This window comes from Acomys minous (assembly GCF_964271855.1).
Source record: "Acomys minous genome assembly, chromosome: 2".
NCBI lineage: Eukaryota > Metazoa > Chordata > Mammalia > Rodentia > Muridae > Acomys > Acomys minous.
Window position 1 is genome coordinate 118,412,188 of NC_140484.1, and position 72,089 is coordinate 118,484,276.

A 72,089-nucleotide genomic window follows, 5' to 3' on the forward strand; every position below is an offset into this window, starting at 1 on the left:
CATGGAACCTTCATGAATCTAAACTAGGCCCTCTGCATACACACTGTGGATTTTTAGCTTGGGAGGTTTGTTGGACTCCTAAGAGTGGGCAAGTGGCTGAGATCTGACTCTTTTGCCTGCTCTTGGGATCCTTTGCTTTGTACTCGGTTGCCTTGTCCAACTGTGATATGAGGGTTTGTGTCTTGTTGCTGTCACTGGCAGGCCTGCTCTTTTCTGAAGGCTAATGGAGGAGTAGAGGATCTGGGAAATGCAGGGGTGGGGGACTGGGAGACTAGAGAGAGGAAAGGATGCAGTCAGAAGGTATTCTATGAGAGAAGAATAAATTAGAATAAATAATTGCCATCCCCCCCAAATCTGAGCTTCTATCTATTCTCTTTCGTCTTCTCTAGCAATATGAAATGTTCACTTTAAAAAAAAAATCTTGCTGTGGTATAAATTGGTGTTGGTTATTATGCTGTGGTGAAACATTTCATCTCTCTCACTAAACCATATGTGGTTATAAAATATACATTAAACTGCATAAAATTTATCAGTAGAAAGTAGATTTGGTTTTATTACTATTTGCATGCTTGCGTGCGTGCTTGCGTGCGTGCTTGCTTGCGTGCGTGCGTGCGTGCGTGCGTGCGTGTGTGTGTGTGTGTGTGTGTGTGTGTGTGTGTGTAGGTGTCCACAGAGGTCATAGAGGGTATCAGATCTGCTGCTGGTGGTGTTTTGGTGCTGGGAACTGAACTCAGGTCCTATGGAGCCATCACTCCAGCCTTTAAGATAACACCTTTATGGGGAAAATGTATTTGGTTTGACTCATGTTCTTCGAATCTGTAGACCATGGATGTGTTGATTTCAGGCCTGTGGTGAGGCATAACATCACTACAGGGAGCATGGGATGGTACCAAGCTGTTCACCTCATAATGAGCACTCTCTCTCTCTCTCTCTCTCTCTCTCTCTCTCTCTCTCTCTCTCCTTCTGTTATCATTTAAATGTATACCCTAGTGAGTTAATTCCTCCATCTGAGCCCATCTCCTAATATTTTCCGTCACCTCTCCAAATAATACCACTATCTGGAGGCCAAGCACCCAGCTCATGAGCCTGTGGCCATCTCATACCCCATCAGCAGACCCCCGTCTCCTAAAGACTAGATGGATCCTCTCCTTACGCATACTGCTTATAGCTTTCTTGTCACAATAGCCACCTCACCCGATGGCACCTCTGTTTCCGCAGCCTGGCCCAGGCTTTCCGAGGACATGCCTGGATTACTTCTATTATCCACCCTGTCCCTAGTGCAGTGTCTAGCCTGGAATGGGGACTTAATATTTTTTTAATGAATAATAAATAAAGGGCTGAATGAAGGAATAAACAGGTTAAGAATTCATTATTTTCTATTTAACAGAAACCCTCTTTCTCATGACTCCATATTTATTTTCTCAGTTTCTCAGACCTCAGTTGACTCTCTTTATGATTTTTCAGGGTAATTTGCATAAACATGGGAATAGATACCCCCTGTGTAGAGGAGGGTAGGGTTTTGTTTTTCAGTGGGCTGGCTTAGCCATACTGTAGAGTTATTAATATGCTCCACGCCTCTAGGCAATTTGACAAGAAAGATAATACAAACTAATAATCATTAAAATTATACAAAGGCTATTTAGATTCTTTTCTAAATTCATGCTTCGGAGATTCACTTGCAAGAGTAAATGAAAACTCAGCTGATAGCTCAGATCCCATCCTAGGGGATTCACTCTCTAGACTCTAGGAGAGGGCTTTAATTTAGCCCAGCCATTCCTTACACTGGGTGGGCTCCTGAGGTGGGAAAAGGGAAAGGACAAAGCGGGCTCAAGCTCAGACTGAGGTGGCTGGGACGGCTTCGTTTTTAAGGAACTTTTGATTTTGTTCTCTAACCCGACTTCCTTGTGCTTCATTAAAGCTAATCTTGTTCAAGGAATGAAAGCTAAGCCTTCCCCAGCTGTTGCTGGTCAGGGGTGGGGGAGGGGGGTGGGAGGCGGGGCGGGGCGGGGCGGGGCAGAAACCTGCATCTTGACCCTTTGGAAATGGGTTGCCTGAAAAATACAGGTGGTAAACCTTAAACCCCTACCCAGATCTAGCCAATGGACAGAACATTCTGCACAGTAGAGTGGAGAGTGGGATATTACTTTCTCACATACTCTGGTGCTTCACCTTTGACCATGTCCCCTGGAGGGGGAGACCTGGTGGCACTCAGAGGAAGGACAGCAGGTTACCAAGAAGAGACTTGATACCCTATGAGCATATACAGGGGGAGGTAATCCCCCTCAGGAACAGTCATAGGGGAGGGGAATAAGGGGATAATGGGAGGGAGGGAAGAATGGGAGGATACAAGGGATGGGATAACCATTGAGATGTAACAAGAAGAAATTAATAAAGAAAAAAAAAAAAAGAACATGCCACTGACAGACAGCCTGATGGGAAACAGGGAGCCCTCTGTGCAAAAGGGACTTTACGCACATCAAAACTTTTGTCTTTCACTTTCCCTTCTTTTGAGTCAGGATCTGATGTAGCCCAGGTTGCCCTAAGATTCCCTATGTAGCTGAGGCTGGCCTTGAACACCTGATCCTCCTGCCTTCCCTCTCACCACTCCTGGTTTCTTTTTTCTGTTTCCACAAGGGACGGAAGTGAAATACTCACAGTCTCACAGCCGATGTGAAGCACTAAGGACACACCTTGAAAATGTTTTTAAGTCTTAAAGAGGCTGAAAATTGTGTATTACACCAGTTCTTAATTGAAGGCACCTGGGGTAGGGATCTTTGGCACTATTTGGGGATTAACATGGTGGGGGTGTAGCTGGGGTGCTGGAAAACATCTACAGTAGGCAGAGCAGCACTCATTGAAGATGGTTCACCGGCCCCTGAACATCAGCAGTTCCTGTCTGTTGCGAATCCTGGTCTACTGTGTTGGAAAAACAAAGACAAGAAATTCCAACGCTTATCTAGTCACACTGTACTGGAGGCAGGCGGAGACACAGCAGAGTCTCGCTGGACAGCAGCAAGCGGGGAGCCAGTCTGGGTGAGGGGGATTGCCTGGCTTTGCTGCTGTGCTCTGTGGAGATTCTGTTAGATGAGGAGCCCACTAGGGTCCTGGAAGGCCAGTCCTTTACTTAGTTTGTTCCAGGGGATTGAATTTGGAGCTTTTGTTTTGTAAAAGGAGTCTTGATTTTGTGCATGAAACACAATTTGTGTGTCACAGCTAATTTTAATAACTTATTATTATTTTTTTAATTTTTATTAAATATTTTTAAATTAAAAATATACATTCATATTATTACACATGTATACAATAAACTACCTACAGCAAGAAGAACCATGAAACAATCAGGAGTTATATAAATGTTACATTCATAGTGCCTTGGCTACTTGGATTTGGCAGCCTTGAAGAAAACATCTTTCCTATCTTGGTGTGTCTAAAATTCTGAATGTAAATCAATATTTATCCTATCCTGTCATTATCATCTATCTAGACCTAAAAACATCTTAACCCCTAAACAACTAAGCTTAATTGTAAAACTAAACAATCTGGTCTTTAATCCCACAGAGACTTGAGAAGGAATAAAATTGATTACCAGGAGTGCAGGTTAGTAACTTTCCAAATGAGAGAGAGACAGTTTGCTACCTGAATAGTCATACAAACTCTCTATAACATTGGAGCATCATCTTCAGCCTTCTGGCCCAATATATCTGACAGACATATTTGTGAGGCAGGAACTATTGAGGACTCATTTACCTTGTCTTGGCAGAGTTTGGCCTTCAACACTCTGCTTGCATCTGAGCTTGCCCGTTTTTAGGCAGAGTTCTGTCTGCGGTAGAAACAAGAACATTTTGCCCAGTGGCTTGTTTTCCTTTAACTTACTAATATTTTATGTGCATTGGTGTTTTGCCTGCACACATATGTCAGATTTTGGAGTTACCACATGGCATCTTACTGCCTTGTGGGTGCTGGGAATTGAACCCAGGACCTCTCGAAAAACAGTCCGTGCTCTTAACGACTAAGCCATTTCTGCAGTGGGGGTGTCTGCCTTTAATCCCAGCCCTTGGGAGGCGGAGGCAGATGGATCTCTGTGAGTTACACAGAGAAACCCTGTCTCCAAAAACAAACAAGCAAAGAAACAAAAAGAGCCTTGACCTTGGAGTTGGATACAATGGCTTTACATCTGAGATCCATTGCTGGCTGCGTGGCCTTTCTGAGCCTGCTCTCCTCCTCCTTCTACCTTTAAAATGGATGTCCATGATTCTACCATTTCTAAGTGGTTTTCTCCGTATTTGAACATTTCTTAAGTTGGTGGCATGTCAAAATTTACTTGGAAGTGATTTATTTTTCTGATACATGTGCTTAACACAAGTGATGGTTATCTCCCCTTCAGAAAAAGAGGGGTTAGGGTAACATATCACGGGAAGCAGATCAATAGCTGAGGCCTCAGGGTAGAATGAGAGAAGAAAGCAGTCCCCCACCTAGAGGGTTTGAAAATCTCTTCTTTTCTCTTACTTGAAGTTCAACTCTCATCGAGAGGAAGGAAATAGACTCTCAGTTGTGCGTCCTACTTGATATTTAATGTGAGCCTGACTTCTCTGAACTGTGTTCCCTGAGTGCTGTCTCATGTGTGCACACATACATCATGCATGAGAACACCGGAACACACACGCACTTGCCTGATTGCAAGGATTATAGGTGCACAGGTTTTGCTGACTATACAAATCATAGAAGACACCACCACCGCCACTCCCCCACCCCACCCCACCCCCACCGCCATCCCCCCACCCCCACCCCCACCATCGCCATCACTACCACCACACCACCACCACCGCTGCCGCCACCGCTGCCGCTGCCGCTGCCACCACCACCAAGCTCAGCCTTTCTCCTGCTCTGACCTGGCTTTGGCCAAGAGCTGAAAATGTGAAAATGGCTGTAAGTAGACAAGAACTATCTGCATCCGAAAGGAGGCTGTGCACTGACAACATCAGGACCAAACCCAGGGCTGGTCTATGCCTAGATGGTTTTGCCTTGGCAAATTATTTTCTAGTTTAGTCTTAGATAGGGGCAGGGTTAGTGAAGTGCTTAGCTTTGAATTTCATGTTGCTCTTTTTCTCTACCAACTTCTTTCTAGTTGCAAGACAGCAGTAGACACGGCTGTCTTACTCTTAACTGGATGGATGTGTGCACTGCAGCTGTGCTGTGAATGGCTCTTCCAGAAGGCAGGAGTGCTGAGCCAGCAGACAGAGATAGGCATGGAGTTTGCCTGGTAACTCAGGTAGAGCTGGCCCAGCTTCCCCCTTTTTTAGCCAACAGTGGGAACTCCACATCCTACCAAAGTGGCTTATTCTCACTAGACATTCCTGCCCACAGACAAATCCCCTTGACCTCAGGGGAACTTTGAGAGAACTACTGAGCCCCCTCCCCCATCCTTGGAGAACTTAGCTGCTGAATTTCCCCTGGCAGCCTGGTGCTTCCTGCCCCTGGTGGAGGCTCCGCCCAGTCAGCACACAGGGGACTCCTTTGGAAGGTAACGTGATATTCATAGACAGCCTTGCTCCGTTCTGGCCTCCTGGCCTTTGTTCCTCCTCACGTTTTATGACTGCAGCTTTGTGCCTTGGCCAGGGAGTCAGCAGCTGCTGCTGATTTATCCTAGATTTGGATAAAAGTCATGGTTTTGATTTCAGCTCTTACCAAGATTGCTGGAAATGGACCCAGCGAACAGGCAAGCAACGGAAATTGCAGTTTCTCTGCTGTGAGATTCACTGCTTTGTGCTCACTGATGCATCAGGACGGGACATTTAAGGGGCTCTCTCCTACCAAAGAGCCTGGGCACCAGTTGCAGGGACGTCCCTAGACAGCAGTAGATGAAGTAAGGAGGAGGTGTGGCCAGCAAAGCTCAGGACTGACAGCCCAACTGCGCTCTGACCCTTCCAAATTCCATAGTCCCATTTTATTTCCAAGTAGGAGATGAAGAATCTAAGTAAGGAATTGATATTTCCTTAGAAGCACTTTATGATGTCACTCACATGGCTCTTTGAAGTTACAGCCTTGACAAGATTTGAACCATCAGGAATGACACCCTTGCGACACATCCCTAAGCCTCTGCGTGTCCCTGGCAGAAGATGTTGGGCTCCCAGGTAAATGTGCTTGCTGCCAAGCCTAGTGACCTGAGCTCTGTTCTCAGCACCCACAGGATAGAAGGAGAGAGCTAACTCCTGCAAATTGTCCTCTCCCAACACACACGCAAGTTAAATGAAAAAAAAAAAAAAGATAAGCTGCTGGGCTTTAGCTAGTGGGTCTTTAACAGTCTTTCTTTTTTGAATTTGCGATAAAATATACATGACATAAAACTTAGCATCTGTCTGTGGTGTTATGTAACCAACACCCCCAAGCACTTTTCCTTTTGAAGGAGTGAAATTATATACCACTGAAACAACGATGGTATTCCTTGACCCTGAAAGACGGTGGGAATCACACTCTGTTGTCTCTGATGCTCTTTGAGCTGACCAAGCTAGACACCTTGTATAAAGGGACCTGTGCATGCTTTTTCTCTTTGTGACTGGCTTATTTTATTCAGTGTCCTGCCCTCTGGGTTTTTCGGTGTTGTCGCTTGGGTCGACATTTCCTTCCTTTTCCCAGGCTGACCAATGATTCTCTGGATGTGTAGACCGCGCTTTCTCCAGCCATTCTCCCTTCAACAGCTCTCCAGGTCACCTCCCATGGCTGGTTATCCTGAATGTTAGGAGCATGGGCATACAAGCATGTCTTCAACACTCTGCTTTCATTCTTTGGGATACATGTGGGGAAGTGAATTTGCTGGATCATGTGGTAATTCTGTTGTTATTTATTTATTTATTTATTTTTAGGAACTCATCATCGTTGTGTTTGTTTTCTCCTACTCTAATTTCCCTTTTGGTTGCATTGTCTTACACTCCTGCCATTAGTGGCTCCCCTTCTTGGTCTCCACTTGCTTTTCTCTTCTTTCTTTCTTTCTTTCTTTCTTTCTTTTTTTTTTGTTTGTTTCTTTGTCTGTCTTGATAGCATGGGAAATAGATGATCCCTTCACAAGAGCTGCTCTATTCTGAGACTTCTTTTCTCTTTCTCACCACCCTTGCTGCCGGGGGGTGGGGGGGGAGGGGGAGTGGCAGTTTCTATTGCTCTCTCATGGAAATGGGATAGATGTGATCATTTATTTTTTCATAAAAACACATGGGTGCCTACTGAATGGAAGCCGTTCTGCTCGCTAATGTGAAGATTGTGGAGATAGGTCAAAAGTGGCTTTTCCCGTAGGAGGCTCCCCATTGTGGTAGAGGGAAGACAACACTATGTCACAGAGGCCAGGTGTGCCTGTGCGGGGAAGGGAGGGTGATGAGGGTTAATCATCGCATGTGGAGTATGCCATGGCTACTCTCAGCGTTCCCCTGCTTTTCCAAGGGGCATGTATTAGTGCTCTAGTCTCTTGAATGAGCTATCCCTTGAAAAAGAAAGAATTCCTTCATCCCATGGCTGGCAGAAGGTACATTTTATCATCAGCCTTGGAGATGCACAGAGGAGAGTGAAGGCTCTAAGAAGCCATCTTGTAAAGCAAGCTCCTGCATTTCATGTAGCCCCTGCCTCCTCCTCCTCCTCCTCCTCCTCCTCCTCCTCCTCCTCCTCCTCCTCCATGCGACAGGTTAGAGTCAAGCCATTAGAAGAATACTTACTCTTGTCTTATGGAAACACAGATTATAAGAAATGCCACGAAGGGGACCAGTCATGCCTGGATTTATCTCCTACTGTTCTTGCAACCATTTGCAGGTCACTTGCCACCTTTCAGCTCCTCAGTGTGAATACTAGTTATACAAAAGCCCGAGAAAATATGTTATGGAGCCCTTGCTTATTGCCGGCATGTCTGTGGAGATCAGGGTGTGCATAAAACAGTCATTTTTTTTCTCAGGCTGTGCCTTGCCTTAGGAGACTTCATTTTCAAGCAGCTTTTGATTTAGTGTTGAGGGAGAAGAATGGCTATAGCTCCTGGGTGGACCCAGGAACTGTATCATCTGTCAGGAACTACTCAGCAAGCACAGGCTGATAAATGACTTTTATGCCTGGGAGTAGAAAGGGAGCTACCTTATAAGTTTATCAGGTTGATCTGAGAGTATGGAAGCCCATGAGTGTATTAAAATCATGTCAGAGAAACCAGGCGGAGGAACATTTCAGACACAGCAGACCAAGGTGTTGTTATAAAAGAAAGAAAACTCCACATCGTCTGATTTCACCAATGAAGACTCAGGAGCCAGATGCTGGGGTGAAAGCCTGCTAGCTCAGGGAGGCAGAGAAAGCACCCAGCTGACCTTACTACTCAGGTCACATCCTGAAGAAAAAAGCCAAACAGTCAAAAGCCAAAAGCTTGCTATCTCAGCTGACAGCCAAGGAGAAAAGGGCCTGGTAACTCACGGAGTAGCTAGGAGGAAAAAGCCAAAACTCTTTCTTCTCCACGCTGTCTTAAGTACCCTTCAACTCAAAGCCCCTCCTTTCTGTTTAATACCTGTCAGCTGATGTCTTGCTCCACCTCTTGACCTAGGGTTGACCTCATTAAATCCTATGTTCAGAAAGCTCTTGGATCAAAGGTGTACACTAGGGCTGAGCCACACCGTAACACCTGTTTACAATAAACAGAAAGTTCTTGGCTATTAGGTGTGCGTTAGGGCTGAAGCACACCAAACAAGAAACAGGTTTTTTACAGTTCACAGTCTCGGGGTTCACAATGGGGTCAAATATCCTGCAACAGCAAAGGAGGAGTATGACTGCCTCGTCCGGACCACGCAGAATGATGGATACCTAGTGTAGTGATGGCGGAGGGCGTGGCCCCACACCAACCTGTCATCCTATAACTCGGTCCAAGACTGGGTCAGAGCCTGACAAGCAGAGACTCCAGACTCTTTCTGGAACTTCAACTCAGCTTTGTCTTCTGCTGTTGAGGCAACTTGCTCATGTCTACCTGTCCTCCTGTTCGCCTGTCTGGATCGGACTCACTGCTTCCTGCTGCAGACGTGGCTTAGCCTTTCACCTAGGCCAAACTGGCTAAAACAGTTTTGCTCTCAAACCCTGATCTCAGCAGAAGTTCCCTCTCTGCACTGATTTGATTGGCTATCTTATCAATATAGATTCACTCAACCTATTTCTGAAACATTGGGCATCTGGCGCAGGCCCTTTAATGTGTGTTCACAGTATAAATGACATATGTGCCTATATGTATATAAGTATAGGCATAGTTATTGTGTGATGTGTGATACGGGTCAGTGTTAGTAATTAAAATTGGTATAAAAACCTGCATTCCTGTTTGCCCTATTATCCAGGTAGATAGAATTATATGATAAATTGCTGTCACTGAAACCTCTAAACCAAAGTCATTTCTGGGCTATGGGTATGTCTCCATCAGAGAGCAAAGTCCACCCAGTCTAGTCTTTTCTGTACTTGTGTCTGCATGTCTGTCCTGTCTTCATTCGCTCATCACCTCAGTCAAGTTAAATCCAAAGCTGGGCAGCTGAAAGGCCTTGTGAATGTATCTAGTTAAAGCTCGGATCAGCACATTGTGCTGCTGTGGGTCATTTTTCTAGTGTATAGATCACAGAAAGGGGATCCATCCATCCTAGACAACTTGTTCCTGCAGATCCAAGGACAGAAAGGGTCGGGTTTCTAAGGAGTCATTTTAATATATTCCTTTGGGTCCTCTGCTGAGAGTTTGGCACAAGCTCTGTTTTGGGACTCCTGAAGGCAGAAGGCTTGTAGCTGGCTCTCCCAAGTGTGGCCAGTTAGGTACCCCACATGGCCACTTGACACAATCTGTTCTGTCTGTTCACAGAACAGATTTTTGGGTCAGAGACACATTGGAAGCAAAGACAGACAAGGAGTGGGGGGGGGGGGCGGGAATAATATGTTGAGACTGGCTTAGAGCTCCGACACCTGCTCAGAGAAAGCATGTCACAAGAGCTAAGTCAATTATAAATCTAATGGGAAAGAGAGGAGAGGAGAAGGAGGAAGAGTTAGTCTTTAAAGGCACATACAGTTTTCGATAACACGGACTGACACCAATCAGTCTTAGATCACACGGTCAATCCTAAGATGTTCCGCCATGCCCTATCAGTAAGATGTGGTTCTTGCCCTTGATGATTTGGAACCCAGTGATTGGGAATCTGCTGGGTGTCTGATCTATGGGTTTAATGTAGTCTGAAGCCAGGCATATCATGGATGGTACTCACTTTGGGGATGTTCTGAACACCACAACGGAGAATGTTGTCCCAGCAGACTTATCCAAGCTATGGACCCACTGTCCCTTTCTTAGGAAGCATCTGGCCTCAAGACCCATTCTTATGGCATGCGCAGCAAATTGCATGCAGAATGACCCAGTTTTAGGGTTTCTATCACCATGACCAAATGACCAAAATTACCTTGAGGAAGAAAAGGCTTATTTCAGCTTACCGCTCTCATGTCACACTCCATCACTAAAGGAAGACAGATCAGGACCTTAAGGCAGGATCCTGGAGCAGGTTGATTCTTATAGACTCTAGAGCCACCTGTCCAGGGTAGCACCCCCTGACACAAAGTGGGCTGGATCCTCCCGCATTAATTGCTAATTAAGACAATACCCTGTAGTCTTGTCTACAGGCCATTTTTCTTGACTGAGGTTCCCTCTTCTCAGTGACTCTAGGTTGTGTCAAGTCATTATCCAAACTAGCCAGCACAGACCCCCAGGCCTGTGGCTGTGACTCCTGTGCTCCTCCAGGGAGATCTCTTTCCAAAAGGTTCACAAAGACAGTAACAAGCCCACTTCCACCAGGCACTTCCTCCATAACTAGAGTACATCTGCCCTCGTCTCTTTCAAGCCTCACTCGGCTTCCATGGTTGGGCCCAGCAGGTGGGACGGTTCGTTTATCTCAAGGAGATGATGCTAGGAGCATTGGCACCGAGATCCTGACCTGACGCTGACGCCTGGAGCCCTTTCCAGCCTCTGCCTGTCTTTGAAGGGAAACCCCCTTCTCTTCTGAGAATAAATACTCTATCAAATTTCCCGAGACAAACTCGCTTCTTCTATTTCTTTGTCTTAATCCCTGTCTTTTGTTTTTTTCCCCCCTTTTCCATCAACAGAACACTTTAATTTCAACACAGTTATTTACTCCTAAAAATAATTACCAAGCTTCTGTAGTTCCCACACCAACAACCCCTGACTTACATGGGTTGTGTGCTTCTGTCCTTTCAGGCTGGGGGGGGGGGTGGATTACTGGTCTTTTCGATCTTGATTAACTCTTAACTGGATAGAGAATGCTCATCCTGCCATCACACATGGAGCCAGAAACATAATTGGGTGATTCCCCTCACATCTGAGAACTATAATGAGTTCAAACATGGCACCATGGCTTCCCCTTTGCCAAGACATGGTGGAATCACACAGAAACCACAACATTATCCTGGCTCAGAAAAAAAAAATTAAAACAACAGTGAATCCAGCCAGCTGGTGAGGCCACAAGCACAGGGACGTTACTCAGTGTCGAGTATGAAATGGGACAGTCTCCATTTGGAGACATCTCTTCTCTATCTCCCCCTGCCCACAAGCTACAGCCTCCTCTGGGCTCACAAGCTGGGCCTGAGGCTGAGAAGATGATGTTTGTCTGATCAGTTAATGACTAATGTTGTGGTTTTAAATGATATTTTTTATTTCCATAGAAAAGAGAGGAGAGAGAGAGAGAGAGAGAGAGAGAGAGAGAGAGAGAGAGAGAGAGAGAGAGATTATTTCTGTGGATGGGGCTGAGGCAGCTGCCTCCCCTTCTCCTAGTCTGGATCTAAGCAAACTGAAGGAACTCTGAATACAGGTGACCTCAATTCTTTTTTTTTAACTTTTAAAAAATTATTATTATGATTTATTCACATTACATCCTGATTGTAATCCTCATGCTCTTATCTTCCTATTCCCACCTCCTCCCTTTTTTTGTCCTATTCCCCTCCCCTAGACCTCTGACAGGTGGGGTCCTCCTCCCCCACCATCTGACCACAGCCTATCAGGTCTTATCTGGATAGCCTGTGTCTCCCTCCTCTGTGTGCCCACAGGGCTTCTCCACTAAGGAGCAGTGATCAAATGGAGGGCATCAGAGTTCTTGTCAGAGGCAATCCCCTGCTCCCCCTCTTCCCATATGGAGAATGAGCTCTCCATTGGCTACAACATAACTGGTCATCTAGGTTCTCTGTTTACAATGTCCTTGGATGGTGCCACAATTTGTGCAGGTCCCTCTGTGTCCAGATCTGTCAGCCTTAATAGTCTCCTTGTGGAGCTCCTGATAACTCCCTCCCCATCTTTCTATCTCCAAAACTCTTCCATACAATTTGAAGCTCTTCACCCAGAGTCTAGCTGCAAGTCCCAGAATGTGTCCCGATCCCCCACTGGGTGGAGTCTTTCAGAGGACATCTATGTTGGGTTAATATCCACTTATTAGTGAGTATATACCATGCATGTCTTTCTGGGTCTGGGTTACCTCACTCAAGATGATCATTTCCAGTTCCATCCATTTGCCTGTAAATTTCAAGATTTTCTTGTTTTGATAGCTGAATAGTATTCCATTGTGTAAATGTAAGATAGTTTCTTTATGCATTCTTTGATTGAGGGATATCTAGTTTGTTTCCAGATTCTGTCTATTATGAATAAAGCTGCTATGAACATACTTGAGTCCTTGTATCGTGGAGCATCTTTTGGGTATAACCCCAGGAGTGGTATATCTGGGTCTTGAGGTAGCACTATACCTGATTTTTTGAGAGAACACCAGATTGATTTCCAAAGAGGTTGTGCAAGTTTGCACTCCCAACAGCAATAGTGGAGTGTTCCCCTTTCTCCACATCCTCCCCAGCATGTACTGTCATTTGAGTTTTTGACCTTAGCCATTCTGACAGGTGTAAGATGGAATCTCAGAGTTGTTTTGATTTGCATTTACCTGATGACTAGGGATGCTGAGCATTTCTTTTAGTGTTTCCCAGTCATTCAATATTCCTCTGTTGAGAATTCTCTGTTTAGCTCTGTACTCCATTTTTCAATTGGATTATTTAGTTTGGTGTTGTTCAATTTCTTGAGTTCTTTATATATTTTGGATATTAGCCCTTTGTCAGATGTAGGGTTGGTGAAGATCTTTTCCCAGTTTGTAGGCTGTGGCTTTGTTCTGTTGACAGTGTCCTTTGCCTTGTAGAAGATTTTCAGTTTCATGAGGTCCCATTTATTAATTACTGACCTTAGAGTTTGAGCTGTTGGCGTTCTGTTCAGGACGTTATCTCCTGTGCCAATGAGTTCAAGGTTCTTTCCCACTTTTTTTCTAACAGATTTAGAGTGCCTGGTTTTATGTTGAGGACTTTAATATACTTGGACTTTAGTTTTGTTCAGGGTGATAAATATGGATCTGTTTACATTTTTCTACATGTAGCCATCCAGTTGGATCAGCACCATTTGTTGAAGATGCTATCTCTTTTCCATTGTATGGATTTTGCTTCTTTGTCAAAAACAACTGTCTATAGGTGTGTGGGTTTATTTATGGGTCTTCTATTCAATTCCATTGATCGACCAGACTGTTTCTCTGCCAGTACCATGCTGTTTTGATTACTGTTGCTCTATAGTACAGCTTGAGATCTTGGATGGAAATTCCTCCAGAAGATCTTTTATTGTACAGGATCACTTTAGCTATTCTGGGTTTTTTGTTTTTCCATATGAAATTGACAATTGATCTTTCAAGGTCTATAAATAATTGTGTAGGATTTTTTTTTAATGGGAATTGCATTGAATCTCTAGATTGGTTTTGCTGAGATAGCCATTTTTACTATGTTGATTCTCCTGATCCATGAGCATAGGAGATCTATCCATCTTCTGATATCTTCTTCAATTTCTTTCTTTAGAGACTTGAAGTTCTTTTCATACAAGTCTTTCACTTGCTTGGTTAGAGTTACACTAAGATACTTTATATTATTTCTCACTATTGTGAAGGGTGTAGTTTCCCTAATTTCTTTCTTTGCCCATTTGTCATTTGTATATAGCAGAGCTACTGATTTTTTTAAAGTTGGTTTTGTATCCATCCACTTTGCTGAAGGTGTTTATCAGCTGTAGGCGTTCCTTGGTAGAATTTTGGTGATCACTTACGTATTTTACCATATCATCCCTGAATAGTGATAATCTTACTGCTACACTTGCAAGTACCTCAGCGTGAATGAGAACAGGAAAAGATGGGTAATTGTTCTCTTTGTTTTCATTTATCATGCTGTCTCGGTCTCCTCTTGTTCCCTAGGGGTCCGACCTAGCTTCAGCTATTTGCATCTGACACTGTCACCTGTTGTTAAGGACGGTTAGGCCATAGTCCTCCCCTTAAAGAGGAAGCATGTTTGGGCAAAGTCACTGGCATGGGGACAGGACATTCACCGAGCATGTATGAGTGGACAGTGACTCTATCCATAAAAGGGTACAAGGGTGACGAGAGGGTGCCTGAGGTCTGTGGAGCCTCACTCTGGGTGGAGGTGGGAGAGTGATGTGATCTGAGAAGTAGGATTAGGGAAAAGACATGTGGCCAGGTATGGTGGAAAGGCCTCCAATCCCAGCACCAGGGAGGCTGTGGCAGGAGAATTAGGAGTTCCAGGCCAGCTTGGGCTATCGGAGACCCTGGCACGAAAAACTAAATGAAACAAAACAAAGAAAAAAAAATGTGAGGGAGGTCTCCTGAAGGAATGCAAGGAAAATTATGCCTGTGCAATGAAGAAATTGCCGTGGCATGACAGTTCCTGTGTGCAGGTGGCTGAACAATAGACGTTCAGTGGCGGAGGGCAGGGCAGTGATGCCGTCTGGCTGCCTCTGCATGGGCACTTCAACTGTCTCTTTACAAATCCTTCGGCATGCTGACTTGTGCTTGTGTGAGACAGCTGTTGTCGACTGTTGGGGTCTGTGGAAATTAGAGGCGGAGCTGGTGTCATGTCTGGGTCACTGTGTGAAAAATGTATTAGTGTAGCTGAAACTCCGAGGCAGAGGTAGTCCAGAGCCTGGCAGCCTGCTGGACCTCCATGAGAGGTTCCATAAGCTGGAAGAATCCAAACTCTGTAACTCCTTTTCTCTGTTTTTGAGGGAAAAGGAGCCTCATCCATGACACTACATCTGCCAAGGACTTTGGTTATGTCATCTCTGCCTGGGGGCATTGGCCCAAGAAGAAGGGAGCCCTCTGCCCTCTGTTCATCGCCTCTTGTGGTGTCAGATGTGTGCTTGCTGTATGCTCCACCCTTTCTATAAAACCACTCTTTCCTCCTCAGACTCAAGCAATGGCTCCTGGAAACTCTTACCTATCAACACATCCACCTACACTATTACATATATAACCACCCCACTTTTGTTCTCTCTCTCTCTGTCTCTCTCTGTCTCTCTCTCTCTCACCCATTGAGTCCAGTTTGTGCTGCCTATATACTCGTGGCTTTGTGGATATCCATTTGATATTGACCATGCTCTATTTATTTGTTTGTTTACTTTTGAGTTAGGGTTTCATGTAGCCCGGGCTGGCCTCGAACCCATCACTTTGCAAAGGGTGACTTTGAATTCCTAAACTTCCCAAGTACTGTGATTTCTGGCATGCACCATCACAGCTGGCTTATGTGGTACCAGGGATGGGATTGAGCCTAGGGGGTTTGTACATGGTTGGGAAACATTCTACCAATTGAGCTACATCTACATCCACAATCATGCCTTTTTATTCTGTCGTTTTGGTGTGTGTGTGTGTGTGTGTGTGTGTGTGTGTGTGTGTGTGTGTATGTATGTGTGTCTGTTACGGCCTGTGGCCTGCCTTGCTGGAACTCTGGGCAGATTGTCTTTCTCAGCACACACTATTTCCTCAAGGCATAAGCAACTTGAGTCTTTTTATGTGCTAAGCAACCAATCAAGAACCAGTACCCAGTCATCTTCTTCTGATTGAGCCCTTACTCTCTGGCTACTGCCAGCCCTGGTTCCCCAGAACCAGTCACCAGACAGATGGGGCCACCCTCCTTCCCCCAGACTCCAAAGCTCAGATGGACTGACTCAAAGCATCACCCCCTTTCATGCACTACCATCGGTTCCTGTGGCAACCAAGGTAAAGCCCTGGCCTAAAATTTATACTTTGCCTTCTGTCTAACCTGGAGCTCTCCTATGAATCCTTCTCCTTGGGATCTGACTACAGTAGCCATCTCCTGGTCTGGAGACTTAATATTTTTTAAAAATAATAAAAACTGAATTTTAAAATAGGTTCCAAATATAGGCCATGTGGGTTCTGTGTTTCTGCTCTGCCCATTTAATGGTACTCAAACAACGTATGAAACAGGTCCTAAGCTCAGTGCTGGGGGGTTAAAAAAGAGAAAGACCTGTTTGGTTTTGGTGTCAGTGTGCTATAACCTGTTGAGAATGTTGGGCATTGAAATAAATCACCACAGAGGGAGAGCTGCCGGCATGATGTGTGGCAGGAGAAGGAACCACAAAGGAACATTTCCAGCTTGGGGCTGGGTCACAGTGCAAGATGTCTGGGCAAATCCTCACGTCCTGTGACAGTTCCTTAGGGTGTGTGTCCATCAGCGATGGGGTGGGAACATGTGTTTGGATTCCGTCTGAGGGAGAAGCACCTGCTCTGCTGACAGTTGGTGTCTCTTGTGTGCTTGTTATGTGTATGATGAGAGCTCTCCCACTGTGTGTGTGAGTGAACCTGAGACAAGTCCACATGCAGAGACCCTTCAGGCAAGAATGACTCACATTCTTCCATCTCAGACAATACATGCAGTAAACATTGAGCTGCTACTCAGATCTAGCCAATGGACAGGGCATTCTCCACAGTCATGTGGAGAGCGGGGACTGACCCTGACATGAACTCTGGTGCCCCATATTTGACCACTTCCCCATCGTGGGGAGGCCTGATGACACTCAGAGAAAGGATAAGCAGGCTACCAAGATGAGACTTGATAGCCTATGACCATATAGTGTGTGGGGGAGTCCCCTTCGGTCATAGACCTAGGGGAGGGGAATAAGATCAAAGCGGGAGGGAGGGAGGAAGAGGAGGATACAAGTGAGGGGAAAACAATTGAGATGTAATCTGAATAAGTTTGTTAAATAAAAAAATATAATAATAATAATAATAATAATAATAATAATAATAATAATAATAATAATAAAAGAAGCAGCACTCATTGTGCTACAGGCTGCTATGTGGCTGGAGGAGAACAGCAGGCCTGTGACCACAGCTCAGTCAGTAAGGGCTGCCTGTGCAAACATGAGGACTTGGATTCAACTTCCAGACCCCAAGAAAAGAGCCCCATATCCCTAAAAAAAATTCCTTGAGTATGGTGGCTCCATCTTATGACCCCAGTGCAGCAGAGGTAGAGACAGGAGGTTCCTTAGACACCCAGCCTAGCTACTTGGTGAGTTTTAGGCCAGTGAGAGACCCTGTCTTGTTTATTTGTTTGGTTGGTTTTTAAGACTGGGTTTCTCTTTGTAGCCTTGGATGCCCAGGACTCATTTTGCAGACCAGGTTTGCCTCAAACTCACAGTGATCCACCTGCCTCTGCCTCACTGAGTGCTGGGATTAAAGGCATGCACCACCATGCCTGGCCGAGGCCCCGTCTTAACATGCAGAGTGGACAACGTCATGAGGTACAACAGCCAAGGTTGACCTCTGGCTTCCAAACACTTATGCACACACGTGTACATATATCAACATGTGCACATATTTATCCACATATATGTACACATATAAAATATAGAACCAGCAGCCAACACTTAATAAAAATGTGGTGATTTTACATCACAACTCTTCATTTTTGCATGTTTCTGGAGAAAAATGAGACCAGCATTGACATGCTGACTGAAGCTAGACACAGCCGCTCTCTCTCATAGGCCGGCTCAGGGCCACTGTCATTTGCTGCAGCATCTTTACCTGAACATTTTACCTGTTGTGTTATGTGTTTGACTTTCAAAAGCATTTCCGGCTTGCTGTCCAGACTTCCTCCCTCATTACCTTCTTTTGGTGTGTTAAACAACTGATGAGAAAGTCAAGCTCTTAGATAGGCAAAGACTTGCACAGTGAGGCCAGAAGGGGCGTTTAGACCTCCTGCCTTGAGTCTTCCACAAAGACATGGCCTGCAGAAAGCCTGGAACTCTATCCCTGGCATATTCCAGGGGACATGATCCCTCACTAGAAAATGGGGAACTGAAACACCAGGAACTAAGGCATCGGGTTGAGAATTAAGGAGAAGGAGAAACAGGAAAAGAATGAAAGCAAACAAGATGAAATGTGTTTTACGTTGAAGAAGCTTTGATGAACATTCTTGGAAATACTTATTCCTAAAGAAAGATAAGAAATCATTTCGGGAGGGGAAAGACAGCTACGGAATTTGCCAAATTAACGTACCATATACTGCCTCAATAATTACTTGTTAGCTGAAGTAAAACAAATCAACGTGAAAGTTGAGGAACAGAGCAAGCCGACTAATTAAAATGCTGATGTGAAAACTCAGAACTCATGCTTTATCTTGAATTTATCAGCAAAACAAAATTTCAAATCTTCAGTACAGGCGGTTCAGTGACTCAGTGGCTCTGTGGGGTGCCCTCTTCACTTTGTCATTTGCTGGGAGCTGAAAACTGCTGTAGTCGAAGCTGAGACCCACCATGCTTAGACTGTCTGAACCAGTCCAGTGCCCTTTGATCTGGTCTTGGCCCTTGTGATTTTCACAAAGCAGTCATTCTCAGAAGGTAAAGACTTAGATCTGAATTTACAGTACATACCTGAAATGACTTTTCTTAATTCGACTCTGTAGAACAGAAGAATCATTGCGTGGTAGGCATAGAAAGGATCATTTCTGTCTATCTCTGCTGAGGAAATGAAGCCAGAAAAAAAGTAATGTCTTCTAATGCTGTAGTTAGAGCCAGGACATGGCTCTTTTAAATCTCTGAATCTTTTTCAATGTAGTGTTTTTGTTTCTTCGTTCATTTGTTGTTTGTTTATTTTGGCTTTTAGAGACAAGATCTTACGTTTTTGAAGAGAGTCTCAAACTTATTATGGAGCCAAGGATGACCTTGAACTCCTGACCCTCTCACCCTCACCTCCTAAGTACTGGAATTACAAGCATGTGCCACTACACCAGGTGAGGTTTATTTTTTAAGTGGCAGAGGTATTACATTTAAAAAGGTCATCATGTTTTGTACTTATAAGCTGCCTTTGTCAGGTGCCCAGCATCCTGAACAAGTTTCAGTGACTCGACTGGATGTTCCTGTGGGAGTGACATCACCACTGATGTGTGCTTGCTGCTCCTTTGTGAGTTTTCACCATTCATCATCAAAGTAATTTGTGTGACAACCCTTTTAGCTGGGTGCTTGCACGCACCCAGCATGTTTCCTTAGAAGATTTACTCCAAAGCCAGATTGTCAATTAGCGCTGTCTTTGTATACATAGTGATAAATTGATCTCTGTGAAATTGTCTCAGCTTCTCAATAAGAAGGCGTTGTTATCACTCTTCCAAGGAAGTGAAACAGCATCTCAAATGTAACACGTTGGGTCTCTTTTACACTCCAATATGCACGGTGACCTGTAAAGGAGAAATACCTTTGACTAACTGTTTAAGGAAAAGATTTCTTCCTTTCTCAGCATGTGTATGTGTTTGTATGTGCATATCTGTATAATGTCTGCGTGTGTGTGTGTGTGTGTGTGTGTGTGTGTGTGTGTGTGTGTTTTGCATAAGAGCATTAAATGAGCCATTCACTTTTCATAAAAACAGATGGTAACCCTCGGCTTGGGATTCTTGTTTCATTTCAGTGTTTTAAGTTTGATCTAGGTTCATTGACTTTTAAGTCATTTCTTTTACAAGCTGTTTATTTAGGCTGTAGATTTTCTGAGTATAATTCTGTTTGCATACTCTTTGTAATGTGTCGCTGCCCCTATATCCAGCCTGTTCTTGCAATCGAGGTTGTCTCTCGGGGAATTTTTTCTCTCTTATTTCCTAGTGGTTGCTCTCCAAATACTAATTGCTAATTTTGTTTCATTTTGGGCAGAGAAGAATCTTGTATACTTCTTACTTGGGGGATTTATTGCTGTTTTTACTTTGCTGTGGAAGATAATTTTTTAATAAACTTTCCATGTTTATTTGAAAGGGATGAATAGACCATGCCTCATAAAGCGTATTATTTTCTATAAATACAACTTAAAATTTTATTATCCAGTTTTTTCTCTTGACTATTGTATATATCATAAAAGAAATCTGCTTTTCTCCCATTCTGATCCTACCTTTCTTAACTCTCTCCATTTTCAATGGCATCTCTCTTCAGTACCTGTTTTAACGTTGAAGGTGTATTTTGTGTGTGTGTGTGTGTGTGTGTGTGTGTGTGTGTGTGTGTGTGTGTGTTTCCCTAGGAATTGGAATGTGTCTGATACAATGAATTTTTCTTTTTCTTCATATTGTGCCATGGTCTCATTTCCTTAAGGAAGATGTACATTTTAAGTTCATTAATATATTCATTTGTAACACAGTTGAAGAAGCAGCAAACAGATGTGATAAAAACCCTTGCATGGCCCCAGGCAACGCTGCAGCATCTCCCCCAGAGACCATTGCTTCTGGTAGCTTCTTTCATACTCTATGTCTTTGCTGTGTGAGTGAATAGTTGTGTGCATGTTCTCTGCACACACAGACACACACCTACACACAAATGCAGGCACACTCTATTTTTTGTTCCATAATTTGTATTTTCCAGGGATCTTTCCATGTCTGGAATATTCCAGTTATTTTCATAGAGTTTACAGAACTGGACAATTTTTGTTAGGACACATTACGATGTACATGTGCTCTACTGTTTGGATGGGTGTTCCAATTTTAAGTGTACTCGACTTAAAGCTAGCTGTTCTCTGTCTCAACTGATTAAGTTCATGCTCCACACTCCTTCTCTTTGAAGGTGGATTGGTCTCTTCAAAAACTCAGGCTAGAGTCCTGCTTGCTACGTCTTTGACTCTACCTTTGTCTCCACTCTCAGTGTCTCATCAGCTGACAAGTCCACTGACAGTATTGTCCAGATTCTGCTCAAGTCTGTCCCCTTATTCCCACCATGCTGCCCCAAGGTACTTAAGTCACTGCTCCTCTGCTCTGGGTGGACCACTCATGTCTGTTCCTGCCCATGTCCACTCTCCATAAACAGTGGCGTGAAACTGATCTCTGTACCATGCACATCTCCATCCGGGGCTCCTATTTCCACCTACCCTGGGCTTATTGTTTCCTTTAACATGCACTCCATCATTTTTTAGTGTGTTTGACGCAGGCCCTGTTCCTTTCCGTACTGCTCCATTGGCCTACAGATGCAATTCTTGAATCCCTATTGCATTTTTAATGTTTTAGAATTCAGACCTGCATATATATGGTTTCCTTTTCCTTTAATGATTTAATAATTTTTTTTTACAGTTTCCTTCTTGCTTAACAACTTTTGGATCATTTTTTAAGTTTTAGTGTGGAGCTACTCTGGCTCTCACCAACCCACTCCTGTTTCTCACTGCAGGGCATTCTAAAAATTCCTGTGATGAGATCTGGCCCACCCAGAGAACCCACTATAACTTTCCCTTCTAAGACCCGTAAGTCCATCACACCTCAATGTCTCCCATGCATGGAAAATGACATATGGATATATCAGGAAGTGGCCATTTCTGGGACTATTGCTCTGCCTGTTTAATATTCTTGGCTTAGGGAGATAGTCAGGGACAGCAATCTATTTTGGAAACATTTTCATCCCCGCAATGCTCGGATTCATTTGTCTGGAAAATTGCCTTTTGGGCAGCTGAAAAATGAGGCAACGGTAAGCGCTGGCCCCCAAATTAAATATCTCCAATGTGAGCCCCTGTCACGATGGAGGTAGTAAGGGAGCCTCTGCTTGGCTGGGGAGACGTTCTGGCTCTGTCTGGTGTGTGTAGGCACCTAGGTGAGCTGCCAGACAGCTTCCCCAGCTGAAGTCCTGTCAGTATGCTAACCTAAGGCCTAGTACCTTCTCTTCCCCTGCTGACTCGTGGAAAGTGAAGCATACACTTTCTGCAGCAGCTGGCCTCCGATGTGAACGATGTGTGTGTGAAGGTGTGTGACACAGCACATATGTGGAGGTCAGAAAACAACTCTGTGGAGCTGATTCTCTCCTTCCACACACGTATGTGTTCTGGAGAACTGAATTCCTGCCTCCCCCCCACTGAACTCCCTCTCTGGCCCTATCCTCCAGGATCGCAGAGAAGTGCCACAGCACAGACTCACAGCAGCTTCCTCAGCGCTTTTACAGTGGCATAGTCCTAGGGCCGAGGAGACAGCTCAATGGCCAAGCAGGAGTTTCAGCATTAGCAAGCCTGCTAACGACCAAATGCGGTAGATCAGGCTTGTAATCCCAGAGTTAGTGAGGTGGAGACAGGAGGATTCCCTGGGCCTTGCTGGCTAGCCAGTCTAGGCAAATCAGTGAGCTTCATATTCCTGGAGAGACCCTGCCTCAAAGAATAACGGAGGCTCCCAAGGGACAGCGTCAGAGGTTGAGCTCTGGCTTCTCCACACACATACACATAGCCTCCACAGGCCGCAGCTCCTCATCACTGCGTAGTCCCACAAAGGCATCACGCCACTGAGAGAGGATCTCTGAGTCTTCATGACTCACACAAAGGACTAGGCGGAAAATTCTTGCTTTGCTTATGTGCTGAAGCTTGTGGCCTGTCCACGATTAGCACATCGGTCTGCTCAGAGTGCTGAGAGTCTGTTGTGAAATGGGTGTGCGGGGGGGGGGGGGGGATGAGGGGTGTGTTAATGACATTTTAATGCTACAGAATAGTGATGAGTATAGGCAAATTGTAACAATTAGTTGAGTTGTGATAGCAATTAACCATTCCCAGTCTTTTGGCAGAACTAAAGAGTGTTTTAGAGACTCGGTATTGACCGGCTTTCTCACTTGGTACAAATGGTCTGTATGATTTATCTGTGATCGCTGCATCTTCCTCTTGTCTCTGACACTAGCAATTTGCTAATGATTTTCTGGGCAGTTTGGAACTGTGATGATTATACTAGACCTGTTAGCCTCGCTCTGTAAGGAGATCCTCAACTGTTGTGTTTAGTGTTCAGCATGCAGAAATAGCAAGAGTAAGCTCACTTCAAAAGAACCGAAAATAAATGGACAAAACACAACTATGAACATTTTTTTAAAGACTGCCTGCCGTAAACGGCAACTTGCAAATAAAGCATAAAGCCTGCCCAGGCTTCCCTTTCTATCTCTTTGTTGGGGTGGAGTTGCAGGGAAGGTGATGTTCATTCTAACTCCAGGGATAAGTGTGGACAAAGAAATGGTGAAGAATTCTTTTCACCGTCCGAGTCATCTTCACGAGGGTTCTTCCTCATGTCTAGTTGATTGTCTGGGGTTCTTGTGTTCTCCACTGCAGCATCCTCAGTTTTCACGGAGAAGGCACACTGATCCCTTGCGGATGTGAACTTGTGGAGTCCAGGACCTATTTGTGATTCAAGTGATCTGGAGGATTTTCCGCGTGCATAACCAGTACCCAGGAAGCCTGGAGTCACCAGCCTCTGGACCCTACGCTGACTGAAGCTATTGGACAGCAGAGTAACAAAACCTCAGTGGGTAAGCAAGGGGTAGGCGATCTGCCTTGTGTTCTTAGCTTCTCCTGCTGTGTTCTGTCTTACTGCTCATCCTTTAACATCTGTCGTACTCTGTTGAAGTTAGTTTAAAAGAACCAGAGGAAATTCTGCAAATCTAAACTAAGGAAGTCCAACATATTCCAGCCAGTATTTCCCAAACACCCAGTGGCATCACACCTACTGCTCTATTAACCTATGAGAATGACAGGGAGCAGCAGTGTCCCTGCCAAGGAGCGCCTTGCTTCCGAGAGCTGAGTGTGCTCAGCTGCCAAGGCCACAGGAGTCGACTTACTCTGGGGTCTGGTTACTCACAGAGAGCAGCTCCTCTCGCTGATATCAACCTAGGACCCTTTCTTGCTGACTTCATCCCTATCACCAAAAGAAAACGCTGGCCTTTTGTCCTTTGATGTAGCCCAGTGTCACAAGAGGAGTCTAGGAAGTCAGGCTATTTGTGTTCTGCTCCAGCGTTCACGAGGAGCCACCCCTGTGACCCCTGGCTGGCCCTTGCTCATTTCAGGCCTCAGTCTCCATGTTTGTATACAGAGCTCACTCCAGCCCTTACACTCACGGTCTGAAGTCAGGACCGCAGTGCAGCTGAAGAGTCTGGCTGGGTGGGATCTGTTTCAAACAAAATGGAAAGAAGTCAAAGAAGGACACCACCCAGAACACATGCCTGGACCAGGCGGACAAGAGAGCTGGTGTGCTCATGCCAATCCCACCACGGGGAGGAAGAGGACCCGAGACATGAAGAAGAGACCCTGCACTATGGAGAGGAAGATGTGGGTGTTGGAGAGGAGGTGCCTGGATGCTGGCCTTGGAGTCCTCACGCATCTGTTCTTCCCAATCTCTTAGCCACAGCAAGCCCAACTGTAGGCCTGCAACTCGCTTTTTTTCTGTATTCTATGTAGTCATCTTCTTGTATGCCTCTACTTATTTCTTTTTCTATAAGGTACCTGGACCCCTCCACATCCTCCTTGAGATAAAAAAAACAATAAGCCCCCTAATATTCATATTATTAATTATTCACTGCATACTAAGCATTTTTTAAACATTAGCTACTTAATCTGTAAAATGTGCTGAGGTTATGACTGGTTTCTGTTTATTTCCAAGAGGCTAAATGCTGCCTCCTTCCAACACCATGACGGGGATTGCCAAAGTCAGCTGGCTCCCAGCATAATATTTCTTAAGTCATCTGACCATTGAGCATTTGAAAAAATTAAGGCATCTTTCATGTAACTCCTAGGCATGATCCATTGACTTTCCGACATTGTGCGTGTATTTTCAACTGCTGACTTCTTGCCAAGACACCCGGATGATGTCCCAGCGGCCAACCCATCTTTCTCAGAGAGTGGCCTCAGGGTCTCTCACATCCTGTTTCACATCTGTCCTCTTCCCAGACCACTGGCCTTTCCTTCCTTCATTTAGCTTTGAATTTTCCCTTTGGTGTCAGGCCTCAGTTTCCCTACATACTTTAAGTTCCTCTATGCTCAGCTTTTCTTTAGGGCCAGGAGCTTCCTTTTTTTTTTTTTAATGGATTCTAGATGTTTGAAGAATGATATAATATCTGAGGCCCCATGGCACTGGATTTTGATGAGTGGGCAGAGAGAGAGACTTGGATTCATAAAGGGAAGATATTTTTAGTACAGATAAAATGAAGAGGGTGCCGGATCTTCCATCAGGCCAGCTCTGTGATCTGGGCAAGTCTCTCTTTCTATTTTTATGGAGTAGGAAGTGTATTGTGCACCCCCTTGAGATTATTGTGAGACTTCAGTGAAATAATCTGGGCAAAGTGCTTAGCACAAGGCTTGGCTCATGGCAAAAGCTTAATCCTTTGCCTTTATTTTATTATCATTGGCTTGCTGTGCCAGTAATAAGTTCCCACTGCTGCCTGTCTCCTGGCATATTCTGAATACTTGTTGGTAGGAACGTGGCCAGTGGAATTTAAGATCAATGTAAGGCCTTTCTAACTCTGAGATTCTGAGAACTTTTTTCTTTTATTCCATGGATGGAATGCCAACTTTCAGGCATCTTCCTTCTCAGGCAAACACACACACACACACACACACACACACACACACATACACACACACACGGATTTTTCTTTTTGCATTTGGCCCGTACATTTCACAGAAATCCATCATGATGACTTCATTTCATTGCTGGAAGTAGATTGTTTCAACAGGAAATGTTTAAATATTAGAAAAAGATGCAAAGCCAAGAAACATGAAAAACTGGAGGCAAATCCTGGAAAGTATTTTGGAAGGACTTTTAAAAAATGGAGAAAGTCATATCTTGTAGAAAGTTGTAGGAATACAAGAGCTTACTTTGTGATTCTTGGAGGAACCATGGCTTGTCTAACTCCCATAGCTCTCAGATCCAGTAAAGGAATCTTATCTGGGTGGTGGGCCACAGTGTCCTACTGCAGAGCATCAGACATTAGATCACATGTATAGCATACAGTTTGTGTGTGTCTATGTGAGCGTGTGCATGTGTGTGTGAACATATATGTGTGCATGTGAATGTATATATGTGTAAGCAGTCAGTGTGTGTGCATGTGAGTGTGTGTATGTGTAAGCAGTCAGTGTGCATATGTGAGCACATGAGTGTGTATATGTGTGGGAATGTGTGTGTGAACATATGATTATGCATGTGCACTTGAGTGTGTGTGAGTACATGAGTGTGTATGTGAACACATGAGTGTGTGTGTGTGTGAACATATATGTGTGGATATGAATGTATATATGTGTAAGCAGTCAGTGTGTGTGCATGTGAGTGTGTATATGTGTAAGCAGTCAGTGTGCATATGTGAGCACATGAGTGTGTATATGTGTGGGAATGTGTGTGTGAACATATGATTATGCATGTGCACTTGAGTGTGTGTGAGTACATGAGTGTGTATGTGAACACATGAGTGTGTGTGTGTGTGTAAACATATATGTGTGGATATGAATGTATATATGTGTAAGCAGTCAGTGTGTGTGCATGTGAGTGTGTATATGTGTAAGCAGTCAGTGTGCATATGTGAGCACATGAGTGTGTATATGTGTGGGAATGTGTGTGTGAACATATGATTATGCATGTGCACTTGAGTGTGTGTGAGTACATGAGTGTGTATGTGAACACATGAGTGTGTGTGTGTGTGTGTAAACATATATGTGTGGATATGAATGTATATATGTGTAAGCAGTCAGTGTGTGTGCATGTGAGTGTGTATATGTGTAAGCAGTCAGTGTGCATATGTGAGCACATGAGTGTGTATATGTGTGGGAATGTGTGTGTGAACATATGATTATGCATGTGCACTTGAGTGTGTGTGAGTACATGAGTGTGTATGTGAGCACATGAGTGTGTGTGTGTGTGTGAACATATATGTGTGGATATGAATGTATATATGTGTAAGCAGTCAGTGTGTGTGCATGTGAGTGTGTGTATGTGTAAGCAGTCAGTGTGCATATGTGAGCACATGAGTATGTATATGTGTGGGCATGTGTGTGTGAGCACGTGAGTATGCATGTGCACTTGAGTGTGTGTGAGTACATGAGTGTGTATGTGAGCACATGAGTGTGTGTGTGTGTGTGTATGTGTGTGTGTGTGTGTGTGATGTTGGTTGTCTGCCTCAATCATTTGCCACCTTATTTTTCAAACAAAGTCTTCTGCTGAACCTGAGAGAGCTGATGTAGCCAGACTGGATGACCAGAAAGTCCTAAGAATTCTGTCTCCATCTCCCTAGCCCTGGGACGACAGGTGCATCCAACAACCCATGTCTTATTGTGTGGGTGCTGGGACGGAGCTCAACTTCTCATGTTGTACAGCAACCACTTTACCAACTGAGCTGTCTCTCCAGCTACAGTTACTTACTTAATTTAAATGGCTATAAAACCTTAGTCCTCTGAGGCTTTTACTTCCTTTGTGTATCCCTTTGATCAAGAATGTGTGTGGTGTGGATTCTTCTGTAAGAATAAAATGAAGGTTAAAAGATGATTTGGATGGAAAAACAAAAGCCATGACATAACTGGGTTTTTAAAGACACTAAAATTCTTACTACAAATGGCTCAGTGGTTAAGAGGGCTGGCTGCCCTTGCAGAGGACCTACGTTCTGTTCCTAGCACCCCCAGGGCAGCTCACAACCATCTATACCTCCAGTCCCAAGAGATCTGACACTGTGTTCTGCTCTCTGGGGACACCAGGTACTCATACGGTACACAAATATACAATCACACACTCACACATACATATAAAGTAAAACAAACAGATCTTTAAAACAAGTTCCTAAAACACGTGAGTGTAATTGCAAGGGCTGGTGCTATCCCTGGGTCCATGTTACTTTTCGTTGCTGGGACTTGCTCTCAGTGGGGTTTCTAGAGTAGCCGATGCCGTTCCCACTCACCTCATAGCTCTTCTTCAGTCAACACTTACTGCAGATGGTGCTTGGAGGAAGACAACCTCAGAAGCCTTGGGATCTCATGCTGTGCCCCAGAACGCCCACTGCAGTCTCAGGATAAGTATATCTGGAAGAAGACTGGAGTTAACATGACCCGGTAGGACAGGATACTTAACACTAATGTCTCAGCCAGTTGTGGTGGTGCATGCCTTTAATCCTAGTACTCAGGGAAGCAGAGGCAGGTGGATGGCTGTGAGTTTGAGGCCAGCTTGATCTACAGAGTGAGTCTAGGATAGTCAAGGCTACACAGGAAAACCCTGTCTTGAAAAACCAAACCAAACAAAGCAAAACAAAACAAACAAACCAAAACCCACAAAACAAACAAAAAAGCAATAACAATAATAACCCCTCCCCCTCCCCCCAAAAAAGCCCTGATGTCTCTTTACATGTATGGCTGAGATACATTCTGAAGTTATTTCTGTGCATGTTCCTCTGCAGGCCAGAAGAGGGCACCAGATCTCATTACAGATGGTTGTGAGCCACCATGTGGTTGCTGAGAATTGAACTCAGGACCTCTGGAAAAGCAGACAGTGCTCCTAACCTCTGAACCGCAAGGCTGACCTTGAACTCACAGAGATCTGCATGTCTCTTCCCCTGGTTCTGGGATGGAGGGTATTTGCTACCAGGCCTGGAGACTTTAAATAGACACTAGCAGGCAGCATCTTTTATAGTTTTCTCAAGATGAGGGTGATGTTTTGGAGCCCTCTGGAGCAACTGAATCACTCATTTAAGAATGGAGACACGGGGGCTGGCTCTGGGGTAAAGTGCTTGGTGCATAAGCCTGAGGGTGTTAGTTCAGACCCTCCAAACCCACATAAAGAAGCCAGATACGGTGGCACACACAAAACCAATACTGGGGCGAGAGAACACGAGTGGATCCTGTGGCTTCACAGGCCAGCCACCCCACCTGAATCGGGGAGCTCAACTGTAATAAGAGGCTCTGTCTTTTTTTTTTTTTTCAGGACAAGGTTTCTTTGTGTAGCCTTGGCTGTCCTAGACCAGGCTGGCCTCGAACTCACAGCGATCCGCCTGCCTTTGCCTCCCGAGTGCTGGGATTAAAGGCATGCGCCACCATGCCCGGCCAAGAGGCTCTGTCTTAAAGTAAGGTGGAGAGTGGCTAAGTAAGTCACTCAACATCAACCTTTGGCCTCCACCTGTGCGTATACACACACACACATACTCCCCCCGTCTCACACACACACACACAAATGGAAACACAGGAAGATGCTTTAAAAATTTTAGCTTTGGACTTTGATTTTCCCTCTTTTCCCCCCATAACTTAGCTATTATTTTCACAGTGTAGATACTATTATCACACACATGCATATGCATAGAGATGCAAAAGTATAGATAAGTATGCACAAAGAATTTTGTAAAAGTATTTGATGCATTAAAAAAAAAACAACTGAGAATCAGGACTATAGAGATATGACCCCGTCAAAACTTGGGGCTAACCCCATCCTTATAAGGAAATCCATATATTACACTTTTCATTTTTTCATAATTTCAGATTTATTAAAATTTGTAAGAATGAGACCAAAAATACCATGTGTCCTCCAGCAACTTAAGTTTTAATATGTTGCCTTATTTGTTTTTTTCCTTACATTGTGTATATTTTTTTGTAAGTTCAAATGTTTATACACATTTTTATATTTAAACCATTTTCCTTAGCTGTTTGAGATTAACTTACAGATATTTTCCCCTTGGGGGCTTTAGGACATATTTCCTAAAACCAAAGGTGGTCTCTTATGAACCAACTATCAAAGTCAGGAAAGCAATAGCCACACAGCACAGTGGGTGACTTTCCAGGCTCAGATTTTGATGCTTGTCCCAATAATGTCTTTTGTGGTAAAGGAGCATCTGGATTGTACAGTGCAAGTTGGTGCATCTTTCTGCTCATCTTTATTCATGAGCAATGCCTCAGGTTCCTGGGCCACAACCTACTTTGCTGGATCCGGAAACCTAACTGGGACCATGAGAAGAAAGGACAGGCATAGAGTCTCACACACACACACACACACACACACACACACACACACACACACACACGGGACAGGGTGGGCTTGTGCTCAGATGGAGATGTGCCAGCAACAATGGGAGACTCAGTGTTTATTTTCTGCATCTGATTGGAGGAGCCGGGTTTATTGAACCCTTTTGGAAGGCAGGCTAAGGAGGAGCTCTTTATTTGAGAGTGGTCTTAGGCTGTAAACATCACGGAGAAGGCAGCTCGGTAGATACTTCGTGAACACGCTGTCAACAGCCACTCAGGGACAGGGGAAGGCTTTGCTCTTGACACAGGTCTTTGTTTATTGGGGTCCTTGACATGGCTGTGCTCATGTTAGTAACACACATTGACTCCAGACCCCACACTCCTAGTAGTACATAACTCTGTGTGTGTGTGTGTGTGTGTGTGTGTGTGTGTGTGTGTGTGTGTGTGTGTAAGGCATGCGTGTGTTTGTACATGTGTGTGTAGTCTGCATATGCAGGCCAGAAGATGATGTCATCTATCCTCGCTATCGCCTTCTACCTATCCCTTTGAGACAGGCAGGATGGCTGCCAGGCTCTGGGGAATCCTCCCGTCTCTGATTTCCAGGTTAGGAGTATAGGCCACACAGAGTCCTTTTTGTACACGAGTGCTGAGGATTTACATTCAAGTCCTTATGCCTGCACAGCAAGGGCTCTTACCCAGAGAGCCGTTTTCCCAGCCTGAGCTTGACCTTTGACAGGAGACAGGTCAGTTATGTTGTTGCATGTGCTCCAGGTTGGAAGGGGCCCAGTGGGAGGCTAATCCTGAGTAGATTCAGATCATTCAGTCTGGAGCTGGTTGTCACAGGCGTGGTGCTACGTTCTTAGTGTTTGCTTTGAAATGTCACATTGAACCATCCTGTTGCTAGTGTTTTTTTTTTTTTAACCTGTCCGTCTGTCTCAAATGTGTGCATGTGTCACCTGTATGTGTATGTATATATGCATGTGTGCTACAGCACATGTGTGGAAGTCAGAGGACAGCTTTCATGAGCCAGTTGTCTCCTTCTACCATGTGGGTCCCCCATCAAACCCCGGGTGGCCAGGCTTGACAGCACGCACCTCCACAGCCAGATAGTAATGCTAATTGGCATATGCACCTGAATGAAAGTGGACTCTGCCAGGCATCCTACTATGACATCATCATTGTCTCTCTATGACGAGTAAGTACCATGTGGGGGCATCCTTTACAACCGTGTAAATGCCCCTTTACACAACCAAGCCTCACCCCCTAGCTTGAGAATGCACTGATGACTCTTACCCGAATAAAATATTATCACGAAACATGACAATATACTGATTTTTTTCCCCTTACAATAAATTTCTTAACCCTCCAGTCTTTTAGATGAACTTAAGAGCAGTTTTACTACATATTTAAGAAAGATCTCCAAGGGTGTATGAGTGAGTTGAGGTTATCATAACAAAACACAGGCAGGGTGACTTAAGCAACAGAAACTGATTTCCTCACAGCTCCGGACATTGGAAGTCTGGGCTGAGGAGCTAGCACTATCAGGGCCATCTTTCAGGGCCTCCTCTTGCAGCCTCATTGTGGGAGGAGCAGAGGCAGGGCAGGGAAATTGAGAGGAAGGAAGATTTGCAGGATAGCATCTTTTTAAAATATAAGCCACAGCTTGTTGGCTTAAGGCCCCGCCCCTATGACCTCATCCACCCCAAGCCCTTCCAAACCCTCCCTCCCAAAGCCCCTCCCCTAGAAGGTCTGAGCTACAGCTAGCTCTAGGAGGAGGCAGACACCAGTCAGCTCACTGTATTGGGGTTGTAAATATTAACATATGATCTTTACAAATTAATTCTGGAATCAAAATCTTCGTAATAGAAAGTTTGCCTCCAGGGACATGGCACATAATTTAGTTCTTGTGGTCTTATTTTATTTTATGAACCCCAAAAATGTATGTTTTCCTTCACACACAGTGTTTTGCTGTTTACAATTCTCTCTGTTTCTAGGCATTCTGGAAATTTTTCTTCCCGTCCCTAAGGGAATCTATTTTTCATTACGTTCTCTAACTGAAAATCTCTGAAACACAGGACAACTTTCTTCTGTGTACTAGCTATTTTATATTGGCTAATTCATTCCAATAATTTTCCAACTGATTATCCTGAATTTCCCAGAGGAAATGGTTTCAGTGTTCAAATAATGGAAAAATATACATTTTCGTTCTCAGTACATTTGTTTTTCTTTGTGATTTCTTTTGCCATGTTTCTTAATTGCTAGAGCTTTCAGATAACACCGGGTAGCTGTGGAATCACAGCAGGGGAAAGTAGGTGTGGTCCTCATACAAGTGATAGATTTTTTTGTGCAGTTTCCCAGAGGCAAAGCACAGTGGGAATGCTCCAAGGCACAGAGACTGAGAGATGGGCTCTGGAGTGGAAGCATCTGGGTCTGTATCCTCGTCCTCCCCAATGATCTGTGTGACTCGGGCCAGCTGCTTCACCTCTCTGCTCATGGTGCCATCACATATAAAGTGAGAGTGGTAGTAATAATATACTCCTTATGGGTTTAGCAGGAAAAACAAATGACGTTTACACATACAAAATACCCAAATGGAAAAACAAAACCTAATTAATCTTATATAAGTTTGAACCTCCATTTATAAATATGCTAGCTGCTAGCTTGAAATATGCTTTTTTTAAAAAAAAAAAAAAACAAAAAACCAAAAACAGTTTTTCCTGGGATGACTAGGATTTTTTCCCCAGGAATGTCTCTTTGATAGTATCAGATATTATTTCTTTTCTAGTTATATAAGGAAATTTTGAAGTAGATTTCCTTATGTCCAGCCAATTTTAGTGTGATTGAATGTATACTGTCCTATCTTTATGGGAAGAATAATTTAGAAACAGTTTTACCTCAGAAACTTAAAAAACGAATAAAAGTAGCAAAAGCTGCATAATGTAGCTCAATGCCCAAATTCAACAAATAACAACTCATTTTCAGCTTGGAGCAAATGTTACTACTTTTACATGATCCAGATTATGTTTATTAGTATACTTTTCCTAATTATGTATCACCACTTATATTAACAATTATAAATGAGGTAATATGTATACTTCATAAAAATAATTTTAACTTTCGAGAACTTGATAGATGAGGATTGTGTCTACATCACCCCTGCTCCTTTCTCTTCCCCTCCAACTCCTCCATTTCTCTCCCAAATTCACAATCTTTTCTCTAATTACTACTGTTATTTGTATATATATCTATATCTACATCTTTATCTATGAGCACACATCTACATGTGTCTATATGTAACCTGTTGGGGTTGATCTATTTCGTATGTTTTATGATATACTGAACCTGGTTGCTTTTATTTCAAAACCAAGACTGTGTTCACACTGAATAATAGAAATTACATTTTTATATTACCCTTTTAGGTAAATAGCATTGAAAATGTATTTTTATTCTCTTCTTACCGGGTTCAGCCTGTCCACAGCTTGGATGCTTGAAAGCCTGCAGCTTTAGGAAATGGAACACAAAAAGACAGGAAATAAAAAGATTACTGTGAAGTTGGGGCCCAGACAGAGTTTTGAAAGAATATATTTTAAAAAATCAAGCTTACCAAGTGAGCTGGCTGTGGCCTGGGTGAAGGAGCAGATGTTAAGGTCAATTTCCTCAGAGACTGAGGAGGCAGCCTGTTTGGTCTCCCACTGTGGGAGTCACTCCCAGATGGGCTGGAAGGCAATAGCAGGGACATCAGATGGGGGCGGGTGTGAAGAGGGCTGTTTCCCTTCCATCCCAGCAGTGTCACCGTGGCCCACATTGGGTGACTGGATTCTTCAGAAGTCCATCTCATACAAGGTACCATCATCTCCCCTGCACTGTTAGTAAGATCCACAAGATACTTTGGAGTTCCTAAGTACTTAGATCTCTTTGAATAAGGTGAAGTCTCCGACTTTGGTGTGAAAAGATGTTTTTAAGATTATCACAAAAAAAAAAAAAAATAGAAGATGTACTGGCTCTATGCTTTGCCCTTATTGAGTTTTTGTACTCTGAAATAAAACCAGTTATCATTTGAATTATATATCTGTGGTGGGGGAGGTGTACATGTGCACGTGTCCTTGAAATCCAGGGTGTTGTACCCCCCTGGAGCTGCTGTTACTGAACTCAGGTCGGCTGCAGGAGGAGAACACGTGTGGCTACAGAGCTAGCTCTCCAGCCTGGAGATTAACTTTGGAAACATTGTAAACATGCTGGAATCATTGGGCAAGACACAGGTTCTGTGTTTGAACTGCAGAGTTTATTAATTTTTGTACCTATTACAGTGGTACGGTGGTTTATTGGTTTGCTGTCAGAATAATCTGTAACATATGATTTTGATTAACTTGATCTTTCAAGTGCAAAAGATAGAAATTAAACTCTCCTACTGTGATTGTGGCTGTGAGAGCCTTTCTTTCTGGTAGACTGCTTTCATACAGTTCATGATAATCATGTGAAACATGAATTTTCTTCATTTATATGCATCCATCACTAATTTAATTTTGTCATTATGAAATATGATTTGCTTAGGAGTTTCCAGTGTAGTAGTACTGCTGTTTTTAAACTTTTGCTTGCTATCTTTCACTCATCTTTTTTTACTTATTAAAGCATATATACTTAATGTTTTTAATTGACATAGAATTATATCACTTTGCTCCTTCCTTTTACTCCCTCCATCCACTTCCATCTACCTTCCCTTGAGCCCTTCCCCTGTTCCCACCCACTCTCAAGTTGATAGCCTCCTTTTCTTTAATTATTATTGTTACACACACACACACACACACACACACACACACACACACTGACATATGTATGTGTATACATAAATATATCATGTGTGTGTGTGTTGCTGAGTCTGAGTCTGAGTCTGTTTAATTTTGTTTACTCTAAGTGAATTGCAAACAGAAAGATTGAATTTTGCTACTTGACTCAATCTTACAGAAATGTTATCTTTCTAATTAGGAGTTTAAGACAGTCATACTTATTGTGGTCATCAGTGTACCTCATTTTAATGGTTTTTGTCCCTTCTACTTTTGCTTCCTTAATATTTTCTTTAAATTTCATCTTTAAAAATCATATGTATGTTTGTATATTATATGGTGGATGATGCTTTCAGAGGCCAATGAAGACAGGGAGCTGAAGACATAGGTGGTTATGAGTTGCCTTGCATGGATGCTGGGAACTTATCTGGGACTCTCTGCAAGAGCTGCACACACCCTTAACCACTGAGCCATCTCCCCGGCTTCTTGATGTTTCTTTTGTTTTCCATGTAGGCATTTTTTTTGGTAGAGGTCCCCACCTCTCAGATGACTTTAGCTCTTGTCAAGTTGATATAAGACTGACCAGGACACCAGCATCGTCCAGTAATCTTTTGCTCAGTTTTAATTGATCCTTTCTTTTCAAAAATTTAGAGCATATGTACATTTTTTAACCTATGTTGATTACTTTAATATAAATATATATTAATAACACCTATTTTCCATCTGTTCAAGTAAGCATTTTTATTTGTTGTTTATTTATTTATGTATTTATTTATTCCTTCCTTGGAAGGAGAAATTTATCATGCTTTACTCATTTCTAGCATTGGCATATTTTTCATGAGAGGAGCTAATATTTTCCATGAATATATTTACTGATTATTAACATAAAGTAAGTAAATAAAATAACTACTATGAATATGTGCACAATGAACCTGTTCTCCAAAAATGATCTTTGACACATAATGCTTTATAATTATATTAATAATTCATTAACTATCAGCTATAAATCACTCTGACTTACTTGTTCTTTTTTCCTCTTTTTAAACATCCGGTGCTGGGGACTGAACTCAGCAATGAACTCAGGATGCTTGTGCAAGCGCCCAGCTTCTCATCTACAATCCAGCCCTGGGATTTCTTATGTTTATTCTATTTGTCAACTGAGCTACTTCTTCAGGAATTGTTTTGCTCCAGGAAGGCAAAATTTACATCTTTAAAGAATTACCTATCTGTTTCTAACTTTTTTTTTTTTTTAGCACTTGAAGAACACTTACACAATATATTTTGTAACAACAATAAGCATAGGAGAAAGGACAATAGAACATTTATTCTTGTTGACTTGAAAGCACACTGATGTCTTTTAAATTCCAAGGTTTTATTTTTTTTTCCCTCTCTATTACAAAGTCAATTTTTTAATTTTCTCTCCTCTTTTCCTTTTGGACATAGATTCATTGTATGTAGCATGGGTTTTACAAAGACATTTCATACAACTACATACCATACATTGAGCAAACCCCAACCCCTTTACTCTCCTTTTATTTTTTCCCTCCAGCATTTGTTCTCTTCATTCCCCTACACAGCGTTGCTCTTACTTTCGTGCCATGTATACATCCATAATCCTATTTACCTATATAAAAATCTGGGATCTGTAGTGTTTATCTTAGAATGACCTAACTGACTTAATATGATTACTCAAAATTGTGTCCATTTCCCCTGCCATCTCATTCTTCCTTATGGCTAAATAAAATCCCATCCGATATTTTCTTTAACCATTCCTCTGCTGATGGACAGCAAGGCTGCTTCCACAACTTAGCTGTTGTGAATAGTGCTACAATAAACACCGATATGCAAGTGTCTCTGTGGTACCCTGACTGGGATCTTTGAGTAAATACCTAGACATGGCTAATCCCAGGTCATATGGAAGATCTCCTTTGTTTTGTTTGGGTTTTCTGTTGTCGTTGTTATTTGTTTGTTTGTTTTTGTTTTTCTACCGTGGTTGAGGCATAAGGGTTCGTTTCCATTCATGATTGTGCAGCACTTGTTACTGGTTTTCTTCTAACCAGATTGAGATGGCATTCCAAAGCAGTTTCATCTGCTCCTCTGTGTTGGCTACTGATATTGAACACATCCGGCACATTTATTGACCGTTCACACTTCATCTTTCGAGAACTATCTGTTTGTTTGACCATTTGTTAATTGGGTCGGTTGATTTCTTCTCCCTGTTTTATTAGTTGTTCATTCTAAATGTTAATACTGTGCCAGATATGTGGGTAGTAAAGATTTTCTGCCATTTCGTAGGCCGTCTCTTCTCTCTACTGTCTCATTTTCAGTACAGAAGCCTTTTAATTTCATGGGGTCCCATTGTCACTACTGTCACTGTTTCCTACGTGACTGAAGCTCTCTTTCAGGATGGTGGGGCCTGAACCTGTGTCTTGGAAGTATCTTCCCCACATTTTCATGCAACGGTTCTAGAGTTTCAAGTTTCATTTTAGGATTTTTGGTTCAATCAGACTTGATTTGGGTACTTGGTGAGAGATGGGGATATAGTGTCATTTTCCCACAGGTTCGTACCTAGTTTTCCCATGAAGTTCTGTTTTGAAGAACCACTCTGATGTATGGACTTACTACTGACATGGAGAATATTCTAAGTAGTTGTTGGTGTGATGAACTCTCACAAATAACAATTTTATAGCATGGTGCCAAGTTCTAACACTCTTCTGTACAACTGAGATAATTGCCAAGCCTAAATTACCTACTCAGATGTGCACTTATTTAATGCCTGTCCTGTCTCTTTATGATGTTGCTCTCCGTCCCTGGGCTGGGCTTACATTGTTTCCTGATTGACACTGTTGTAGTCGTCCAGCAGCTTTCTCTTAAGTTTGCTTTTCTCTGAAGCTACTGGTAATCCCAACTTAATTATTAACTAATTAACTAATCAACTGCCATTGCCCACCCACAGAATGAGAAGTCACAGCCTTCACTGACATCACCCTAATGGGAAGTGGTTTCTTACCTGCTTTACTTTGAGTCGCAATCCCTTCTCATCTGCAAAGCCAACTTGCCAACAGATAGAATTAGATCAATATTAATTTTAACAGAAAAGTATCCAAAGAACTTACTCTATATGATTTCAAATACCCCGAAGAGCATCTCATGAGACTTATGGCCTTCTATTTATAAAACATTATAGTTTGTGAGACTCCTTCACTCACACATAGATTCCTTAATTAGGTAACCTTTATTGAGTTCCTGCAATGCAGTGGCCTTTGCATGGGAACCAAAAATCATTAAGATATTGTGTCATGCTGCTCCATAGCTTATTGTCTGGTAGCAGGATGGCATCAACAAAATACATCACTCTGCCATGTAAGAAAATCTATAGCACAGACATAAATAAAGCAAGAGGGACCATAAGTCAGAGGCAGGAGGCAGTGAAGTAAAGTTGACAGGCTTTTGAGTTTAAAATGCCATGATCCAAAAAATGTTATTCACAGCCTAATTTATGGGTCATAAACAAAAAAGAAGCAAAAGGAAGGCAATGGTAGGTGTATGAGCTCCTAGAAAACACAGTCCCATCATCTTCCCCCAACACGTTACCGGAAGTTACACTCCAGACAGCTGTGAGATAAAACAAACAGGGACCCGAGCATGGAGAACTTACTGTACAGAAAGAACAAAGGAAATCTCTGAAATATTTTAAGGATGAGCTAAATCTAAATAGTTGCTATAATCATGGCTTAGTGGATAATTTGAATATTTTCAGCAATTAGTCAAAGATAAGATTCATGACATCTGTTATTAAGAAGCTGAGTGAGAAGAAAATACCAGTTACATTTAGATTCTGGAGAGGTTGGGGAAAAGCCACGTCAGGGGTCATGAGTATTAATTTATTCAGTGTTCATGGTCAGGGTCAATATATACTACACCGTACTAAGTATACTGAAAGAAAACTTAAACATGACACTTTCATGTTTTAAAACATTTTTTTCCTCCAAGTTGCTCAATGAATATCAAATTAGTGACATATGGAAAAGAAACAAGAAGAAAGCATTGAAATAAAAACTACAGTATGGATGACTGAACTGATGCCGTCTCCGTGAGTTATGAAACTAAATGCTCCTGTTAAAATATAAACTGTTCCTAAACTGATCAAAGGTGGAATTTGACTCTATACTATTTTTAATAAAGACACCCCTCCCCCAAAAGGCAAATTTCAAAAGCCCAAAGTAAAGAATAAAGTTGTGTCATATGTAGGAAAACGAGCCAAAGGAAGTGAATCAAACTGAACAAATTGCATATCATTTCTAGCTGCAGTGTATTTCAGACATGCAAGCATGTTTCAACTTTAGGATATCTATCCATCAAACAATTCTACTGGTATATTAGAAAACGAAAGCTACTGACAAGTTGCTGGAACAGACTGTACCATTTTTTCAGTTAAACCTTGCTCTGGGGGGATGCCCTGGGGGGGGTCACTGATTCCATCCCCCCAAGGGAACAGTGCATTCCCCATCCCTCCAGGCTCCTCTGAGACACCTTCTGGAGAATTTCAAATCCCCATGCCCGTCATTAAGGGCTGCTAAGCTTACATGCTTCTGCAACCAAACTTACATCCCAAATGAGACCTTTTAAGTACTGCCAGGTTCCCCACATTCAACCCTTTTCTCTTCTTCCTTCCAAAACTTCCATCTCTAATTACTCTCCCAAAACTTTCAAATGCACACCAAAGGAAAATTTCTCCCTAACCTACTAACTTTGTCCTCTGCCCACATATATGTTCCAGTATCCTGTCAGGATTTCCTACATGCAGGACAGCGCCAAAGCAGCTACCCACAGGTGCTGCAGTCTGACCTCACAGATTGTGTCAGCTGGACCTGCCTTGCCCCTCCTAGTCGCAGATTTTCTCAGACCCTGGATAGCAAATACAACAGCCTGCTCTTCCCAGACTTGGCCAACATTTCAGCCTCTTAAGCCTAGCTGCAGCCCCAATGTCAGCAGGAAACAGTAAAAGATGATTGATTTCTTCATTCTTTATCCATTTATTATCAACAAAAGCCTGAAATTAATTGTGTGCTCCAGACCCGGGACAAAAAGCTCCAGGTTCTCCCAGCACTCCCTGGTGTCTATCGGCTGAAGGACATGGCTGGCATACTCTGGCCCCTATCCTGAACTTTCAGATGCGGTGAGATGAGCATCTCTGCTGTGCTGTTTTCCTTTCCATATTTGTCTTACTATGAGCCCGGAAGTAATGAAGCCAACTGGCCATGGACTAAGCCCTGGAAATCTGTGAACCACAACATATATTTCCTTCTCAGTTTTTTTTCTCATTCTTTTCATCCTATCATTGCATTGGAAAGTGGAAATACTGGTTCTGTTGGAAAACAGTATGTTTTCAGAAAATGCATTTTGTAGGCTTTTTGCCTGATTAGGAGCTGTATGAATGAAGGCTGGTGTGCAGGAAACAGGTGGTCTTTGGGATGTCCTCCACTGAGAAGCTAAAAAGTGGGAACATCTTACTTCTGGATGACTTTGGTAGACTCCTGTGACATGTTTTGGTGGTTTCCAAGGATGGAGGATGATGTAGATTTGAACACAGTAACATCTGCTATGCCATCCAGGACCATTCAAAGGAGGTCTGGCTATGAAAATACAACGTACCAAAGTGCTCTTCTGGGTACATAGGGCATGGAAAATTAGTCTTTGTGGGTGAAGCAAAGAGGACAGATGTTGGCTGGGACCTAGAAATGCTTCATATTGTTGCAATGACTTTGGTTTGGGAGGTTGTTTTTGTTTTGTGGGGGGTGGGTGTTGAACTGAGAGCCTTACAGACGCTAAGCACATTTTCTACCACTGAACAATCACTTGTGACCCAACTGCGATGCTGAACTAAGATCTTGAGTCTGAAAGCATGGTCTCTGCTCTCAGAGAAGCATTGCCTTTGCTCTGTCCAGTGAGCAAGATCCTCGCTGCCCCAGAAAGGAGCCGAGATGAATATGGCCATACAAACAGCATCTTCTTCTCTTGAGTTTATCCAGGTCTGCTCTTTAAGCCAGGGCAAGTGAAGGTCATGTTATGTTGCAGCTCCAGAGTTTGGGACCCAACAAAATTGACAAGGAGACAGACGGAAAGCACAGTGATGGGAGTCATTTATTCTGTATGTAGCACACAACCCAGTCATCTGAAGACAAGAGGTCAAGGACAATCAGGGAAGCCACTGTCTGCTGGCTTTGCACTCACTCTTGAGAGGCTTTATTATGTGCCCCGTGAAAATAGACTGGAAGGGACAGGAAGAAATTAAGCCTGAGCAAATTGCTGGTGTCTTGACACCAGCTCTATCTTTTGACCTCTCTCAGCAGTTTCTTTGCAGCTGTAAATCTTCCCCTGGGCATGCAGCAAGGCTGGGAGGAGGCTATTTGTCCCGGAGCTTTCCAGGGCGCACAGGCGTGGCCTTGGCAGGCTCCCGCCATCCTTTTATCTGCAGCAGTCCAGCTCCAAGCAAAACTGCAAGACAGGAATCTTTTATTTCATGTCACTCATTGCTTTTGGTTCCATCCTGTAGGGTGCTGTCCGTTTCTCGCTCCCATTCAGTGTTAACCTCTTCACATCCATTCCCCTAAAGCTGATGATCCTCATGTTTTGTTCTGTTTTTTTCTCAAGGCTCTGATTCTACCGGTTCTTCCCAGTGGTGACACAGGTCACATCACTGGGCAGTACATGGCCCTCATTAGGGTAGGAGCTGGGATCCAGGACACCTTGGGTTGATAACTTCTCTGCTCAGTGCCTGGGTGTGAATCTGTAAAATGGGTGCTAGATGATTTGCTAAGCTTGCATTTTCACAGAGGTCCCTAGCTGTCAAGGAAGCCTGGGATGGGAGTGAAGGCAAAGGCTCCACCCAGCCACTCCCATGAGTCTCCTTTCTCCCACCCACTCCTCGGAGCAGCCCAGGATTTATCTATGCTAGTTGTTGAGACTACCTCTGAGTTCATTTGGGAGCTTTAGTACTTTTCCAAGTATACTTGAAATAGTGAATTTTATCCCCCAAGCTTATTTTCTGTCTAAGGGAACATTTGTCCTTTGCTGTGGGTATTAGTGTCCTCTGTTGGCTCGTGTGTTTGAATACTTGGTGACGGTACAGTTGTGGGAGGTGGTGGAACCTTTAGGATGTGGCACCTTACTGGAGGCAGCAGTTCACTGAGTGGGCCTTGAGGTTTATAGCTTGGCCTCTACTCTCTGCTTCCTGTTCTGCTGAGATGTCCGGGAGGGAGTCCCAACTGCATACTTCTGTACCGTGGAGCCACCTGCTGCAGTGCCTTTCCAGCATGATGGACTGTATCCTCTTAGACTGTGAGCAAAAATAAAGCCCCCCTCCCTTAACTCATTTCTGTCACAGTGATGAGAAAAGCAAACGATGCGGTCAGTCTTCCATGCCTGTTGGGTCTCAGCATTCTCCGCCACACTAAGTTGGCATGCTTCATACACCCCATACATCCATGAGCTTCATAGGGTCTTGGGGTTGGCTCTGGGAAGAAGGTATGTTTTTCTATCTAGCCCCTTCCTACTCTTGCAGCTACAGAGTTTCTCTTAACTCAGCGTGATCCTTACCAGCTCCCCACAGCATCCCTGGGCGAGTCTAGATTGATCTCCTTCAGGTGAGCATGGAAACCCTCTAGCTCTGCAGGAGGGGAGGCAGGCCTGGAGAGTCTCACCTTCCGCTCTATGCATGCATTATGGGATTACTTCCAAGGAAGACAATTCTTGGAGTCTGGTGTGGCCAAAGTTGTCATTATTTCTCTTTCTCTGCATACATTAGTGTTTCATTTGCCAAGTGGGCTTCATGGGGGAAAGCAAACAGTTGTAAAGCCATTAAATTACATTAGTAAGTTTTTCTTGCTATAAAGTGTATGCCCACACCATCAGTAATCCTTCCAGGCAAACTGTGCATTTAGACAAAGTGTTGAACAATATTGATATATTTTAAATCAATGGAAAACAAAACAAAACAGAAAGTATGAAGCCATGTCTTTCTAGCTTCAGGTAGTAATTGTTAAGACAGGAAAAAAAAATAAAGAAGAATTCAAAGTGTCAGAATGCATCCATTCACTGTATATCATAAGTTGATTTTGATTTTTAAATTTGTTTATTGATATTATTGTGTGTGTGGTGTGTGTGTGTGTGTGTGTGTGTGTGTGTGTGTGTGTCCATGCTTAAGCCACAGCACAATCTACAGGAGTCAGTTTTCTCCTTCCACCTTGTTGATCACAGGAATTGAACTCAGGCTTCAAGCTTGTTGGGAAATATCTCCACCTGCTAAGCCATCTTGCTGGCCCAATCCATAAACTTTTTTTTTAATGGAACATGTCTGAATTTTGTCTGTCTGTCTGTCTGTCTGTCTGTCTGTCTGTGAGGCTTGTGGACTGTGCCTCCAGGGGAAGTGGAACAAAGCTACCAAGATGGAGAATGTTCAAACCCCCAAAATCTCAAACTTGAAATTTAAAATCTCATTCTGAGAAAAGAAGGTATGGGACAAAGCTTTCTGCTTGCCTGCTGCCTGTCTCAGGAGCACATGACACAACCCCTTTGTTATTTTTCCCCATATAAATAGAGCATTATTACCAGCATCCTGGTCCCAGCCAATGACACAAGGTTTGTTTTTTAATTAAATATATTTTTATTTTTATATATATATGCATTTATATTTTTATACATATATATAGTAAACTAGCTACAGCAAGAAGAACCATGAAACAATCAGGACTTATATAAATGTTACATTCCTAGTGTTTTGGCTATTTATGTTTGGTAGCATTGAAGAGAACATCTTTCCTATCTTGGTGCATCTAAAATTCTGAATGTAAATCAATATCTATCATATCTCATCATTATCAACTTAAAACATCTATCTAGACCTAAAAACATCTTAAGCCCTAAACAACTAAGCTTAATTATAAAACTAAACTCTCCGGTCCTCAACCCCAATAGAGACTTGAGAAGGAATAAAATTAATTACCTGAGTATACAGGGGGTGCAGGTTAGCAGCTTCCCAAATGAGATGACAGAGACAGTTTGATACCTGAGCAGTCACCCAAAACTCTCTATAACACTGAAGCATTATCTTCAGCATTCTGGTCTAATACATCTGACAGACCTATTTGTGAGGCAGGAACTATTGAGGACTTGCTTACCCCGCCATGGCAGAGTTTGGCCGTCGACTCTGCCTGCATCTAAGGTTGCCCCAAGGTTTATAAGTCCCCGTTTCACATGAAATAAAACACGCACAAATGCACCACCTACTTTACTAAAGATCATCTGAGACTGGCTCTTTATTCTGAGCCATAGCATTTGGGAAAGGGGGCCCCTATCGCCCCCCCCCAAGAATTCATCTCTACCCCTCACTCCCCCCCACCTCCCGACTTGACTGCCAGCCAGGCTGTCTCCATGGGATAGTTACAGTTGGGCCTCCAGTCCTGAACCAGTGTTTTAGCTGTAACCTGATCAGGCACAGGTGCACTATGTCACCCATCTGCCACGAAAGTGACTGTTTAACTATAAGAGAAACACTTGGCTGCAGTGAAATCTTTTTCTCCTGCCCCCCTCCCTGTCCTTTCCCCTTCCCATCCTTCCCTCCCCCCCCCCCTCCCCGTCCCCCATCTCCCCTCCCCTGCGCAGATTTTGTTCAGAGCTCTACCCTACCTCATCCTAAGTGCTTCATCCTTTTCCACCTGGGGACCAAGGGCTCTTGGACCTCTGGGGGGGGGGGCAGTGGCGAGGCAGGAGACAGGAAACCATATGTGTCTGTCTGTCTGTCTGTCTGTCTGTCTGTCTGCCTGCCTGCCTGTCTCTGTCTGTACTTCTCTCTGTCTCTCTTCTCCTCACCCACAAGCTACTCAGTTTCGTAAGGAACTGTGTCACTTTAGGCTTGGCTTTCTATTGTTTCAAAAGCAAAGCATTGCATATCGTCACCCCTGGACACTCTTCCTTGATTTGCTCCTCACCACCTGAGGCTCCCTTCAGAACTGAGAGTCGATTAACTTTAAGCAAATGGCATTGTTCTGTGTGTTGTGCGCTGTCACTCCCTATGAGATAGTTCCAGAAAGCATGATTCTAAACTTTTACTTTTCTTTCAACACTCTAGCTGAAGAGGTCCCCTGGGGTCCCACTGAGTTATTTTCATTGCTACACACATAGATTCAGAATTACTCGTTTCACTCTTGAGGGATATTCTGTTTACTGTCATGAACTGTATTATAGTAAATATCCTTGCATATCTTCCTGCCCACATGTGGCAGAAACTATTACAAAGCCCCATCCTTTCACAAACCAGAGAAGGTAATTTGGTTAAAAGGAGAGCCACGCCACACGTGCGCATCTAATAACAAATTCTCAAAATCAATAAAATTAGATTTCCACCTTTAGCCTTTACAAATAGATTATAGAGTGAAGTAAAGATGAGAGTATAGAAAATGTTAAAAGTAAAATGTATCAAAATCTTTCTAATATTGGAGCAGGGTTTCCTAAGGAAGTTATAAGAAAGCGCATTCAGTAAAGGAAAAGATCAGGTCTTCTCCTGTGCTGAGGTTCACCAATTATCTTTATTGAAAGAAGACATATGAGAATGAAAGTACCATCACAACCAGGGGAAAGATGTGTGTGTGTGTGTGTGTGTGTGTGTGTGTGTATGTGTGTGTGTGTGTGTGTGTGTGTGTGTGTGTGTGTCTTCAGTACACAACTGTAGGAAGGATGATGGCATGAGAAGTGTTGCTACATCCCAAAGCTTTCTTCCCAGCTACTCAATCATATTTTTCTTAATTGGTTTTTCCTTTCTGGGTGGCAAAATGTGCATTTACACACTGACTGATGTTTCCACTTTGCAAATAATTAGTCCTGCTTATGTGTCCATTTAGAGAGTTTAATCTAATCCTGAATGACCAGATTATGGCTTCATTAGTTTGTCAAATGTGGTTCTCATGACCTCTTTTCCTGGCTGTTTAAAGGAAGCTGTTTAATATTTTTCTTTTACCAGTCAACTTTCAAGAAAAATTCACATTTGTATTAAAGGCAGAGCACTTAATTTAGACAGCAGTTACTAAAACCTTCTGGCCTTTCACACTGTAAAAAACCATGGCCGCAATGAACCTCAGAAATTTGAGCTTATTTTCTTGTTTTGTTTTGTTTTTTGTTTTTCGAGACAGGGTTTCTCTGTGTAGCCTTGGCTGCCCTAGACTCACTTTGTAGACCAGGCTGGCCTTGAACTCACAGCGATCCACCGGCCTCTGCTTCCCGAGTGCTGGGATTAAAGGCGTGTGTTACCACGCCCGGCTGAGTTTATTTTCCAATAGGTCTTTGCAGTTGTAATGGCTTTAGGATCACGATGAGATTACGCTGGATGAAGGGGGCACTAAATCCAAGGAAACATGTCCTTACGAGAGGAGAGGATGCCATGGACACTGAGAAGTAGGTTGTCTTAGTGTTGGTCTATTGCTGTGAAGAAATACCGAGACGAGACCAAGGTTGCTTACAAAAAGGGCATTTAATTAGGAGGCTGACAGTTTCAGAGAGTTAGTCCATGATCAGTACAGTGAGGAGCACAGTGGCAGGTAGGCATGGCACTGGAATAGTAGCTGAGAGCTGATATCTTCATCTGCAGGCAGGAGGCAGAGAGAGGGAGAAATTGGGCCTGGGCTTTTGAAATCTCAAACCTATCCCGAGGGACACACACCTCTTCCAACAAGGCCACACTTCCCAATCCTTCCCAAACAGCTCCGCTAGCTGGGAACCAAGCATTCAAATATATGAGTCTATGGGGGCCATTATTACTCAAACCACTAAATGAGTCATATGAAGATGAAGGCTGAGATTGAGATATTGCGTCTATAAGCCAAGGGGTGCCAAGGACTAGCAGGAGTCAGAAGCTAGGAAGAGTCACAGAAAGACTCTTCTCCAGCATCCTTGGAGAGAGCACAACCTTGTCAGCATCTTGAGTTTAGACTTTTAGATTTCTGTAACTGTGAGACAACAGATTCTTGCTAGTCTAAAATCCTGCTAGTCTGGTAATTTATTATAGTCTGCCACTCCTTACAAGCTAACACAAAGTACCTACCAGAGACTCGAAACACATATTTACTCTGTTTATTGCCATGGTTGTGTCATGTGCATTGATGGAAACCAGTCCACCCAGGCTACCTGTGCACACCGGGGATCAAGGAGTAGTTACAGACAGTGGTGAGCGCCACCACGAGGCTGACTCCTTTGAGTTGACTTGACATCCATGTTGAGCAATAGAGTCGTGTACATTTGAAATGCACAGTCCTCTGAAATCTGACCTCAGCTCTTTGCAATGTCTAGATACGTGGTGAACTGTAGTAGTCTTTGACGATTATTCTGAGTATGATATATTACTGTGTCAGTCTTTGTGATGTTAGTGTAGACACCAACCTCAAACACATCACAACAGAGATTTATGCTGTGATGAGATACAACAAAACACCTCCATGGGGCTTAATAAAATTCAATCGCTGGTGGGCATTTATTGGTCATCTTTTTTTTTCATCTCTAGAACTTTGAAGAATAACTTTTTGTCTTTTTTTTTCTTTTCCTTTTTCTTCTCCCCCCCCCTCTCTCTTAAACCAGGCTAAATTAGTATTCACAGGCCACCTGGCTCTGCCTCCTGAGTGCTGGGACTAAAGGCATGCACTACCACTTCCTGGCTCCTTTTTGTCATTTCTAAATAGCACATAGTCAAAGTCTACATCACCTTCCCATGACACCTCTTTGGTAAAAAATGTACTTGAAAGTTCTAGTAGAGCTGAGTAGTTAAACTAAGCCAACAGATGGTGCTACAACAACTAAGAGCTACTTAGTCAAGCACTCCAATATTGAATTTAATCTCTCACTACCAATCCTACATTGCATGTAAATATAAGGAGACTCTGAGAAGTCACTCTGGTTTCTCACTGCCACCCAACAGTAGGTACAGAGGCCAGAGAGATGGCTCAGTGCTTTAGAGTACTTGCTGCTCTTCGAGAGGATCCAGGTTCAGTTCCCAGAACCCACAGAACAGTACACAACCATCTTTAACTCCAACTCCAGGGGACCGCATACCTTCTTCTACCCCTCTTGGTACAAGGCATGCAAGTGGTTCACGTACTTTCATGCAAGCAAAACATTTATATACATTAAACAAAGAGAAATTTTTAAAAAAAGAAATAGGTTGGAATTCAGAATTTAATTCATTTTTTTTGCATTAATGTGATGTTTTCTGACTAGAAAATTAAGCTCCAGAAAACAAGAAAAATTAGCATACTCAAATCATTTCCATGATCGACTTAAGCTTAGGTTTCTATTTTGGTTTTCTATATAATAATGCTTCTCAAGTGGAGGCAATGATACCCCCGGTAACATTTGATACTGTCTGGAAACTGTTTTGGTTGCCACAATTTTGAGAAGTGGCATGTGTTTCCATCTGCCCTGTAGCAGTCAGAGATGCTGTTAAATGCTGTGCAACACACAACAGTGAATTATCTATCTAGGCAGTGTGGAGGGTGAATAACTATGCTATGCAATGACACAACCACTACTGTATTTTATCTTGGTAAGTGTATTTTCCTTTCATAATCAGATACTCTATAAAATCATGTCCACATAATTAAAAAGAAGAAGCACAGGAAGAGCCATTTGTTGAAGACGGAAGAGCGCCTGCCCACAGACCCTTATTGGGCCTAGTGTAGCTGACATCTCTGTCGCTGATGTTACAATTCTCAACGTAGAGCACTTCTGGGGTTCATTAGTTAAATAGTCCAAAATCCAAGTACAGACAGTAGAAGAGGGACAGCGAGTGGCTATCACTGATGAGGTGTGGTCGATGAGGTGTGGTTTCTGGGGAAGGCCTTGACTTTCTGAATAAAGGCCAAGCTCTTACTTGGAAGAACAGAGCTAAAGCTGAGAGAGGTCTCAGAGGCCACTTAGCTCGACGACTTCACTCCTAATTGCACAGTGAGAGGAACCGAGGTCAGAGGAGTGGACTGTGTGCTGCAGTCACACAGCTGTGGCATCTCAGATGGAACTTTGACGGCCTGAATTTCTACCAGTGTCTTTTTCTCTCTCCTGTGTTGTCATCCACTGTACTAGGATACGACAAGAGATTTTGAAATTCTAGGTAAATCTCCAGGTTTCCCTTTTGTAGCCCTGGGAGGACATTATCAGAGCAAGGAGAAGAACGCTGCTGCAAACATGAAAGTGGGGATTTTAAAATTGAGGCCCACAATTCCCATGGGGTGACTTCTTAGCCTGGACTTACTGCAGAGTAAAAGTCTGTGGCTCAACAGAAGTGCTTCAGTTTTCTAAGCCAAGAGAAAGGGTCCAGGTCCTAAAGGATCGATGCAGGAGAGGACTGACAGACCTGGACTCAGAAGCGGCTATGGTGAGCTACTGTGATTCCAGCGGCATCTTGAGACAAGGAAACAGACCTGATGGGTCCAAAAATGGCTGTGGATGTGGTCAGGGTTCAAGAACAAGCTAGAAGTGCCGGTAAGAATGAACAGATAGGAGGGTGACCACCACAAGGACCAGTGTCCATGGAAGGCTGGTTGTGGGGACAAACTGCACCAAAGGGTCAGAAAAACCAGTACTGTTAAAACCAGGCACTCGGACAGAAAAGAATTGTCAAGTACTCTGTCAAAATTCAACTCATCAGTGACAACTCAAATGTATTGTGTTCATCAATGGCAGTTTTACGGTTTCAAGCTTTAATGACTATGTTAATAGGTTTACTATAAATGTTCATTTGGGGCTAGAGATTCCATATGAATTTGTAATTTTGCACTAATCAAATGTTGTTCTGCTGCCTGAGAAACTGTATAGAAAATTTAAGTTTATCTGTCTTAAAATTGTTTTTATAACTCAAAGTTCTGTACTTCGTGCACGGTAAGATCTATGGTGTGGGAGAGATAAACATATGTTTTGTTTAGATCATAAGTGGGGGATAAGGAAAAGACTTGTGAGAGAGCAGGTGATATTTGTCCCCTTAGAACTTGACACTGTGTGTGGGAGATTGGTTGTTAACCAGCTGAAAATCATTCTTGAACAAATTCTGAGAGGAGATATAAATGTGAGCCAAAAACAAGAGGCGGTGCCTTTGGAGACTTGAGATAGTTTTGGCTGCTCATCACTCCACTTCGAGATGCTCCTAGAGAGAACTACTCGAGGGAAGGCTTCAGGGCTCTGGGCTCTGGGTGAGGTTCTGGGTCTGGTTGCTCCAGGTTCCAGAAGAAGAAATCCTGCTGATTACGCCAGGAGAATCGTTCCTCCGAACTGATATCCTTACAGTTTCGTTATTGTATTCTTTTATCTCCTTTCCTAATGTTAGTCAGGTTATAAGTGAGGTACTCTCAGTTAATAAGTTCATAATAAAATATATTAGTTAAGAAAATTGAGCCTCTTTCCTCAACATAATAAAGGCTATATATAGGAAGCCAATAGCCAAAATCAAAGTAAATGGTGAGATACTCAAGGAAATTCCTCTAAAATCAGGAACAAGGCAAGGCTGCCCACTCTCTCCATATCTCTTCAATATAGTACTCGAAGTTCTAGCCAGAGCAATAAGACAACATAAGGAGATCAAGGGTATTCAAATGGGAAAGGAGGAAATCAAATTATCCCTATTTGCAGATGATATGATAGTCTACATAAGTGACCCTCAAAATTCCACCAGAGAACTCCTACAGCTGATAAACACCTTCAGCAAATTGGCTGGATACAAAATTAACTCAAAAAAGTCTGTAGCCTTCCTATACACAAATGATAAGCTTGCAGAGGAAGAAATTAGGAAAACTACACCCTTCACATTAGCCACAAGCAATATAAAGTACTTAGGAGTTACTCTTACTAAGCAAGTGAAGGACCTGTTTGAAAAGAATTTCAAAACCCTAAAGAAAGAGATTGAAGATGACATGAGAAGATGGAAGGATCTACCTTGCTCATGGATAGGGAGAATTAACATAATAAAAATGGCCATCCTACCAAAAGCAATCTACAGATTCAATGCAATCCCTATCAAAATACCTACACAATTTTTTAAAGACATTGAAAGTTCAATTCTGAACTTCATATGGAAAAACAAAAAACCCAGAATAGCTAAAACAATCTTGTACAATAAAAGGTGCTCTGGGGGAGTCTCCATACCTGATCTCAAACTGTACTATAAAGCAATAGTAATTAAAACAGCATGGTACTGGCACAGCAACAGGCCGGTTGATCAGTGGAATCGAATCGAAGACCCAGATATGAATCCACACACATATGGTCATTTGATTTTTGACAAAGAAGCCAAATCCATTCGATGGAAAAGGGATAGCATCTTCAACAAATGGTGCTGGTCTAACTGGATGTCTATGTGTAAAAAGATGCATCTGGACCCATATTTGTCACCTTGTACAAAACTCAAATCCAAGTGGATTAAAGACCTCAACATAAAACCAGAGACACTAAATCACTTAGAAGAAAAAATGGGAAAGAGCCTGGAACATATTGGCACAGGAGACAACTTCCTGAACAGAACACCAACAGCCCAGGCATTAGTGTCAACAATTAATAAATGGGACCTCATGAGGCTGAGAAGCTTCTGTAAGGCAGGTGACATGGTAAAGAGAACAAAGCGACAGCCTACAGACTGGGAAAAGATCTTCACCAACCCCACATCTGACAAAGGTCTAATATCCAAAATATATAAAGAACTCAAGAAATTAAATACCACCAAACCAAATAACCCAATCGAGAAATGGGGCATGGAACTAAACAGAGAATTCTCAACAGAGGAATATCAAATGGCTGAGAAACACTTAAAGAAATGCTCAACCTCCTTAATCATCAGGGAAATGCAAATCAAAACAATGCTGAGATTCCATCTTACACCCATAAGGATGGCTAAGATCAAAAATTCAAGCGACACCACATGCTGGCGAGGATGTGGGGAGAGAGGAACACTCCTTCATTCCTGGTGGGAATGCAAACTAGTACAACCACTTTGGAAATCTATCTGGTGCTATCTCAGAAAAATGGGAATAGGGCTTCCTCAAGACCCAGCTATTCCACTCCTTGGAATATACCCAGAAGATGCTCCAGCACACAGCAAGAAAATTTGCTCAACCATGTTCATAGCAGCCTTATTCATAATAGCCAGAACATGGAAACAGCCTAAGTGTCCCTCAATAGAAGAATGGATAAAGAAACTGTGGTACATATACACTATGGAATACTATTCAGCTATTAAAAATAAGGAATTCCCGAAATTTGTGGATAAATGGATTGAGCTAGAAATGATCATAATGAGTGAGTTAACCCAGAAGCAGAAAGACTCAAATGGTATATACTCACTTATATCTGCATATTAGCCCAAGGGGCATGTCCCACAAAAGCCTTCACTTACCAGGAAACTGCGACAGAGGAGAGGACATTCTAGTGGGACTCTAGATGAGAGAAGCATGGGAGAAAGGCAAAGTTGAAGGACCCAGAGGGTCCTAGAAGCCTACAAGTAGAACATTATGAGAGGCAGATTTGGGCACAGGGGTCCCGCTCAAACTAAGGCACCAGCCAAGGACAATACAGGCGGTAAACCTTAAGCCCCTACCCAGATCTAGCCAATGGACAGAACACTCTCCACAGTAGAGTGGAGAGTGGGATATTACTTTCTCACATACTCTGGTGCCTCACCTTTGACCATGTCCCCTGGACGGGGAGACCTGGTGGCACTCAGAGGAAGGACAGCAGGTTACCAAGAAGAGACTTGATACCCTATGATCATATAGAGGGGGAAGTAATCCCCCTCAAGAACAGCCATAGGGGAGGGGAATAAGGGGAAATTGGGAGGGAGGGAAGAATGGGAGGATACAAGGGATGGGATAACCATTGAGATGTAACAAGAATAAATTAATAAAGGAGGAAAAAAAATTAAAAAAAAAAAAGAAAAGAAAATTGAGCCTATACTATGGCACTTTTCTTTTAGATGCTTTTGAGTGGATTTTTCTGCATGATTTTATTTTTAATTTTTTTTAATTTTAATTTTTAAGTTGTTTTTTCCTAACCTATTACATGAGCATTCTGTACATTTCTACCAATTAAGTTTTCTTTCTTTCTTTCTTTCTTTCTTTTTTTTTTTGGTAAACTAAATGGGAAAAAAGCCAAGAAAAAAAAATCAGAGATAACTGAAAACATGTTTCTAAAATGTTGGAATTTCCCTGTCTACTAAGGAACAGTTCGTGTTCATGCACTACCAATTTGCAGAGCAGTTAGACAAGAAAACCTCAAGACGTTCAAATTAGGGGTAAAGAGGGAGACTTCTCACGGGAAATTCTGGGCTGAAAGGCAAATATGGATTATGTACTCATAGCTTAGATTTCATATATACTAACTATAAATGAGAAAGTTTGAAGAGATGTGGTTTTTTTTTAGATGCTGAAAGGTTGGGAAAAGCATGAACCAAAATAAGTTAAAGGAGATTTACAAATTATTGAGATTTTTGACCTTTGGCATAAAATACTTAATACCTAGAGGTTATATTTAATACCACACCACTAAAGGTGAGATAGTCTTGAATTAGTTACTTTTCTTGACTTTGACAGGCAGTTCAGAAGGTTCAACCCATCATGGCAGAAAACGCTTGGTGGAGCTGACTGACAAGGAGTGGCAAGTGGGGCTGGGGACACGGTAAAACCTTCAAGGATTAGCTCTAGTAAGTTAGTGCCACTGGCTGGGGCCCTATCTTTCTGTTTCTATAGTCATCTAAAATAGAACCACTGGCTACAGACCAAGCTCTGAAACTGTGAGCCTTTAAGGCACCACTGATAGCCAAGCCATTTGTTTGTTTAGTTGGGAGGCGGTGTGTACAGTGGTGTGTGGGGGTCAGAGGACAGTGTTTGGGAGTCAGGTCTCTCCTTCAACCATGTCATTTCTGGGGACTGAACTCAGATTGTCAAGCTGGGCAGCAAGCACTTTTACTTGATGTGCCATTTCCCCAGCTCTTCTCGTAAAAGTTCTTAGAGCTACTAAGTGCTGGGCATGGAGAGCTTGTTCTTTAGTTGTCTGATCATAAAGAGGCCTCTGGGATAAGGCCTTGGCCCATCTTTGCCCCTTATTTATATTTTCTTTTACTGAGTCTGGCTCTAGAGCCACTTTGAAATCTTGAAGAGCACAGAGTCAGAGTCTGTGGTTGGGAAGTGGGTTGATGGTCCTTACCTATAGGCTCTCAGGATCCCAGCATCTGCAGGCCAGCCAGGCTCAGAAGATGGCGCGTTATAACTGCCTGGGGTGAGCTGAGCTGAAGCCCACAGTAGTCACACAATCTTCTGCGCTCTGGTCTAGATCAAGAATAAGAATACTCCAGGAGCGTCTTTTAAAAACTGGCTCAGTTCATATAACAGACCAAGGAGAAACCCAGGAAAAGCAAGCTGAATTCAGCTACCATGTTAGGGTTCTGTGGCTCTGAGGTTCATATGGACCCTAATGATGCTGCAGTCCCAAGGAGGAAGAGAGCAATGAAAACCGGAAGCCATTCAAAGATGGTGTCATGTTGCCTGTAGCATGGTGGGGGTGGAGAGGAGGTGGGGAGGGAAGGTAGGGGGAGCTGCAGGGGCTTTAATTCTTAGCTTCAGGAACTTTTGATGGCTGCAAGCAACAGAATCCTTGGCCTTGTCTGCTTTTGTTCCAAAGGTCAAAGGTTAGCTGTTGGTCCTCCTGTGACCTAGGTTCATGGTTGTCTTCTTCCAGGTATAGGCAGTTATTTATAACCTGACTAAAGAGACACAACAGCAGAGTCGGGGTATCTCACCATCCTCAGTGCTGGGGAGACGTTTGTTAAGTAGGCATGCAGTGAAACTGTTCTACCTAACCCTACTTTAGATGGGAGTGAATCAAAAGATGAAAATAAAGTCGAAAGGAACCTCTTTGCTGGCCTTGGATACCCAGGAGATAAGTGCATTTCTGGTCAGAATTGAAAACCTCGCCCCATATCCCTTCTTCACTGTCCCTACTTCTCCTTTTGAGAACTCAGGTTCCATGGCTTGATGGCTCTGTGTCCACCATCACTCTCTTCTTGGGCACCACCATCTGGGAGCAGGAGGGTTCTCTAAAGATGCATGAATAATTATACATACACAAGAAATCTTTGGGAAGCGTCAGCCAAGCAACAGATGACAAGATGCTTCTGGGCATAAATCTAGAAAGGGTGCTTGTGAATTGTAAATGGAGCCACGATTTGTCCCCCACCCCACCCCCTCCCCCCGGCAGTTTCTGGCTGTGTGATACTCCAAACGCTTTGCCGGTCACATCTGTAATTATCATTGGGTCCAACATACACCGGAAACAGAACCAACATTGCTAACACAGCTTAAAAGACAAATGTCTACTTTCCCCACATGAAAAACCAGGCTCTCTGAAAAGACTTTACATTTTAGATAGGTTCGTTTCCTGAGCAAAAATCTCACGGAAAATGATTCTCAGGCAGATGTGTGCCAGTGACCTAGATAGAGTGTCCTACGCCCATCAGATTGCTTCTGCGACCTGAAACCTGGGGAAAGATGGAAAAATAAAATTGCATTTTGTGTGTTTCATTCCAAAAGGCTTTAATAATTTTCCAGAGCTTTTTTAAAATAAAAATTGTTTATTAAAGGATAACTTCCTTGGTCTTTATGGCTTTGCCAAAAGGTACACTTAAAGTAGATGCAGTTATTCATGGAAAGTTAAGGTGTGAGGTTATATCTGATTATGTTAATTTAGGGTTCTAAAAACTGCATGATCTTCTCACAACCCAAAGCAGCAGGAGCTCTAAAAGCTCATATTTGAATGGATTGAATGAGACTCATTTTCTGGCGTGAACAATGTACATTTGTAGTGTGTCTCTGTTGCTTCCCTTGTGACAGGCAGGTAGAAGCCACTCACAGAGGTGACTTTGAGATTAGTAGCCTTGGTTAGTCTAGCTCAACAGTTCTCAACCTGTGGGAGTTGCATACCAGACATCCTGAATATCAGATTCATAACAGTAGCAAAATTACAGCTACGAAGTAGCAAGGAAATAATTGTATGCTTTAGGGTCACTACAAAATGAGAAATGTATTAAAGGGTCTCAGTGTTAGGAAGGCGGAGAACCACTGCTCCCTTTGGACAGGGTCAGCGTTTGCTGCCTGGAGAGCTGTGCTGGATCTAGGCACGAATCAAAAGAGTGACTTTTGGGTGAGCTATTGTCATACCGAGATGAGAATCTCGGTTTAGATGTTCAGCAATTGTATAAAAACCCAAGCTCAGTGGTGTGAACCTGTAATCTCCCTGGTGGGGAAGCAGAGACAAGGGGATCCCTAGGTCTTGCTGGGCAGCTGATATCACCTAGACAGTGAGCCCTAGGTCCAGTAAGAAACCCTGTCTCAAAATATAAGGTGGACAATGAACAACTCAACAACACAAGCTATTGCCAAGGTTACTATTTGCTTTACCACAAAGTGTTGATAAGTCCCTACTGCCAAAGACAACACTTATATCTCATTGAGCATGAACAAGTGGATCTAGTGCCTAACTAGAGCCTTCATGCCCACTGATTAGTGTTCAGGACACTGGAAGGTACTCTGTATGCTCCCAGAGGAGAAAAGTAACCACCAGCCCAGGTACAAATCCTGTGACCCAGAACTGTGACCTGCTTGCATGATATATCGACAGAATGATGGCAAAGACATTGTGGGAGTAACCAACCACTATCTGATTTAACTTAAGACCCATGGCATGAGAAGGAACCCAGCTTAATAGTGCTTAGGCAGTCAAGAAACTTGAGATTTGATATGACATGTACTTAGGAGAAAACCAAATACTTTTGTTCTGCTAAAGGAACAAAGCAATAAAAACGAGTCCTAAAGACACTCTGCTATGCCCATAAATCAGTGTGTTGCTCAGTGATTGCCTCAGACAAGCTTCTTCCTGCAGTGGATGGAAACTAACACACAGACCCACAGCTGGACAACGTGCAGAGAATAAGGGACCTTGAACAATGCAGTCCTGAATGAGATGTCTCCATCACATCCCTCCCCTCAGGGCTCATGGAACCCTGAAGAGGAGAAGGCAGAGAGATTTTAAGAGCCAATGGGGGAAGACACTAAGGAAAACAAGGCCTTCTACTCACAACAGGATTGGTATACACATAAGCTAACAGGGACTATTGGAGCATGCACAGAGTCTACGCAGGTTCAAGGCAGAAAAGGTCCCAGCACTGAGAGGGTTAGGAAGTGGACACAGACTCCCATCCCTAACCAAGAATCTATCTACAACTGCCATCTGCTTGCAAAGGAAAATTTAATTTTCTCCAATCAAGTCTCACGGGGTATATAAAGCCACATTTAATGGTAGGGTGCCCAGCAGTAGGTGGCCAACACAAAACGAACTTAAAGGAATTTTTCCACATTTTTTTTTTGGTCTCATATTGCTTTGTTTTGGCTTTTTCTTTACTAATCTTTTGCTTGCATATTATTATTTTTATTTTTGTGTTTTTATGGGTTTTGTTTCTGAATGTGTGCCTATCTGTATGTGTTTCTCATGCTTTTCCTTTTTCTTTTATATTTTGGAAAATTCTGTTTTTTTTTCCTTTAAAGTGCTTGTTTGTCTTCTAAAGAGAGAAAAAATAAAGAAGACATGGAGTTTTGGAGTTAGATGGCTGGGAAGGGTCTGGGAGGAGATTAAGAAAGGGGAACAACGATCGTAATATATTTTATGAAAAGTCAGTTCCAATACCAAAAAAATAAGGTGGAGAGCAATAGCGTAAGACTCCTACTATTAACCTCCAGCCTCTAGATGCATGTACATATACACATATACACATGTATACACATATACATGTATATACATATGTATACATGCATAACACACACACACACACACACACACACACACACACACACACACACACACAAACCTAAAATTATTTTTGAAAGGGGGTCAAAAGAACTTGAAAGACGTTGAAGACCTTCAGGTACATGAGGGCTGGCAGAAAGACCAAGTGATGGAGATTTTATGCTGTGAAGAAAACCAAGAGAGTGAAAGCTCCGACAGGTGATTGTACATATAGAAAGATTGGAACTGAGCAAAGAGTTTTTATGACCCTGGACACTCCCAGCTTCAAGGATCAAGCAGCTGCATTACACTAGCTTAGAAGAAGAAAACAAAAATGGGGCATAATAGATGGCAGCCCTACTGGGCAGGGCATGGGAAGAGCAGGGATCCAGGCATCAGAAAATGAGGGCATTTACTCTCTGATTCTCTGCCTGTCTGAGCTTGCCTTCATTTCTCATGAGTGTCCTCCATGTTGCTGAGGAAATGGTCATCGGGCATGTGTGTACATTACTCAGGACTTTCTACAAGTAAAGGAAAAATTAACCGATTGTCTATGTGTCCGGATTGGTTTCCTATGGCGTAGGCTACACAGAAAGGTCCATGCTTGGTTAATTGCCTGCCTTGTACCCCAGCTCTGTGGGCTCAGAACAAGACAGTTGATTGGCAGGCTCACCAGAATCCCTAGAGGTCAGGAAGGCACCATCCAAGTGAAAGCCTACCGAGAGCAGATCACAGGCACGGGACGGGTGACAGCAGATATGATGGCCATTAGCAGCTGCCACTTTTGTCCTTCTTTCCCAGCCAGTCGCCTTACAATTAAGGTCAATGATCTCCTTTCGTGGCAGGTTTATTTTTGCCTTAGGGCTAAAGAAAGCCACTAATAGGCTCCGTGACAAGAGTAGAGAGCGAAGAATTGTAGATAGAGGCAAATCCAGGGAGTCACTGTGCTCACTTCCCCTGAAGCAAATGCAAACTCCGAAAGTGACAGTTCTAAGACTCTGGAGGTAGTCTGGTAGGGCTGGGTGAAGAACCTGTAAGCATCTCACAGAAAGAAGTGAAAGGAAACCCCTGTCACCAGGAAAGGCCAGCGGTTGGGCACCTGTGAGAGGCTTCCTAGCCAGCTGCTCCTGGTGGCAGGTCTGGCCCTATTTACCTCAACATCTCTCTTCCACTGAGACTGGCTTATCGTCCATGATAATACACCAGCTCCAGTCTACCTGGGCAGTGGCAGAAGCAGGCTGAGTCCCAGCTGGTACCCTGGGGCTTCAGAGGAAAGTCCTGGAATCAGGGTGGGGCACGTGCCACTTTTGGCTGGCAGATCGTATTTTTATCAGGACCAGGAGAGTTACAGATAGTAGCTCCCAGGAAGAACAAAGGGGCACTTCTCTGCGATATTTGTGTCCTTTCCCAACCCGGAGCCAATCAGAAGCGGGAGGCTGTGTCTTTCCTGCTTTGTCACTAAGTTCTCTGCTTTAGGTCACCAGAGCAGGAGCTGGGATCACCCTCTGTTAAGGGTTGGATTAAAACTGTGGGGATGGTTTTCCAGGCCTCGCACAACTGTCCGCTCCGCACAACTGCCCGCTCCCGGTGCTGGGTTCAGAAGGCTAACCCTGCAACTTGAGTAGCGCCAGCTATTTAAATCTCCTGTGACTGGTCACAGGCTCGCTGCCTATTCTTCAGTTTCCTCTGGGAAGACGTGTACTTCTAGATTCCAACTTTCCCGCCTCTGCCCCACGTTGTTTCCCTGTCAACCACATTAATTTTGTCCTTAATTGACCTGGAGGTATTAGTGCTAAGTATACAGATCAGAAAGCTGTTGTTTCTGAAATTACATTTCCCTTTTCGCCCCTTCTAGGAAAAGGTTGGGGCAGCCAGGAATATATAGGTCATGTTTCCAATTATAAAGCGCCAGTGATGCTATTTTTCCTCCTTTGCTAATAAAAATAGAAGCAGACATGGGAAGCTGAGTTGTCTGTAGGAGGCAGGCAGTTACCAACATGGCTGCTGCCAGGCCAGTTGGTCACTACCAACTGGATTTACTCATGTGACACAGTAGAGGGTGCCAGGCAGCTAGGAGGACTTTATGTAGCAGGGTCACTAGGCGGCACTTTCAATAAAGAAGGAAGGAAGGAGAGAGAGAGACAGAGAGACAGAGAGAGAGAGAGAGAGACAGAGAGAGAGAGAGAGACAGAGAGAGAGAGAGAGACAGAGAGACAGAGACAGAGACAGAGAGAAAGAGACAGAGACAGAGAGAGACAGAGACAGAGACAGAGACAGAGAGAAAGAGACAGAGAGAGAGAGAGAGAGAGACAGAGAGAGAGAGAGAGAGAGAGAGAGAGAGAGAGAGAGAGAGGAGAGAGAGAGAGAGAGATAACCCCACAAAACTCCTTGCCCCCAGATTTAAGAGAAATCAAACAATTAAGCAGTTAGGTGAACATGTGTTTACAAAAATTGTTGCTTTAAATTAGAGCAATATCAGGCAACCTGGCTGCTCTTCCATATCCCGAGTTGGTAGTGTCTGAAGGTGCCCAGGGTGAGCCCAAGGATTCTGGGCAGGGAAGACAGGAGCTGCAAAGATTCTGAGACAACAGCTTAACCTACTCATTCAATCTGCTCCAACATCCTTTAGGAACAGAGGAGGGTATGCGACTGGGAAGGGAGAGATGACTGTGTTACAGGAATCTGGGTCTTGTCAGGAGAAACCGGGCTGTTGCTGAAACAGGAGAATGGCCTGGTCTTCATGTTAGGGTCCCATTGCTAGTGTTGTGGGAGGGCAGGATGGAGCTGATCCAACACACCCACAGTGGCGCTTGGAAGAGGGTGCAGGCAGAAACGTATTGGATGGAGACACTGAGGGTAGGATGACTGTCGATGTCTCTTTCTCTAGTATAACTGTTTTGTATTTCTTTAACCGAGTGCGTACTTGTGATCCGAGAACAGATTGATCATGTGGAAGACACCTTCTAGATGTTTATTTAACCCAGACAGAATGACTTGTATCACAGAGTGGCACAGAAGCCAATCAGCTCCAGCTAGAAAGAGGGCAAGCCAGTGCAAAGGTCTTTGTGTCTGCTTGTAAGCAACCACCTCCTTGGCGCTGTGCTTGATGCCTTGTGTCAAGGGGGCTCTTATTATCACAACAGACCTTGAGGGCCCAAGTCAGCCTGCCAGACACTACAACCAGACGGACATGCTAAGTGCTCAGCATTTCTGGAGTGGCCCTCAATTAGTGGGCAGTGGAACTTAGTGTGTAGTATTCCCTGGTGACCACTCTCAGAGGGACTCACACGGAGGTACCCAGATCATCAAGGAAGCCACAGTGGTAACTGGATGATACTCCTTTTTTCCCTGGTTCCTTTCCCTCACTACTTCTCTTTATTTACCCTCCATAACTTTATGGAACCATCTTCCCATTGTGCTTGTACCTTATTCCTTTCTTTGCATCAGATGAACCCCAAGTAAGATTTTTTAAAAAAAATTATTATTAAGCGGAGTTCTGCTGTCTAGAAAGAATATGCTTAAAGAGATGTTTGAAACTTCTTGTTTTTCTGAGAAGCTACATCAGCCCATTGGGTAATTTATTAGAAATGCAAATTTTCAAGATGGACTCTCATACTTGCAAATCAGAAATTGGTAATCTTTGGTTTAACAAGTCTTTCCTGTAGTTGAGGCTCAACACATCTGAAAGCCTCCATTCTAGAGAGTTCCAGTTGAGGAAAGGTTGTGCATACATTTCCAGAATTTTTCTGTGTCCCTCAACGTGGTGTTATCCCCAGGGTATTGGTACACTCTAACTCTTTAACGTCGTTCCAAATGGTTCTCCCATTAAAAATATCAATTCAGATCATGACGAACCCACAGGGAAACACTAAAATCTAAGAGAAAACTCTCCCAGCAACTTTTTATTCTCAAAAGACCTTCCAGGATCTGCCTCCTTGAGCTATCTGAACAGCAGCTGGTAACAGGTGCCACAGTTAAGAGCATGTGGCAACAAGACTCACATTTGCACATGCTGCCTGGGTCACTTCTATAAGACGTTGTTAGGAGAAGGTAATTGGAGGTGATGGGCAGGTGTGGTGGAGAGGGACTCCTGGTGCCCAGGTGCATACTCATTTCTTATTCTGCCTCTTTCATCTAAGTGTATGCCCCACAGGCTCACGAGAGGCAACTTTGAACACCACCAGGTCTTTGCAGCCATCATCGCTCCACATCTTTCCAAACCCAGTGCCAACATTTATCCACTAGGATATTGGTTCTGACAAGCTCAAAGCCCTGGGTCTATCTCTTTCCTAGTTTTCTCTGTGGCCTCTGCTTTACCTCAACAGCTTGGAGTCTTCCTCTATACTACCCTGCGAGTTTACTATGTCTCTTGTTTCTACCATGATGAATTATCCTCCCCATCTTTCACCCCAGTGAAAGTTTCCTTTGGCTCCCTTAGCTCCCTGTATTTCCTGGGTACTTAGATACCTACTCTCCAGGGCAGGAGCCAATGCTCTCAGCACAGTGGATTTGATCCTGTGCCTGGGGCAGATGGTCTGGTCCAAGAGGCAGAGCCTTCCCAGAAACAACCAGGATCCCATTTGCTGTCCAGTCACAGGATGGAGTGGGCTTTGTGGGAAGGTCGTGCCACACACTATGCTGTCCTCCTCCGCTTCTCAGCCGAGCTGTTCGCTGCCACTCTTTTTGTCTATCTTCTCCCCCAGCTCAAGGATCCTGAAGATGAGAGAGATAAGAAAGGGAAACAGGAAAGGAGAGCCGGGGAGGAAGAAACACAAATATAGAGACCTAAGGTGACTCCAAGAGCTGAATCCTATGCCCAGTCCACCACCAGGGGCTGAGGTGCCTACAAGAGAGAGTTGGGAAAGTCTCCCATGACTTAATTTGGAAGTCACTAAAAACAACACCAACAATAACAACACAAAACAAAAACAAAAGGAAAACAAAAACAAACAAACAAAAACAATACAAAACAAACAAACACAGTGCTGAGGACTTGGCACAGATGCTTCGACCCAGCTGGTGGCATGGCATGTGGAAAGGGGTCATATGCATATTCAGCAAGGATCGTTCTTCACCTCCGTCCCCTGCACGCTAGGCCTCTTACTGAGATGCCTGGGACACTCCTTGCACCATGAGCTCTTAGGTCTTCCACTTCCTGAAACTTTATCATTTCTTATTGTGCTTCTTAAGCCTTGGCCTCTGGAGCTAAGCAGGACCCTCGGCTCTTATGGCAAAGCACTGGAAGAAGTGCTGTCCATTAGCTGCAGCAGCAGATGCTCTCAGCTCCGTTCGGTGTAGTTAAGGTTTTGTGTGCTTCCTTAATTTTATCTTCCTTGGGTGCACAGAAGAACGGAGACCAGAAAACAAATCAGTGTATTTGCTGATAACATCAACTATCTTTCTTCCTTATTACCATAACACACTGCCACCCCCTTGAAGTCATCCTGGCTGAGGCTTGGGTTAAGCACCCCTCCCCTCATTCCTCATTTTAATTGTTTTGTTAATCTCATCACAGCTGCAGATTTTCTTCCCTGTAAAAATTAATTAATTTGTGTGTGTGTGTGTGTGTGTGTGTGTGTGTGTATGCATGCAAGATGTGCTAGTGCAGTGGCACACTTGTGGAAATCAAGAGGACAGGCTTTGAGAGTCAAGTTATTCCTCTCTTTGCACCCTGTGGGACCCAGGGATCAAAGTCCTGTCACGAGGCTTGGTGGCAAGCAATTGTATACTCTGAGCCATCTCACAGGCCCCTGAGTTACTGATTTTGAGTTTCTTCTTGCTATTAAACTTGTGTTTTATTCCCTAATACCCAGGACAAGATGTGGTGGAAAGAGTTTAATAAAGGAAGGTAAGCCAGAGTTAGGTTGTTTTGTGCGCGTGCAATGTGTGTAGTAGTAGTACATGCATATCCACGCATGCGCAGGAGTGCATGCAGAGGCCAGAAGGCAACACTGGCTCAGTCTTATTTCCCTTCCTCAGTCTTATTTCTTCTCTCTACCTTATTTTGGAGGACATGGTTTCTCATTGAACCTAGATTTGAGTCAATAGGCTCAAATGTCACTGAGTCAAGTGGGCTGGGTGGCCAGTGAGTTCCAGCCACCTTCTGTCTTCATCTCCCGAGTGCTGGGAATTTCTATACATGCTGTTACCATTGCGGCTAGCTTTGTCCACAGGTGCTGGAGATCCAAACTCAAGCCTTCACCCTTTCACAGCAAGCTGTGTTGTGTTCCAGAAACACATCTCCATCGTCAATGACCACAGCCTCTAGGAGGCGCTGTTCTTATTCCCTTCAAGTTACCTTCACTTCTCTCCCAGCAGTCTCTCCTGTCTACCCCAAGCCAGGAGCGCCTACCCTTCCACCCTCACCATGAAAGTGCACAGATTCGTCGCATTGTTCTACAGTTGGTTGCATGACAGTTTTAACCAGTTTCTGATGCCTCAACTGAGAGATTATGAGACCACAAATAGAAGGCATTCATCACAGTGGTCTCACTGATTGCATAATGATGTAAAGTTTTCAACCAAAGAGACACCCACTCACTGCGAAGAGAACAGAGTGACCACATCTAACTAAAAGAGGAGGTCTAAGTGCTACTGGCAGACTGGGTGGGCTCTGCTTTCTGACCACTTTCTCCTGATCCATCAGAACACACTCTTAGACACTTGCTTACTTTTGAGCCAATACCATCTTCCACTCACTTCACCTCTGAGCAGAGTAAGGGGCTTTGGGAAAGACAGTAAGGGGAAATGACATAGACTTATTCTCACAAATAAGGAGTGAGTAATTATTAGAATGTAGACACTTATGCTAAATGGATGGCAAAGTACTGGAATATATCATGAAGTGTCTGTTTTCATATCTGTGTCTTGGCGGTTGCTAAGTTACAGGGGTTCTTTTAATAACATGAAGGGAGCTAGAAATACTTGTAGATGCTTTCCTCATTGAAAATATTACTGGCAAGAAAAGGGACATATTGTCGGCTAGTACCGTGGGATATTATAAGCTTTCTGCTGCTCATTAAAATGCATCTTAGCTGTTCACATTATGAGAGATTCACTTTAGAATTTTCCTTCAAAATAGATGTACTTTGTGATGATAAGACCAGGGTGGTGGATTGGGACAGCTCTATCCCTGGGAAGATAACTTTGTTCCATCCCACCTAAGAAGATTTTTATTGAGAAGATACCCAGTCCTAAGTACTTTTTAAACCCTTGAGAAGTAGATGTTTTAAATAAGACAGTAATTGGGCTTTTTATTATCAGTTAGGGAAGCATGCTTTTTTTTTTCTTGAAGATGTACTAAGTGATGTTTCTTTATTTCTGATTAAGAACGCACCCTCTCTTTTCATTATTTGTACATCAAAGACTGCAAAGCTTAAATTAGCCCCTGGCCCTTAGTGAAAGGACAAGCCTACTGTGGCTTTGTGCTCAGAAAGCTGTGGTAAAGAATTAATTCAAACACAATGCTAATATTGCTCTAATTGGGACAGAATGAATCTCCTGGGAGCACAAAGGCAGTGAGTGATTAATTTTACCTTGGCTGATATGAAAATAAGAAAATGGAAAACTTAAAAGAGGTGGTGATGTGAGCTTGAGAGGAGAAGACCTTGAGATGGGCAAGGTGGGAAGACCATTTCCATCAGAGAGGTGAGGGGACACTATCACAGGAAGGAGAGCACCTGCCGTGGTGTCACTAACACTCATCAGGCAGGCGTTTTGTCATGTTAACTCATTTAATCCGGTGACAACATTCTGAGACAGATGCCTTCTTCAGTGTATGGAATAGACTTGCAGTGGTTATGTCATCATAGTAAGGTCATACAGCTGGTTAATGTGATGGACATGGGGATACCAATCCATGGAGACTGCCTCTGCATTTTCCAAGTCTCCCCCAAGGCAGGCACTCTAAAGCAATTGTCATGAATGAGACACAGAGAGACCTGGCTGGAAGGTAGGGTGGCTCCACATGATGATGAGGTTTCAGTCACACACTGACAGATTTGCATTTATTCTGAATGTCATGAAGACACATTCGAAACAGGGACTCATGAATCCAGAATCCATATTTTAGGAAAAGAATTCTGGTGGGCCTATGGGGGTTGGATGTGGGTGGGAGATGCAGCTGGTTATTCAGAGAAGTATCTAAGAAACTGGTCCAACACCCATGCAAGATGGGTTAGTCTGGCAAATACCTGTTAAGTACCTACTGAGGAATCACAGCATCTCTAGCCCTTCCAACATAACACTAGAATCATGTATGTCTTTGTAATCATGAGCCTTGCTAAGTCCATCCATTCCCAGTTCCCCTCCAAAATTTGGGATAATTTGATCAGTTTTTCCATATTATGTTCAGCAAGGATCTCTCTACTCCATATGTTATACCCCTGGAACTCTTGCCATTTTAAGGATACATTCTTCTCAAATTCCAGTCTTCCTACAGAATGCTATGCCATCTTTGGATTCAGTCAATACCATATTATACCATATTATAGGTGTGAATTTTTCAGCCTATTTGGTTTCATTAGCATGGACTGCTTTGATTTCTGCACTGCTAGTGAAGCTGGGGAAAGAGAATTTGGTGGTTGTCTATTGCTGTGATAAAATAGTATGACAATAAACAAGTTGGGGAGGAACAGATTTATTTGGGCTTACACTTCCACATCATAGTCAATCATCAAAGGAAGTCCGAGCAGGAGCTCAAGGAAGGAACTGAAGCAGAGGCCATGGAGGGATGCTGCTTATGGGCTTACTCCTCATGGCTTGCTCAGTCTTCTTTCTTATACCATCTAGGATTACCTACCCAGTGGGTTAGAATTCCCTTCCATATCAACCATCAATTAAGAAACTGCCTTATAGACATGTCTATAGGCCAATCCTATAGAGGCATTTTCATATTTAAGATCCTTCCTTCCCAGATGACCCTAGCTTGTCTCATGTTGACATACAAACTAGCTAGCACAACTGTCCCTTTTGAATTCTGAACCAAACTTGTTTTTATGCAAAGCTTTCACTATGCCTTGATGCTATTGTTTACAATCATAAAATTAATTGAGGACTCAAGCATCCACTCCAATATCCATGCCAATGCTTAGGAACTTAATTCCATACAGAATCTATCACCAATATTCTGGTGTCAGAGTTCTGTGACTGCCTCCTGTCCAGTGACCTTGACCTCCTGACTTATGGCTCAGAGCTTGGGGTACTGGTTCTTCCATGTCCCTCTCCCAATGTCAGATCACTTCTCACTTCATTTCCTTTCCTTTCTAGCCAGATCCAAATGCCTCTATACAAATGCTTTGCTTGGCCCTGCCCTGAGGACACAGGAGCAGGAGAGTCGGTCCTACCCTGAGGACAAGGGAGTGGGTGAGCTGGCCCTGCCCTGATGACAAGGGAGAAGGAGAGAGGGCCCTGCCCTGACAACACAGGAGCAGGAGAGCTTCCCAGCTCCAAGGAAATGGGAGCAGGAGAGCAGGTCCTGCCATGATGACAAGGAAATGACCCCTGATCCAGGGCTCTGAGTGAACCTCCCCCCATCTACCCATGTATGACCTGCTGGAAGACATGAAGAGGCCGGACCTGCAGATTCAAAGATTAAGAAGCTCCTTTACACACGGCAACAATGGGATATCCGACAGCAGTCCCAGTAAGGATCCAGTAACAATAGTGTAGGCCTCCAACCAGACCCATGACTCATAACAATGAACATTTGTAAGTAAACATATGTGGACAAAATGCTATACTGTGTGATACACTACAGCCTTTGCGACAAGATTTTTTGTTTGTTTGTTTTGTTTTCCTGGGGGGAGGAGAGGTATTTTGGTGCATGATGTGTGAATCATAGACATTCAATAAAAGTAAAAAACAAAACAAAACAACAACAACAACAAAAACAAAACCCAAATGCCTTGCTTACTTTCTAAGTTCTGGCTATCTCTTTTCTTCCTACAACCTTCATTTCCACCCTGTTTGACCCAGTCTTAAAATATTTCAGTCACTCTCAAACCAGTAAAGAAGTGACTAAGCATCAATGAATGAAAACTACAGGTTTCTGTTTTATAAGCCTTGTATAAAAAACTGGTTATAACCTTCTTTTCCCATGGTCAGCAGCTGGCACCAAGGTCCCCCACTCTGTACTAGGTTGCCTAAGTCTTAGTCAGGATTTCTGTTGTGTAATGACACACCATGGCCAGAAACAAGTTGGGTTGGAAAAGGTTTATTTGACTTACACTTCCACACCACTGTTCATCATTGAAGGAAGTCAGGCCAGGAACCTGAAGACAGAAGATGATGTAGAGCCCATTTAGAGGTGCTGTTTACTGGATTGGTCCCCATGACTTGCTCAGCCTTATAGAACCCAGGACCACCTACCTACCCAGGGATAGTACCACCCGCAATGGCTTGGGTCTTTCTACATCATCTTATTGATGCATTTTCTCCACTGAGGCTTCTTCCTCTCCAGTGACTCTAGCTTGTGTTAAGTTGATAAAAACTAGCCAGCACACCTTGCATGTCCGTCTCAGCAGACAGCTCTGTCTTCTAGGTGGCAATCAACAGGATCACATGTACTTTCCCTCCTTCTTTGGCATTAGCCTTTTCCCTCAGTCTCTGCTCTGAGGAAAGCTTCACTTCCATTCTCTCTGTCAGGTAGATAGCAGTGGCTTTCATTTTTCTCTTTCCAGTTTCCGGTCCATGTTGCTGCCCCTCCCCCACCCTGTCACCTTATCTGTGGTCTGTAGTTTCATATAAGTCTCTCTCTTTCTGATAACAAATAAGAAGGAAATAGTAATCACCTTCCATTACCTCAGCTCTGCCACACACGCAGCTGTATCTTGAAACTTTTACTAACTCAACCTTTTCCTATTACCTTCTCCTTCCAAAATTTCCTGCTTGTCTGAGTCCATTGAACCCACTAAGGCAAATGACTACCAAGTTTGTGAATGTCTTTACTGTTTGTAAAGCAACAAACTATTCCCAATCCTCTCAGCTGCATTTGGGACACATGAGCACCCCCTACTTGAAACTGTTTGTCCTGTGGATATGACATCACTGGTGGGTGGCAGAGGCTGATCTCTAATTTCTTTTGTTTCACCAAGTATACCCCTTTCGAGTGAGAACATGCATATGAAGCCGTCTGCTTCCATTTCTTCTGCTTTACATTGCTTTAACAAATACCTGCGACTAACACCTTAAAAAGGTGTAGACAACTTTCGCCAAACAGGATGTCAATGTCCGGTATGTTTCGAGGAGTGCATCCTGTCAGGTCTGATCCGATGTCAGTGTCTGTTTCTTTTGTTCTGAAAGCATATAATTTCTCACAAGCATTATACAGGCCTAAAGCTATAAGTGTATAAGAGGTGTGCGTGATGCATGGAACAAATTGTTTAGGGGCTAAGATGTTTTTAGGTCTAGATAGGTGTCGTAAGTTGATAATGACAATAGGTGATGGAAATTGATTTGTATTCAGAAATGTAGATGCACCAAGATAGGAAAGATGTCTTCTTCTTCAAGGCTGTCAAACACAAATAGCCAGAACAGTGAGAATGTAACACTCATATAATTCCTGATTGTGTCATGGTTCTTCTTGCCATAGGTGATCTATTGTATATATATGTAATAATATAAATGTATATGTACAAAAATAAAATAATTTTTAAAAGGCTTAGACATTTGGTTCAGCTCTTGTTCTGAGAGCTGCACACGATCACTGGGATTCTTTGCCTTGGACCTGTAGCAGCACAGGGCAGGTGGCATGGAGCAGGTATGTTCCTCTCATGGTAGATATGGTTGTGATCATGTCCGTCTTCTTCTGTACCCCGAGCTCTGCACCTGTGGGCCAAAAGCACTTTTCCAAAAACTTTGCTCCATATATACAGATTCATCTTCTTATTCCCTGATCAATGTAACATTCACTCCCGTATGCATATAATCTGCCTTGCTCTCTTTCAAGTTTATGACCTTTTATTCATTAATTGTTATTTCATGTTTCTATATGTATTACATGTATCATTCTTAAATATAACCTGCTCAGCCTCTATAATGTTACTCGTGTGTGTGTTTTTATGGCTGACCATTCACTATTGGATAACCAGTTGGTGTTCTCCTCCCTGGAGAAGACTGCATCTCCTGCATTTACCATTCCTTAGCTGCATCTGGTGATGGCCTAGTGGGCCGACCCCCCCCCCCACACACACACTTTAGAAGACTTATTGTGGCTGCTCAGCTAATGCTTAGGCAGTCTGTTGATGAAACATTAACAGGTGTAGTTTCCAACATTACTAGGAGACACAATCGCACAGTAATCTCCCTGATCATCTTACACCCTTTTTACCCCTCCCCCCTTCCTCAGTGTTACCTGAGCCTGAGTTACAGGAGGTTTATTTTTGTTTGTTTGTTTGTTTGTTTGTTTTGTGGATGCATCCATGAGGACTGGGCTCTAAGCACTGAATTGTTATTAGTTGTGATTTTCTGTAATTGTCTCTGTTTGTTGCAAAGAGAGGTTTTCTTGATGAAAGGTGGGAGATATACTTATCTATGCATACATGGATGAATGTTTATAATGTAGTTAGGAATTGTGTTGCTTTAGTAAAATGGTAGTTGCAGAGGCTCCTCCAAGGTCCCTGACGTCTCTAGCCCTGGGTAGTTGGCTAGGTCCCCAGTACCAGGCACGGTTTCCCTCTGGTTGAGTAGGTCTTAAGTCTAATAAGAGAGCTAATTGGTAGGTATGCCAGCAAAGGAATGTGTGCCACTATTGCACCTTAGGGTTACCGTGACATGCTGGTCATTTTTGTAGTCATAGGTGTCATAGCTGGGTAGGACTATTGGCTGCTTTGAAACCTTGCTTGGTGCCTTCTGGTACCATGAAAGCTAGTCCTCAGGGAGGAGACTCTTAGTCAGTTCCAGCCTGGCATGACTTTCCTTATGGTTGCTCACTCACTCCTGCCATTCAGATTCTCAAATGCCACCTCTTTGTAGAGACCTTTGCTGACTGAGGCCCCTTTCATCTGGATCAGAGGATTCTTATACATTTTATCTGTCTCCTGGTCATCCTGTAGGCTCCATAAGGCAGTACAGCCACAGCCCACTGATTCTCCTCTGTGTCTTCTTCACTCCAGCACAGGGCGTGCCCTCTCAGCACATGTGGCTGAAGCATTGCGTGAAAAACACATGCCAGTTGCTGTGTGTACCCATGATGCTGGCATATATTTTCTGCCAGTTTCCTTCTGTGTGAAACCTTGGCTAACACAGGCTCTAAGGTGCAAATAAATCTTCTGGACACAAACCTCAGTGTCCTCACGGGTTCCGGATGAGAGCATGAAGACACCTAGGTATTAGCTGTGCCTAGCTGTTTCATTGATGAAAACACGATGTCTATTCTACTCTCTTTTGGTGTGCGGATTTGGTCATCCTATCTCCAATCATTGACACTGGGCAGTCCCCACAGCTCCATTGCTCTACTGTCCCCAAGGTGGAGCCAAAGGACCCATGGATGGCCTGGCCACTGATAATATTACCATAAATAAAATGCACTGGGAAACTTGGGCTAGGTGTCTGGGGAACAGATGAAAAATAAACATGCAAACAAAGGGCAGTGGCAGAGAGGAGGGCTCTATTTTTTTGTAGTTAATCATTTGTCTTTCCTGGAAAAGAAATGGGGTATGCAGCCCTTTGTGGACTGTGCTCTTGGGAGACTCTGCTCCATCTCTCAAGTGAAACTGATCTTCATGGAAGCCTCAGGAAGCCTCACCATGGTCACCACGGTGACGGGGCCAATAGCTTCTCCTAGTGGAAATGTTTGTTGAGACTCGCTCCTGGAAAGTGATTTTATTTATTTTCTTCTCAAAGGTGGATGGAAGTGAATTATGGAAAGTTCAGAGGAAATGTGAAAAATTACCCGAAATAAAGCAATTCTGTGTACTTCCTTTGGGGAAAGATATTTCCTTCACCAGCATTTATTGAAGAGGCATCAATATTAATGTGTATTTTCTCAGAGCTCTGAGACGTTCAGGGCACTTTTCAACCTTTGTTTTTCAAACCTTATAGACTTCCTTTCCCAGCTTTTGATTTGGAAACAAAATTTTCATTTATATTGCAGAATGCTGTTATGAACCCCATGGGTTCTTTAATAGAAAAGGGGAAATGGAGAGACGTTGGTTAATTGGCCTCTTGGAACTTTTCTTTTATATGGACCAATGGATGACAGACTTAGACTCATTCTTGCTAGGCATGTAAACCACACTCAGTGTGAATTTAGAATCAACTATTCAAATCTTCAGTCTTCAGCATATGATACTTCTACTTAGCTCAATTCTTTCTCCTCTGTAATCTCTCTGCCTTTCTGTTCCTCTTTTCTTACCATATGCATATGCTCTCTCGTTCTCTCTCTCTCTCT